Source organism: Miscanthus floridulus, chromosome 2 (assembly GCF_019320115.1).
Source record: "Miscanthus floridulus cultivar M001 chromosome 2, ASM1932011v1, whole genome shotgun sequence".
Taxonomy (NCBI): domain Eukaryota; kingdom Viridiplantae; phylum Streptophyta; class Magnoliopsida; order Poales; family Poaceae; genus Miscanthus; species Miscanthus floridulus.
In genome coordinates, this window is record NC_089581.1 from 63,334,173 (window position 1) to 63,406,261 (window position 72,089).

General features: G+C 43.9%; 1 protein-coding gene and 1 non-coding gene across 3 annotated transcripts; one reads left to right on the forward strand and one right to left on the reverse strand.

Moving 5' to 3' along the window:
• Positions 1-1,169: 1,169 nt before the first annotated feature.
• On the reverse strand, positions 1,170-1,278 carry LOC136540957 (small nucleolar RNA R71). The gene has a single exon (XR_010780074.1). It is a non-coding gene; the product is annotated as a small nucleolar RNA R71 (small nucleolar RNA).
• A 24,798-nt stretch (positions 1,279-26,076) lies between these two features.
• On the forward strand, positions 26,077-40,548 carry LOC136538979 (uncharacterized). 2 transcript variants are annotated; one of them, XM_066530904.1, is made up of 13 exons: positions 26,077-26,448; positions 27,332-27,503; positions 27,573-27,790; positions 29,009-29,072; positions 30,706-30,778; positions 31,253-31,330; positions 31,528-31,685; positions 32,869-33,037; positions 37,954-38,413; positions 38,541-38,927; positions 39,324-39,527; positions 39,749-39,882; positions 40,011-40,548. In XM_066530904.1, the coding sequence occupies exons 1-13, from the start codon at positions 26,086-26,088 to the stop codon at positions 40,186-40,188; spliced, it is 2,658 nt and encodes an 885-aa protein (XP_066387001.1). In that variant the 5' UTR covers positions 26,077-26,085; the 3' UTR covers positions 40,189-40,548. The 2 variants fall into 2 exon arrangements, with proteins under 2 accessions (XP_066387001.1, XP_066387002.1); XM_066530905.1 differs by having other exon boundaries at positions 26,198-26,448; positions 27,332-27,468.
• The last annotated feature ends 31,541 nt before the right edge of the window (positions 40,549-72,089 follow it).

Sequence of the window (72,089 nt, forward strand, 5' to 3'; positions counted from 1 at the left end):
CTGGTCATGCTAATGTTATAAAAAGGAGTACTCTGAGTGATTTATCATTATCAGTGATCAATACTTATCATATTTCTTATCCTATGACTTACCACTGTTATGAGTAGAATATTGGTTATGGTTTACTTCTCCTTCAATAGTATAAGTTATCAATACATGTTCATGCTAGACCTTCCCTGTGGTAAAAATATAAATAATGATACCTAGAATACTCTCGGGTAAAACGTTGCAATGGTATATTATCTATGTGCTTGCAAATCCTTTTCATTCATATATTTATTTATTCTTCCTAGTCATATAATTAATAAAGAACTGCTTAGTATTATTCGAGTAGTAATGTTATGTACTAGGGATGACAACCTAGTAAAGTTAGGAGATATAGGTTTATAATTGGTGGCTATCTAAAAACAAGTGACACGTTAATAAATACAAACAAGCATTTTTGGCGATGTTGCTAGGGACTAGATTTAAAACTTTGATCTTAGTAGCAATGCTAAGAAATGTCAACAAGCATTTTTGGCACCATTGTCGGAGAAGGTAGCTAGGCAAAGGAAGTATTGATAAACTTATGCTTATTGATGTTATCGAAGATAACCATTGACCCCTGCTCAAGCAGGATTACCCTTGTTTTGTCTACTTTTGTATCTTATGCATGTAATGTATGACCAGTTTTGACCTTTCAACAAACTACGTTGAAGATCCAGAAGCATTAATCAAAAGGACTACAGTTAAACTCAAGAAAGTTTCAGCTTTAAAGTTGAAAGACAACCATATAAGGCGAAGCTTAACACTAGAATTTGAAGCCATGGCTAATAGAACTCCCCGTGATTTCTTTGCTCCAACTACGGCCAACATCTGTACTGAACCAACAGTCAATGTTGGAGACAATGGATTCGAGCTCAAGCCATCTCTCATCAACATGGTGCAAGCAAGCTAGTTTTATGGAAAGACACATGAAGATGCGAGTGCACATCTCCAACACTTCTAGGAGATTTGTAGCACTTTCACCATCAAAGAAGTAACCCAAGATGCCATACTACTTCGCCTTTTCACATTCTCACTCTTAGGGAAGGCAAAGCACTGGTTCTACGCTAATAAAGATAGAACTACTACATGGAATAACTGCTCCACTGCCTTCCTAGCAAAGTTCTTTCACATAGGCAAGACCAATACTCTATGCGGGAGAATCTCAAGCTTTCAGCAACAATATAATGAATCTATCCCTAAGGCATGGGAACGCTTTCAAGATTACATTATGGAATGTCCTCATCATGGGATGGAGAATTGGCTACTCATGCAGACTTTCTACCATGGGTTGACCAATAGTACCTGTGAGACTATGGATGCTGCTGCTGGAGGTGCATTCATGTCACTCACCATACCAGCTACAACAACTCTTGTGGAGAAGATGGCCACCAATCAAGGTTGGAATAAAGAACATGTTTAGACCCGCAATAGAGGTGAAGGTATGCATCAACTCAAGAAGGTAGACACGCTATCTAGCAAGATGGACCTACTGATGAAGAAGCTTGAAGATTGAGCCAATGAGAAGCAAGAAGTCATGCATATTCATGATTCTCGCATGCCATGTAAAGTATGTGGAAACACTAGGCATTCAGGGAGCAACTGTCCTAAAATCTAGGAGAATGTGAACTTTGTCAACAACAACTACTACTACTTTCATCCTCAATAGAATCAAGGATGGAACCAGCAACAGAGACCGAACTACCAAGGTAATTATCAAGGTAATAATTTTAATAATTTCAATCAACCACCCTTAAGAGAATTAATTGTTGGCCAAACCAAACTTATGGAGAGATTATCTAGAAAGGTAGCTACTAATGATAAAATTCTAGAGAATATAAATAATAGAATGGATAGCTTTGCTTCTACCATTAAAAATCAGCATAGCTTTAATAAAATGATAGAATCACAAATAGCTCAGCTGGCTGTTGTTGTTCCTCTGTTCAACAAAGGTAATATTCTGGGGCAACCAGAAGATCTAGAAACTACAAATCTTGTCGATATTCACAATGCAGCATATTACTGTATACAACTATCGATGGGAAGGTGGGTAGACTATACCTTGCTGGAAAAGAAGAGCGATCCAGGGAGACCTGTCATCCTCATCGCCATTGGACCTCACATTTTTCAAGAAGATGTCTATGACTTCATTGCAAGTGTCAACATCATGCCTAAGGTAATTTATGATCAAATTAATGGAGATACATTGTTGTACACAAATATGTGTTTGTAGCTTGCAGATCAGCCACTCTGTTACCCCAAGGGAGTTCTTGAAGATGCTATTATTTGAGTGGAACAATCATATGTTCCCATAGACTTTGTGGTTTTAGAAACAGGTGGAGATGTAAGGGCACCCATTATTTTGGGCTGACCTTTCCTAAGCACCGCTAAAGCCATCATCTACGTGGATAGTGCCAAGATCTACTTCACAATCAAGGATAGAAAAGAGATGTTTTCTTTCAAGAATCATATCTTGCAATCTCCTGGACATCCACAGACGCCATACCTGCTCGAAGAGATAACAGTGACCAAGAAGAAGAAGAATAGGAGAAGGAGAAAGAACAAGGCCAAACAGCTTCAAGAAGAATCGGTCAATATGATCAACACACTCCAAAAAGGAGTACGGCCACCTCCTTGCTTCACCATTCCTTGCTAAGAAGGATGGTGATGAGGACATGGCACTTTCGGATACGAACAATGATTATAAGGTGCGCTCATTCCTACATTTATATAGTGGCTTTGGTTATAATTCACTTGGTCCTATATGTACATGTCACTATTTGATTGTAGGTTCAAATGTGTTTCATAATGGAAGTTCATCAAAGTTGAACTTTTGGTTCGTCGGCAGCCCGACAGTGCCTCATTGGGAAGGCCATAACTCATCCATCCATAGTGCGATCGAGGTCAATGAGCACTTGATAGAAAGCTTGTTTGATAATCTTTCAAATAGATCAAGTTCCATCTCAATATCACGCCGGCAAGGCCTCCAAATCACCAATATATTCTGTCGCTATTTCTGACAGGAGCTATACTGTTGTCATGGGCTTGTTAGACATCCTTGGGACCTAGGCCCAAGTTGGAGCATGCCCCAAGAAGATGGAGAACACCTAAGAGATGGCCTTGGATGTCCTCCTCCTTGGCCACCACCTTAGGAGGCAAGCAAGGACGTCCAAGCCAAGCCAGAGGCTCAGTCCAATCCGAGTTCGAGTCTACCTCGGCCGTCAGGATCAGTCTGTAATAAAATGGACGCCCAGGACCCATCTGAACTCCATTTTCAATGATCCACATATGGATGGAAAACTAATTTGATAAGGAAGCCAATCCAAGTGGTTTCACGTCAAAACCTCTTCGGAATCAACAGGAATAGTCAGAACAAGTCAGCGTCCAGAATCTGCTAGGGTGCTGCAACACCTACTTTTGGTCCGTTGGACCGTGTATCGTGTTTGGGCCCATTAGGGGGTGCGTCTAGGGTAGGTGACGACCCTAAGACCTTTATAATCATACGCTACCGCCGTCATTAGGTTTTGGGTTTTGTTTTAGATCAATCTGTCATTGAATAGTCGCCGTTATCGGCTTGCAAGACCCCAACTTTGAGTGCTTAATCATTCATCTGCAATTGTCACTTTAATTGAGTTGCTTTTTATCTTGTTCTTGCTTGTGTTCTTCAATTCGCAGCAGAGATTAGCCTTCTTGGCAAGGTCAACCGGATTGTGACACGGTTGATAACCAGAGGAGACATGGTGCTAAGGTTGCAGGGTTTGGGTCTTTGTGATCTGAAGCTGGATCGGTGTGTCGCTCTTCGAACAAATCGTTGTTTATCTTGAACCTGACAGAAGATCAGGATCCCCATCTCTATAAAGTGGTAATCAGAGCTAAGGTATACCATCAGGTTCACTTTTATTCCCTAGTTTGAGAGTTTCGCATTTGTCCTATAGTCCAATGCCATACTTTTATTTCCTATCCTAGAACCTTCCGCGCCATAGCCTTTACATATTTTAGTTTTAGATTCCGTTGTTGAGTTTGTGTCCTAGGTCAAAGTCTTGTTGCTGGTTTAAATTGTGTTCTTTTCTAGTTTGTGTTGATCCCTCCACCCGCCGCTATTCCGTATCACCATCGGTTTGCATCTTGTGTCCACTAAAACCCTTATTCGAGCAGCTTCCTTAAAACAGTCATAACTTTTGCATCCGAACTTGAAACGGTGAAAATTTTATATCTACGGAGAATGCCAGAAAATTTTAGATCTATTTCATCCCAGTGTTGCTGGGTTCATAAAAATTAGATTTGCAAAATTCGATTAGGAAAATTGAGTTTCTGGGCCCACAAGTTTTGGTATGCTTTTTAGAGCACAGTCCTAATTTTTTATAGGCCACATCTTTTATTCAATTGAGCTCAAATTTTTTGTGGTTTATTCTTGTGTGCTCCTTGCTGAGAAAAAAATATCAAAAGAGCAAAAGCAAGAAAAAAAGATTGGACAAAAAAAATAAAAGAAAAAAAATAGTAAAAGAGAATAGAAGATATCGAAAAGGAGCACATAAGGAACACTCAATAGCTCTATTGTTTGTGGTACCTTTTGCCTTGTTCATATCCGTTGCTACCTTTAATACTTGTTTCCTTTCATCCTTGTTTCCTCTCTTGTTTATCACAACTGGTGATAGGAACACATATAGGCCAGCAACTAGGACAAGTGCTCTGGACATTTATTCAATATTGTTGTCTGTCATTGACTTGTGTGCCACATATATATATTTGTTTTTTTTTCGTGCCTCCCAAGCTCCACATATATACTTCAGATCAGTACAGAAAAAAGGTCCTTGCAATCTCGGTATCACTACCTCATAGGTATTATGAACCAGCCGTCGGTTGTACCGCCCACTGCTTGCATTGGTAAGAACTTTGTAAGAGCTTGGTAAGACGCTTCCACTTGCTGTCAAAAGTGACACCACTACAACTATGTAGTCATTTAATAGGGATAATATTTTTATATTGTCTTTTGTTGTCTTCTAACAATGATAGGTTGTTCGTATCCACCGACTTATGATTGTATAGGTGCTGATGAGTACATGGAGTGGGAAATTACCATCGACAACATATTTGCTACTCGCTTTATGTGTCCAGGAAGGAAGATAAAAAATACAGCTAGTGTTTTGCAACATTCTGCTTTATCTTGGTGGGAGTCTTTAGATCCTTCTGATAAACCTCAAACTTGGAATGATATGAAACTTCTTATGCGAGAAACCTTTGTTAATCCACCTCCTGTTTTGATTTCATATGATGAGGTGCACCATTTGGAGGAAGAATCTATTGTTATTCCTCTTGCTATGACTAACCTTCTGCAGGATAATATCCATAAGCGAGAGGATAACATGGAAGAAAATGAGGAGCTCACAACCTCATATGCAAATTCAGAACCATCACTTCATAATGCACTTATTACTCCTGCTGAGAACACAGGTAATGCCCATGGTGCTACACTCACAGAAGGTGAAAATTGTCTTAATGTACTAAATTTTTCCATAAACCATGCTATCATAGAGCAATTGTTAGTGGAACCCTCTCTTGATTTATCTTTGTCCCATGATAATTTGCTTGATGTTCCTTGTGACAAAGATGAATTGGTTGAAGATGCTTTAGTTTTACATGTTTTGGAATCAATTACTTATGCTGAACATAAAAATTTGCTTCCCATTGCTACCGAAAAAGATAAAAAGAAATTATTGTATTCTTCAAATACTTTGGGTTATATTGAGTTTGATACTTTATATGCTCTTAGTAGTTTAGAAGAGAAACTTAAATGTGTTGAATTGTCATGGTTGTCTACTTGTACATATCACTTTATTGGCAAATATAATTGTAAACGAGAGTATATGGTGCATCGTGTCTATATTTGTTCAACTCTGAAATCTCCTTTCATTGTGCAAAAATATGATCAACTAGAGGGCACCAATAGCGATAATGTTGTCATGTCAAAATCCCCAAGTTTTGTAATGAGGCAATAGGTTAAATTTCAAGAAGGGGAGCAATGTTGGCTACTACCGACAACTTGTCCTCCAGCTAAGCTAAAACCGAGGATGGTTTGTTGTTAAGAAGGGGAGGATGATGAGGACATGACACTTTCAGATATGAACAATGATTATAAGGTGCGCTCATTCCTACATTTGCATAGTGGCTTTGGTTATAATTCACTTGGTTCCACATGTACATGTCACTATTTGATTGTAGGTTCAAATGTGTTTCATAATGGAAGTTCATCAAAGTTGAACTTTCGGTTTGTCGGCAGCCCGACAGTGCCTCATTGGGAAGGCCATAACTCATCCATCCGGAGTGCGATCGAGGTCAATGAGCACTTGATGGAAAGCTTGTTTGACAATCTTTCAAATAGATCTGGTTCCATCTCAATATCACATCGGCAAGGCCTCTAAATCACCAATATATTCTATCGCTATTTCTAGCGGGAGCTATACTGTCGTCATGGGCTTGTTAGACATCCTTGGGACCTAGGCCCAAGTTGGAGCATGCCCCAAGAAGATAGAGAACACCTAAGAGATGGCCTTGGATGTCCTCCTCCTTGGCCACCACCTTAGGAGGCCAGCAAGGATGTCCAAGCCAAGCCAGAGGCCCAGTCCAATCCGAGTTCGAGTCTGCCTCGATCGTCATAAACAGTCTGCAATAAAACAGATGCCTAGGATGCATCCGAACTCTGTTTTCGATGATCCACATATGGATGGAAAGCTAATTTTATAAGGAAGCCAATCCAAGTGGTTTCACATCAAAACCTCTTCGAAATCAATAGGAATAGTCGAAACAATTCAGCATCCAGAATCTGCCAGGGTGCTGCGACACCTACTTTTGGTCCGTTGGACCGTGTATCGTGTTTGGGCCCATTAGGGGGCGCGTCCAGGGTAGGCGATGACCCTAATACCTTTATAATCATACGCCGCCGCCATCATTAGGTTTTAGGTTTTGTTTTAGATCAATCTGTCATTGAACAGTCACCGTTATCGGCTTGCAAGACCCCAACTTCGAGTGCTTAATCATTCATCTGCAATTGTCACTTTAATTGAGTTGCTTTTTATCTTGTTCTTGCTTGTGTTCTTCGATTTGTAGCAGGGATTAGCCTTCTTGGCGAGGTCAACCGGATTGTGACATGGTTGATAACCAGAAGAGACGTGGTGCTAAGGTTGTAGGGTTTGAGTCTTTGTGATCTGAAGCCGGATCGGTGTGTCGCTCTCCGAACAAATCGTTGTTTATCTTGAACCTGATGGAAGATTGGGACCCTCGTTCCCATTAGATGGTCTAGGCATACCAACAATCGAGTGTACCATTGGATAAAGAATCTTCCATAAAACCTTCTATGACATTAGGTCAGGTGTCAATATAATGTCCAAGGTAACGTATGAATACTTATTTGGTGATGAACCTTTGTTCCCTACATATATGCAATTGTAGATGGCGAACCAATAAATCTGATTTCTGGAGGGAATAGTAAAAGATGTCATGGTAAGAATACACGATCAGTTTGCCCTTACCAACTTTATGGTTCTAGACATGTGAAAGGTCCTAATGGCTAGAGGGGGGTGAATACCCTATTAAAAATTTCTACAACAACACTTAGCAAACCGGTTAGACAAATATGAGGCGAAGCGAGTGTTGTGCTAGCCTACTAAAACTACAAGCCACCTACCATAATTCTAGTTTCTATAGTCTCTATCCACACAATGTCTATTTCACTACACTAAGTTAGTGTGCTCTCAAAGGCTAACTAAAGAGCAACACTAACCAAACTAACAAGCTCTCACGACTAGCTACACTAAAGAGCTTGACAACTAGTTTGCGGTAATGTAAAAAAAGAGAGCAAGATGGTTATACCACCGAGTCAAGGAATGAACCAATCAATCACAAGAATGAATACCAATGAAGACTAATCACCTCGGAATCAAAGGATAACACAATAATTTTTACTGAGGTTCACTTGCATGCTGGCAAGCTAGCCCTCGTTGTGACGATTCACTCACTTGGAGGTTATGTGCTAATTGGCATCACATGCCAAACCCTCAATAGGGTGCCACACAACAAACACAAGATGAGGATCACACAAGCCATGAGTAATTTACTAGAGTACCTTTTGGCTCTTCGCCGGGGAAAGGTCAAGAACCCCTCATAATCACCACGATCGGAGCCAGAGACAATCACCAACTTCCACTCGACGATCCTAGCTGCTCCAAGCTGTCTAGATGGTGGCAACCACCAAGAGTAATAAGCGAATCCCATAGTGAAACATGAACACCAAGTGCCTTTAGATGCAATTACTCAAGCAATGTATTTGGATTCTCTCCCAATCTCACAAAGATGATGAATCAATGATGGAGATGAGTGGGGTGGCTTTTGCTAAGCTCACAAGGTTGCTATGTCAATGCAAATCGCCAAGAGAGTGAGCTAGAGCTAGCCACAGGGCTTAAATAGAGAGCCCCATGAATAGAACCATTGGCTCCTCTATCCAGTGAAACACGGACTAACCGGACGCGCTGGTTAGGTTGACCGGACGCAAGACCCCAGCGTATCTTAATGGCTAGTCAGCTTCGCGCCATGTGTTAAGTTGCGACCGAACGCACTGTAGTGTAGGACCGGATGCACTATCACCTGGCATTCGGCCACTTCTAGTAAGGTTCTAGAGGCGGAAATTCATGACTGGACGCGTCCGGTGGCTCATGATCGGACCTAGGCATGCGTCCGGTCAACTCAGCCTCTCTCTGTTGCTTGAATCAGCATACGTCACCAGGTGACTGGACGCACCCCTACGTGTCTGGTCCCTCTTTCTCTTCAGCGTTCAATCAAGGGACCGATGGCGGCCTTCACTACGCACCACTAATCGGACACGGGGTCAGAGTTTGGTCACTGCCCAAGGCAGAGTCCGATCAATATGAAACTTCTCCTTTTGACCCCAAACTTCACCACCCTAGATCAAATGTGCCAACCACCAAGTATATCACCTTGTGCACATGTGTTAGCATATTTTCACAAATGTTTTCAAGGGTGTTAGCACTCCACTAGATCCTAAATGCATATGCAATGAGTTAGAGCATCTAGTGGCACTTTGATAATTGCATTTCGATATGAGTTTCACCCCTCTTAATAGTACGGCTATCGATCCTAAATATGATCACACTCACTAAGTGTCTCGATCACTTAAACCGAAAAGCTCCTATCAATTTCACCTTTGCCTTGAGCCTTTTATTTTTCTCTTTCTTCTTTTCCAAGTCCAAGCACTTGATCATCACCATGACATCACCATCATCATGTCATGATCTTTATTTGCTTCACCACTTGGAGTAGTGCTACCTATCTCATAATCACTTTGATAAACTAGGTTAGCACTTAGGGTTTCATTAATTCACCAAAACCAAACTAGAGCTTTCAACATGGGAGAATAAGAAGATGATACACCCATCATCCTTGGAAGACCGTTCCTCAACACTACTAACACTATAATCTACGTCGGATCTAGACAAGCCCACTTCTAATTCCCTAGAAAAAAGATATGCTGTTATTTCAATAGTTATATCACTTATGAGTAGATGAAGAAGTCCCACTCTAGGAGGAGACGTCGATCATCCCAAAACCAAAAGAATCAATCCCCAAAGAAAAGTTGGGAGGAAGATGAGGAACTAGAAGAAGTTGTAAAAGATGAGCCTGTTCCACCAAAGTCAAGTCTACAGACCAAGCAGGTATGGAAAGAAAAGGTAATATCACCACCAGAGTCACAAGAGGTGCAACCATTAGGGTCTCCATCCCCGGAGACCGACTGATGCACCCAAGGAATAAACAAGATAGGAAAAGAGTCCTATCCGGAGGACTTAAAAATCCAAACCCTGGCCGTGAGGTAACATCGCCATATTTATTGTCTAGCATTGCATGAATTACTTTTCACTTTAGCATATTTACTTTTCTGCATTAGCATTACATTTAGAACAGGAAGATAAAAAGTTTCATGACTATATTACAGTATTGCAACATAAATCCTAAGCCCCACATGAGTAATTTTACGGAGTGTAAACACCCACGGAAATATTCACTGTGGTGGCATAATATATATATATATATATATATATATATATATATATATATATATAAATGAAAAATTCAAATAGATATTAGAAAGACATCTTGTTAAAAATCTGTCAAAACAGAAATATTTCTAAACCTCTAAGGACAAGAAATCTCTAGACGGCTGACCGCTAACCCTTTATCCTAATCCGTTCCATGAGTTTTGGTATTCTTGTTGATATTTTGTAGGATGATGCACCAAGATGAAGAGCAAATTCACCCGATTGTCTTCATCTCATTCCATCCCAAGACGAGAAGGACATCTACTGGCAAATCTACTACGAAAAGGATCACTCAACTTTGACATTCGACCGCGCCAACATCTAGCTTGGGGAAGGAGCATCCCTCATGTATCTAGCTAAGTATTTCTTTCCCTTTTTATTTTTACTATGTTTAAGTTTGCTTCATATTTGTTAAAGAAATAAAAAGATACATAACAAACTAAAAGCAAAATAATTTTTTTTATTATTATCTTTGTCTCTTATATATAATAGTAAGGTGTGATCTTAAAAATGAAAACAAAATAAAAAGTGTGTGTCCAGTTTGATTTTTAAGAGCTAAATAAATGGACTCTGAGATAATCTCTTGCAATGGAAATGATGAATAGTTGCTCTGTTATAATTCCTTTCAAATACCTAGTTTTTAGCCTTGAATTCTCTTGAGTTTTGGATACGACTGTTTTGATATAAGAATTTATTCTAAAATTGAAACTCATTGGTAGCATATGCTTGATCTAAGTCTAGGTAATTGACGAATATGATATGAGAAGGTCTGAGCTGTTGTTTATCTTGTTCCAAGTGACACTAAAGTTCTGGAGATTTATATTTTGAAAAATATGAAAATCCTACATAATGAGCTCCTATATGACAAAGCTTGAATTCCTACCAGAGCCATATATGATATTCAGGTTAGGAAAACTTCCACTTATATGCTGCTTGCATTGCATTGAGTTTAGTCAAGCTTTATTGACCCTTATGAGAGGTTTGGCATGCTCTTAAAATCAAGATCACGTACACACCACCCACATATGCACTACTTCTACACTGGGGGGTAAGCGCAAAAATATGCCATTCCATCTAGATCCACCCAAAAATATTTTACTCCTACACTAGGAGAAAACACCAAAAATATTCTTGATAGGATATCCACCGAATAAATGGTCCAAGTTCTTGTTGCTATCTCTTAAAAATTTTGTTGCAGAAAAGAATCATGTGGCTATGCAAAAATTATTCATAAAAAAAGAAGAAAGATGAGAAAAAATGGACAAGTGCCTGAGATATTTAAAACAATGGGTACTTAGATGTCCGCCAAAAAAAAAGAAGTGAGATGAATAAGATCCATGTTTTCTTGCAAAGTTGTTTTTAAGTTTCAAAAGAGAAATTTGTTTTCAAGGAGCATAGTAGAATTAGATTAGCCACCATATACATCCACACACATGCACATCTTGATTTGATTGTAATGACAACTCTTTTTTGGATCTGGGTTTGACTTTACAATATATGTATTGCAAGTATGCTCTTTTATGCTTTCTCCACTCCTATGAGCTCCACATAAGCCTTAGTTATGGGAAAAGAAAGGCATAACATCACGTTTGCCTTCGTAAGGATCCACAGATACCACATACATTGAGAGACTTGAGAGTGTCATACAAAGGAAGTTCTGAGTTTTATTTTGAAAACCTATAAAAACTCTAGAATAATGGTTGAGCAAAGAACTTGAGACGTAGTGCTTGACTTGATCATTCTGTTTTTCAATTGCTCAAGACCCAAGTGAAGGTTAAAAAGCCCCATGGTTGAAGGTAATATGGGTACGTTTGAAAGTTAGATTAGTTTATTCTAATCTGGAGGAGAATTCCTATCTGAACGCATGTGTACTTTTGAGGAGTTACGTTAATATTTTCAAAATCCTTAAACTCCTAATCCATTTACTGAGTTTAGCTTTGCTAAGGAACTAACAAATGTTAAGCTTGGGGGAGTTTGTTGATGGTAGTTAACAAATATTATAAACCATCAATATAACATGTATAAGGGCATAAATATAATCACCAATGAAGGTTTAGGGGTTTAAACAAACAAATTCCATAAGTTTTGGTAAATCTATATTTTTTGCAGGGTTTATCTAAAAAACCATCAAGGTGGACCTATATGTCAGATTTAATTGTGCTTATCCGTAGTTAAATGGACACCAGAAGGTTCTAGAAGACTTGAGAGGACTCCACGCTAAAGCGGAGGGCGGGACACGCCAGGTAGGGCCGGCTAGCCCCACCTGTAAGCCACCCAACTCCCTAGGCCCACATGTCAGTCCCTCCTTTGAATATCGGTTCTCCACCGCCTCCTAAGTTGCATCTACATTGTCCTTTAAGTTGGTTTGATCCAAGGGCTCACGTTGGATGCTCCGGGCTATATATACCAGCCCCTATCACCCCTAGGCATAACCCTAGTCATCAAGTCATTTGAGAAGACAAAAACCCTAATCATCCTTAGAGCTACACCATATTCTAGGGCATAGTTAGTTAGGCTAGGTGTGGCAGAACCGCCCGAGATAACACACCTTCGGAGGCGCTCGTCTTCTACCAGACACTAGGCACCCCGAAAGTGAGCTACATCGGATAGTTCCGTCGAGCACACCCCAAGTGAGAACTCGAACAATCCACATTTTTCATCCAAGATCTAATAATGAGTACGAGTTTACAATACTTAGACCATTTCATACAACAAGAGTTCTCGAAAATACATTATTATAATACCAAGTTCAGAGTGCGAAATTTAACAACGGAATCAAAATAAATATCTAACGATAAGATACAAAGATCCGTCTGTGCCCACCAGAAGAATCCTCCACACAACAACCATTCCTCAAGCTACACCTGCAATAGGGGTAAATAAACCCTGAGTACACAATGTACTCGTAAGACTTACCTGACTAGTGGGAATAATTTCCTGACTCCAAAGGATATGATAAGCTTTATGGTTTGTTGGGTTTCCTTTTTGCGTAAAGCATTACTAATAGTGAATCCTTATGTATGTTTTTGTTAGCAGTCATGATTAGTTCATTAGCTAACCATTCTATGTAAGCACCTGTTCTACTTTTAAGCAAGAGTTGAGCAATCAGGTCCATTCATTCCCTTTCATCTTCTAGTTCTTACTATGGTGCTAGATCGTAGCCAAGTCGTACCATATCACATGGCAATTCATGAAACAATGTATCACAGCTAGGTACCCTAAAACACATACCCCGCTTGTACCCTAGGCACAAGCAAGACCAACCCACCACTCTCCTATCAAGGGGTCTAGGTCCCCGTCCAAACTTGGACTCCAAGCCCCCACACCTGAGTCTCAGACTCAGTATGGTGCTTAGACCTCCACCATCCCCGCCTCCAATCAGTTGGTCTAGAAAGAGCCGAAACCCATGATAAGAGAGCAATGAGCCTTCCCACACCCGTAAGCAAGTATGTACTTAGGATAATAAGTTTGTGACCTGACTAGAATCCAATGCAACGGACGGTCCTTAACCGACATAGACAGAGAAAATAGTGTAACCAAGCTATTCCCTGTTGGCCATGGGACACAACCTATTACACCCACCAATACCCATACCATATCCCTGTCTGGTCTCTATTTCCTTTCACCATTTTATCATGAGAGTAATAATAATAATCACCTACTATGAGTAACAGCATGTTACTCATGCTACCGATAGCCTAAGCATAGCAGCTACTTGACCTATGCTAGTAAGACCCATAGGTAGGTTTATCTATGCATGTAGTTTCAATATAAATCTTGTAACATAAATGCACATCACATATATATATATATATATATATATATCCAGTGATTATTTAAAATAAAGGTTATGCACTAGGACTTGCCTTAGGCAGGCGGGGCGTCAGCTAAGCTAGTTAGTGATGGCTCTGGGATCTCCTCCTATACAAGGACCTCCTCCTCATACTCCTCGATCACTTTCTCATACTCCTACCCTCCGACAGTCATGAACTCCACCAACTCGTTCTCTACATGCATGCAATGATGATGCCACTTAGTATTTATGCAACAATAACTCTTAACATAAGAATACACATGCTAAGCTACTAAGCTAGCTCTAATAACTAAGGCACTAAGCTAACTATCACCTTTACCAAGCAATGTGTTGGGTTCAACTAACACACACCTAGCTTTATAATTGAAGGATATATCTTTATTTCTACTAATGATTTAATGTATATTTGAAACAAAGAGTATTTAACTATCCTTATGTCTAGTCTATTCTAAAGCTACAAAAATTATAGTGAGCACATAATAATATAATGAATCTACTGTAAAAACTTCATAGCCAAAGTTATTACCAATTGGCCACAAAAAATCCTATAATTATTAATCTAAATAACATTAAACCCTTTCAAATGATTTAATAGACCTTAGAATCAACACAAACATGTATAAACTAACCATACTATCAGATAGACAACATTTTTAGGAACTCAACAAATTTTGTTTCATAATTTTTGGATACCTACATGATTTTATATGATTTACCAAAGATCAGCTCAAAAATTCTATTAGAAAACTATTTCTAATTCCTCATGAAAAAGAAAAATGTATTCTCTCGCGTGGCCCACGTGATGCAGCGCGCGCGCACGAGCGTGCGGCAAACCGTGGTGTAGCGCACGCAGTGTCGGCCCACGCGGAGACGGCCCATGATGGGGAAATCCCGCGCCCGTGCTGGCACATTAACAAAAATGCCCCTGGATTATGAACAAAACAACCCACAATCCACATTACTATTCCTAGAGACAACACTTATGTAAAAAGACCCTCATACTCTGTCCTCTTTACACCGGCATGGCCCCTAACCTCCCCCGCGCGCTCTAGCACGGCGAGCGATGGCACTGGCGACATCATCGACCACCCTAGACCCTTGTAGACCTAGCTAGGGGACCGATGCCCACCTATGGGTTAACGCATGATGATGGGCGGTGGTTGCATGAACGGGGGTGAAGCAGAGCGGGCTCTCCTCGGTGGCGGGCGACCTACAACGGCGGCAACCGTGTTCTAGTGAGCCACAGCGCCAACAGAACGGTAGAGATATGGAATAAGCACTAGGGGCACACCCCAAACCCACCCGAAGTGGTGGTTCAACCGACGACTACCTGAGCAGTGTTGGCCACGTGCGCACGACGAGCATGGCGACAAGCCACGGCGGACACGGCCATGTTAGCGGTAGCAGGGAGGTGGTAGCGCTCCCACTGGCATGCGCATGGTGGAGAGGGAGCCAAGGTAAGCTAGTGGTGTAGAGGAATTTATGTGGGGTGAAGTGGTGAAGGCTGGCCACGACGCGAGCGGTGATGATTAATTCATAATGGCACGATGGCGGGCAAAGCTCCAAAATTGGAGCTCGGCTGAGCTACAATCAAAGCGGGGTGGAGGTGGCTAGAGAGGGGACGTGAGGGCAGAGACGTGAGCACAAGGAATTGATGAGAGGTGCTCGCTCTCTGACTCACCGTGACCACGACACGATGGTGGCAGAAAAATAGGGGGAGAAAGAGAGAAACATGGCGCGGTAGTGGGCTCGGCTCGTCCTCACCTTAGCGGGACATGGTCGGTGAGTTCATGGAGACTAACATGCATACACCAGCAGACAGGCATGCAAGCGCCCGACCGGCATGGCCTGCACTGCCGTAGTGTCACAAATGACATGGCGACGGTGGCACGGCCATGTGTGCGCGGCATCAAAGCGGGCCAGCCACGTAGCGTGGTGCAGCGGTTATAGCATACAGGCACGGACGCGACGACGATGTGATGGCAGCGGTAGCATCACGACGCGAGGCAGCAATGGCCGACCCGACGGCAGTAGCATTGGCTCCACACGACGGGGCCAGCGGCAGCCGAGCCATGGCCAGGCTAGAGGCGGCCATGGCTAGCTGCGCGCACACACGCGACCATGTGCGCAGCGTGGGGAGGCCACGTGGTGACCGCGCACTCGGCGCCAACCAACCCGAGACATGTGACGCGCACGAATTTTAAAGCGCTCAACACGACCAAATGGTTGCTCCAGGAGCTAAACCAGCTTCACCATGCTTAAGATGGCATATGAGACTACCAAATTGAGCTATAACACTACACCACCCCTTTAACTCAATCTCTCACAATAAATTGCTAAACATAGCAATGTCTAACTGTTGGCAAACTTGAAAATTTCTAAGTTTTTGAGCTGGATTTGTTTTCAATTTATGATTTCTAAGCTAGTGGAAATTTTAGCTAGTAATATCATTTTTTGACCACAAGTATTTCATTGTCATCTGTAAAGTTTGCACTTCAAACTTTATTTAAGTATCACATACATGTTTTATAAAATTTTTGCTTAATAAAAATTGGTTTTAAGCCCTACTTGATTGTACAAATCATGGAGCAACTTTTGTTTAGCGTTTTTGTTGATCATTTTGAGTTACAGAAATTGATCTACACACTTTATCACTTGCATTAACACATAAACATGATGCTCATGACATGTTTTAGGAGATAATTTACAGTGTAACACCGAGGGTGTTACACTAGGTCTAGAGGGAGGCAGCAGGCTTCGCTTGGATTTTCGATCGTGTTGTGAGCGTGGCTTAGTATAATCTTTGAACCCCCTCTCTTTTGTACCTCTATTACTTTTATATGTTAGTTACAATTGTTATGACAATATTAGTTTTTATCTTATTCATGTTCTTCATTATAATGTTCATCATCTACTTTGATTAGATGCTTAGTATAGTTGGATTATCATCATGTTCATGCATAAGTTCATATAGCGCTCACTCTAAGGTACCATGGGTGAGTGGTCGACATTGTGTAAGCGTGGTGCTTATATATTGTTTACCTACAGATACAACCTATATTCTGGGTCATGTGGTAGATCGTGGATGTGACACTCTCGTTGAGTCATTTGTAGTCCACTACCCGAATATAGGTGCACGTAGGGTTCGGTTACGAAGGAAGGGCAAGCTTTGTTCTTAATCTTCCTTAGTAGTATTCCTTATGTATAGATATGAGGATGATCTTAGCAATAACTACTAGGTATAATTGCACTAATCAATGTATGCTTTGACTTATAATTAAGAATGACTTAGGAATTATTCCTTTAATATTCTACCTGACCATGCTAATGCCATAGAAAGAAGTACTCTGAGTGACTTATCATTATTAATACTTATCATATATCTTATCCTATGACTTACCCCTATTATGAGTAGAATATTGGTTATGGTTTACTTCTCCTTTAATAGTATAAGTTATCAATACATGTCTATGCTAGACCTGGAATATTCTCGGATAAAATGCTACAATGGTATATTATCTGTGCGTTTGCAGATCATTTTCATTCATATATTTATTTATTTATCCTAGTCACATAATTAATAAAGAACTATTTAGTATTATTCTAGTAATAATGCTATGTAGTACCAACAAGTATCTCTGATATCATCACTAGGGATGACAACCTAGTAAAGTTAGGAGATACATGTTTATAATTGATGGCTATCTAAAAACAAGTAACATGTTGATAAATATTAACAAGCATTTCTGACGTTATTGCTAGGGACTAGATTAAAAACTCTGTTCTTAGTAGCAGCGCTAAAAAATATCAACAAGCACAGTCAGGATTGTTTTTTTTTTTTGAACTAAACGGAGGGGAGAGTTTCCCCACCTTTCCATTCAAAAGCACACGCCCAAGTTAAGTAGGACGTGGAAAAGAGTTTGAGGTACAATCACGGAGGTGAGCGTACCAGCCCAGCAGGCCGTTCCCTAGCTCAGGAGGAAGGCGCTTGCGCCAAGTTACAAGGTCATCACAGACCCTCGAAAGAACCACGCGATTACAGAAATTTTCATTACGGAATACATACCCATTCCGACCGTCCCAGATACGCCATAAGATAGTCAGGAAGATGAAAGGCCAGAGAGTCGCTTCTAGATTTGCTGGAGTGTCTGCTTTCCATGCTTCATCATCCGTCATCTGTCCCACATCGCCCATGCCTATTGCAGTCCACAGCGCATCACTTTGTTCGCAGCCGAAGAAAACGTGTCGCCTGTTCTCTGGGTCCCTAGCGCAGCGCTCGCATTGTTCGCCGTCGACGATGTGTTTTGCATGGAGGTTCACCCTTGTGCTGAGCCGGTCTTTGAAGTACAGCCAAGCGAACACCTTGACCTTGTTTGGTAGCCTTGTCCGCCAAACACGCCCACCGTGCGTGTCAGTGTGGTCACCTGAAGAGTCGAGGGCTGCGTAGGCATCCCTAGCAGAGTAGGTGTGCCCTGTCAGCTTGAGCAGCCGTAAGTCAGGGCCGTCGCCGATGTTCATCTCCTGCAACAAAGAGAGCAGGCTGCCTAGCTGATGGCTAGCAGCATTAGTGAGTCGAGGACGCAGACGCAAATCAAAACCACTCTGGAAGATGCGCTGCACCGAGATGTTAGGCATAGTGGTGTGTGTGAACAAAGCATGATGGGTGGAGAAGAGGGGGCCGGCAGGAAGCCAATGGTCGAACCAAAAGGAGGTTGCGGCGCCATTGTTGACTTTGACGATGGTGATGGAGCGAAAGGTGTTAAGCTCGTCATTGACAATGCGCCAGAGGAAGCTAGACGCGCCGCTGATCGGGGTATCGAAGGAGGAGGCACTGCGTAGAAGCCAATCTTTCCAGCTGGTTTGTTCTCCACTGAATAATTTGTTGACGAATTTCATCAGCAAGCACCGGTTCTGAAGCTCCAGGTCTTTTATTCCTAGTCCGCCGGCGTTTTTGGGAGCTTGGACCGTGTCCCAAGCGACAAGGCATTTGGAACCGTGGCAGCTATCTTCTCCAGTCCAGAAGAAGGCACGACGTCTCTTGTCGATGGCCTTGAGGACTGTCTTAGGCACGCTGATTGCAGACATGTAGTGAAGCGGGAGTGCGCTGAGAACAGAAGTGCAGAGGGTGAGGCGCCCCGCGCGGTTAAGAAGAGAGGCTCGCCAACCTGATAAGTATTTGTCGCAAGAGGTGATAAGGGGCAGGCAGTCAGAAACAGAGACTTTGTGAGGGGTAAGAGGAAGTCCAAGGTAGGTCTGAGGGAAGGTGGAGGTGGTGGTGCCAAAAGTGGTGGCAAGGGCGGCGGCTTCGTCGTCAGGGACGGCAATTGGTAAGAAGGTAGTTTTGTGGTAGTTGATGGCCAAGCCAGTAGCTTTCTCGAACAGCTGTAGGATGCGTTTGGTCGCAGAGATGGCGTTGGGGGTGCAGCGCATGAAAACAAGGGTGTCATCGGCGTACTGGAGGACGAGGCACGGCTCATCGGGGAGGATGGGATGTCGAATATCCGCGGCAAGGTGATGGTTTTGGAGCAGACGGCGAAGAACATCGGCAACAATGATGAAAAGATACGGTGATAGGGGGTCCCCCTGCCGGAGTCCACGGCGGCAGTTAATCCAGTTGCCAGGAACACTGTTAAGGAGGACAGTAGTTTTCCCAGTGCTGAGCAGGACGTTGATCCAGGCACACCATCTATCAGAGAAGCCACGGCATTTCATGATCTTGGTCAAGCTGTCCCAGGCGACACAATCGAAGGCTTTGTGGAAATCTAGCTTCATGAGAACGGTAGGGCACCCTCTCCGGTAGCAGCAATTCAGTAGATCTGCTGCATAGACGAAGCTGTCTGCGATGCACCTTCCACTGACGAAGCCGGATTGATCAGTTCCGATGAGAGAGGGGATAAAGGGCTGCAGGCGGTTCATGAGAACTCTGGAGATGCTCTTAACCGTAGTGTTTTGCAACGCAATTGGTCTGAAATCATGTGGGCGCCGGGCTCCCTCCTTCTTAGGTAGCAGCACGAGGTAGGATCTGTTGATCCTTTCCAGATCCACCGAGTGCATATGGAAGGCAGAGAAGAGGGCGGTGATGTCTGCAGAGATAACTGTCCAGGAATGTTTGAAGAAGAGAGATCCAAAGCCGTCAGGACCTGGACTTGCGGTGGAGTGCATATTTCGGAAAGCAGACCGGATTTCTTCAGGTTCGAACTCGCCATCCAAACCAGCAAGGTGCTGGGCATCATCCGGGTACAAGCCATTCAGATCAAAATCCCAAGTGGTTTCAGTCGACGTTCCCAGGAGGTTCAGGTAAAACGAATGCAGGACAGCAGCTTTCTGTTCATGCCCGTGGACCTCGCATCCATTGTGTTCCAAAACTTGTATGTTGTTTCTTCTCCGGCGTTGATTCGCACACGCGTGAAAGAAGCGTGTATTTTCATCGCCCTCTACAGCAGCTCTGATTTTGGCTCTCTGCTTCCAGAGCAGTAGCTTTGCGTTGGTGGTGCGGCCAAGCACAGTAACGACGACAGTACGTAGACTAGCCTCATGCGGCGACAGAAGTCTGCGCTCTTCTACTCGGTCGATGAGGTTGATGACAATCTTACAATCATGCTCTTGCTGATTAAGGTTAGACTGTTGCTTTCTCCAAAGTTTGAGGGCCCGCCTGGTTTCCTTCAGCTTGGCGGCCAGCAAGCAGGCGGGGTCACTGTTGGGCGTCCGACAACGCCAAGCAGCCTCGACGACTCCCCTGAAACCTGAGCAGTGGATCCAGTAGTTCTCGAAACGGAAGATTTTGGATTGGGGGATGTGAGTAGACACGTTGACCAACAGAGGAACGTGATCAGACGTATGCCGAGTGAGCGAAGAAAGGGTAGTGTTAGGAAGGACAGCGTCCCAGGCAAGATTGATGAAGGCACGGTCAAGTCGTTCAAGGGTAGGGGAGTCCCGGTTGTTTGTCCAAGTGTATCGCCTGTCCAGGAGTGGCAATTCGATCAGACACATGGCGTTGAGGCAATCATTGAAGGCTTCAGCTTCGGAGTGATGAAAATTTTGGTTGTTCTTTTCATGGGGGTAGCGAATCATATTGAAATCGCCAAAAAGCATCCAGGGGGAATCGGGGTGAGGTGTGAGAGATCGTAGTTCATCAAGGAATGATGGCCTCAGCTCAGGAGTGGAAGGAGCGTAGACATTTGTTACAGCCATAGGGGTGTTGGAAGCGGTGGAGATGAGGTGGGAAGTGAGGGTGTGAGTAGAGGATGACGCGCTGTTGGAAAGCAAGACAGAACTACACCAGGCAGTAAGGATGCCGCCGGCGGTGCCAACAGCAGGATTGTAGAGGAAGCTGTCAAGGCGACGAGGGAGGAACGACCGCAGTTTTAGGGGAGGGATGGAGTGCAGTTTAGTCTCTTGGAGCAAGACAATGTCAGGATTAGCGGATAGGAGTTCAGACAACACATTGCCACATTTAACGGGATCATTCAGGCCTCTTACATTCTAGCTACAGACTTTGATGCTTCTATTCATAGATAAAAGATTCTACACCGTGCGCGGGACGGGGCACCCAGACAGCCGTCATCTTCTGTACATTATTTTTGCAGCAACCAACACTGCAGAGGTAGGGGGTAGACATGGTTGTAGGAAGCATCCTTGTACACATACTAGTGGGGTTCAGCATAGCGCTACTACTACCTAGTACAAAATTGGAGCACAGGTGCTCGCTGGCGTAGAAGTAGGCTCGCCCATCTCGCCTGGCTCTGGTGTAACACATTAGCTGCTGGTGGACGGCATAGCCGCCCCGCCTGAGATCTCTGCCATCTCTTCCTCGTTGGCTCCGCAAGCAGCAGCGATATCTAGAAGGGATTCAGTGTCATCGGAGGGATAGTGGTTATCAAAGGTAAGATAAGAGTGAGAGAGGGCATTACGAAGACGACGAGACGCACCAGAGAAATCAAACTTGGACTGCTGAACGCGCGCCGCCTTGTCTTCGGGCAGCTCAAAGCCCGCTTCTTCCTTCTCCATGAGACGCAGGCTCCTCCTCAGCTTGCTGGCGCTGTCCTTGGCCCTCTTGCGGCGGACACGCCGTTTCTGGGCACGGCTCTCGTGCTGCAGATCAGTGCGCCCACCGGTGGTGAACCCGCGTGGCGCGTCGAGGGCCAGTGCCGCGAGCCACTCAGCAGTGTTGTCTCCATCCTCGGCCACCTCGAACTCTGGAACCACCTCCTCCTCTGGCATGACCGCCTCCTTGCCACCATCCTTGTCTCCGCCAGACACACCTCCTTCCTGGGTCTCCTGCTCAGGGACCCCGCCGATGCCGTACCAGGGAAGGGCAAGCACCAGAGGAGCCGCACGGGCGGGGTACGGTGTGGCGCGCCTGGTGCGGACCGGGCGCAGCGGAGGAGTGTCTGCGACGTCGTTCTCCCACTCGAGTACAGTGGCCACCAGGTTCTGCGGCGTAGGCGGCAGCTGGGTGGGCGGGTTGCCGACGGGGTGGTAGTAGGGCGCGGCGTGCAGAGCGGGGACGGGACCAAAGTTGTAGTCACCCCATTCCGGCTCTGGCCCGGGGTCGATCCACGTGCGGATGGCGTAGACGTTGGCGATGCTCGCGGGACCGTTGTGGTTGCGCACGAGCAGCTGGTCGGGGATCTCCTGGTGATGGTCCAGACGGACCACAGCCCGCATGGAGGTGTAGTCTCCGCCGCCAAAACAGGCTGGGTCCAGGCAGCAGACATTGCCGATGGCCCCCAGCGCCCCCCTCGCTCTTTCCTCGTCCCAGTGCTCGAGGGGGAAGTCCACCGCAGCGATCTCGGCGTAGACGCGGTAGAAGGCGTAGAACCTGTTGTCCGCCTCCTCGTGACGCTCGATGGTGAGCGTGTTGCCATCATGGGTGATGGGGCTCCTAGCCACGACCTCCTCCCTCTCCTCCGGGGTGTTGAACACCATGACGCCGGCACCTCTGGCCGACGCCGCCAGCTAGAAGGCGGGTGCGTCGCAGGCCTGTTCCATGGCCTGGCGGATGAAGAGATGCGGACTATGGACAGCATGCTCGAGATAGACGTAGGCAAAGACCCTAGCGTCGTCGTAATCGCCATTATCGACGTGGGCCTCGGCCATGGAGCGCCTCGGGTGGGCGGATGATCCCACCCTGGGGCTAGGTGGTGGAGCGTTGGGTGGTGTGGGCGGGGGGATGGTGAAGTGGTCATGGATGATGGAAGCGGCTGCGGTGAGCATGGCCGAGGTTTCCGGGGAGCGGGCTCTGGGCGAGCCATCGTTGGAGGATGTTTTGGAAGACATGTTGTAGCGTCGCTTGCAGTGTGTGCTCTTGTGTCCGGAGCAGTAGCACGACGTGCATTTTATAGGGTCACGGCACTGGGACACCAAATGATCAGATGATAAACATCGGAAGCAGATTTTCACTGTATTTTTTCCTTTGATCCTAAGGAACCTCTTCATCCGTGCAGGGGCTGCATGGTTGCCACCAGCTGCTCTCGTTCCAGCCATGGAGCTGTCAATTTGTGGACGTGTCCATTTTTGCCGAGCCGTCCCACTGAGGTGTCGATCACCGTAGTTACCCAGCACGGTAGAAGGGGGTGAGTAAGCATTGTTGTCACGATCGCTCGTCAGATTTGTAGTCTGCAGCATAGGCTTAGGTAGCTGGCGAGCAGCGTCGAGGTAGGAGAGAGGTTTGGTGGAAGCATTGAGGGCGTGGTAGGATGAAGTGAAGTTGCCAAGACATTTCTTGCTTACATCGCCAGGGGCGTCACAGGGTTGACACACATCGTGTGAACCTGTTTTGCCTTCCTGCTGAGCGCCAGTTTTGTCAGACAAGTGGTAGGCCGCAGCGGGCCGTTGTTGGGCCCGGGCAGAGTAGCTGATTCGAAATTTGAAATGGGAGCCCATCGGAGTACCACTTGCAGAAGAGATGACGTCACGAACAGCAGAGTGACGATCGGGGTGGATGTGGTAGATGACTCCGTCCATGGCGCAAACACCGATTTGTAAAAGATGGAACTTGACGATGTCATTGGAGACCATGGTGCGGAAGATGAAGGGGAGATCGTCATGGACAGGGAAGGATTCCGGAGGGGCGCAGAAGTAGAAGTCAAGAACTTTGGCTACTTGGCCGGTGGAAGCAGGGGAGGCCGTGTTCGTCTGGGCGATCCAGAGAACCACGGGGGGGATACTAGTGGCCAGCGGCCTAACAACCGGGCAGCGATAATCTACCAGGAGACGGTTTTGAAATTGCGTACCGGGATGGTCGGCGAAGTCGATGGAGATGATGCACATTCGCGGCCGCCCCTTGCGGCCTCCATGCTCGTCTTCTGCTCCACGGACAGCGTCGTAGACGACACCGCCATCAGCCGCGGCGATCATGGCGGAGGAGCTACGCCGGTGTCCTCCGTAGCTCGCCGTGGCTTCGAGCTCTTTATCCCGAGTAGCAGAGCTGCGCAGGCTTAGTCCAATCTTCTCATGGTCTTTCGTCGAACAGTTGGCGGGCAGAGATTGGGGAGGACCATGTTCGCTTGCACCGACGGCCAGATCCGTGTCTCCACTGGCAGTGTTGCCCCGTGCGTTTGTTGTCCGACGTGAGCGGCAGGTGTGTCCGGAAACACCTCCCCCCGCGGGACGTGCAGCAGATCCATGGGGGGGCGGAGTGGAGTGGAGGAGCGGGGCGGAGGGGAAGAAGGGAGTGTGGCTGTGGGGGGCGAGGAGCGAGGGTGACAGGGTACCGAAGCATAGTGGTTGAGGGATGGCGTGGAGGGTGGCAGCCGCCCCTGACGGCGGGTGGCCGCTGGCGAGCGCCGGTCGGGAGTTCCGGCGGCGCTGGTGGTGGTGGCGTGGGGGGAGCGGGGGGAGGGGGGGCATGGCCGCTGAGGATTGGCTTCACTTGGTCGATCTTGGTGGGGACCAAGCACAGTCAGGATTGTAGTGGGCACTGTCCCCTACCCTAGATAAATTTTGAAAATAGTTGTGTTATGTTGCGTGGCTACATGCACCCTGTCACGCATATGCATGCTCTCGCAGTCTATTATAACTAGTCAACGTTAATGGCCAAGTGACTTTTGATGACGATTCAAGTGCCACGTAACCACATCATACTTAAACGTCATGATATGTGTGCTACCATCTAGATTTCTTGCCATGTTACGCATAATTCATTGCACTCAACCTTATTTAAATATGTTAAACCAAGGGTGCATGTCGCACACATGCTAACACAACTATTTGAAGATTTATCCACGGCTCAAGACGGGCGCCCACTATGATCTTGGCGATGCTCCACTGACACCTTTAGGGCATGTTCGTTTCCCCATGAATCACCCTCAGGAACGATTCCCGGCTGGAATCGTTAGTTTATTTATATAAGATTTCATCAGCAGGAATGAAGCCTGGTGTTAAACTATCCCAAACGAACGAGCCCTTATGTAGTCCGGACGATCAACGTCGACTAACCATAATAGATAACGAGAGATTTTACTAGCAAATAAGCATCGAAATAAGTCCATCAAAATTCAAATAATTTTAAGCTAGACAGCGAAACATAGAGCATGATTTTAAAAACAAATCCTCAAACAAAATTTCTAAGATTAAACCAAGTTTTAGGATTTTTAATTGCATTTTTTTACATGTAAAAATATATTTGGATATCTTTTATTTTTCTAATGAAATTCAGCTTTTTTATAAAAGTATTTATAGTCCAATTTACCTTCTTACTTTTAACTTAGTACGATTTGCTCGCTCCGATGTGGCGCCACATCAGCAAAATCACCATTAAAACTGCTTAGGTGTAAAAGTGAATGGTTTTCAAAAGATGAAGAGGTTAAAAAAATGGTTTTATAAATTAGAAGGAAAATTGGACGACCATGATAGTTGAAGGAGATAAATTGAACCTTTTTATAATCTCAAAAAATGGACCTTTTTCAATCTTTTATGGGCTGAAATTGAAGTCGGTTCAATCTGCGTACCAATTTCTATTTTCTGTTTAAATTTATAGGGGGCATTTCACATTAATTAACCCACTAGATTTATCTCCAGTTTCAACTATTGTGTGTAACCGTATCGATAACTCCGTTTCAGCACCTTGCCTCCAAAACTTCAAATCCACCAAGCCTTATCCAAAACCCCTCGCTTCACTTATTCCGCTAAACCCCGGCCACGATGCCCACCCCCTCCACCTCCGCTCTGGCCCCGTCGCCGTCCTCCACCTTCCCACTCACCACCACCGCACGCTTCCCCCGCTCCTGCGCCTGCGCCGTGCGAGCCTCCGCGCTCGCCGAGCGGCGCCGCACGCGGCGGCGCCGGGCGCCCGAGGGTGGGGACCGCTCGGCGGCCGCCGGGGCGGTGGAGAAGGGCCTGCGCCTGGCCTTCCTCGAGCAGCTCGCGGAGCGCGCGCGGGCCGCCGATGCCGCTGGCGTGGCCGACACCATCTACGACATGGTTGCCGCGGGGCTTTCGCCCGGGCCGCGCTCCTTCCACGGCCTCGTCGCCGCGCACGTCCTCGCTGGCAACGCTGAAGGCGCCGTAAGTTGTTCCTCCTCTCAAGTTTGCTCCCACTGGACTACCGCACGCGTAGGGAAGCCCCCATGAGGTGTTTGATTAAACACGCATACCCATTTCGTGTGCCTGACTGCCTGTGCTAGGTAGTAAAGTCGGCATTGGTGAGTGCCTGGGGATTGTTGGCTGGTGTTATTTTACAGGAATTGTCATCCTACGAGCTTTTGATTTAGTTAGTCAAAATGTCCAGAGTAGATACCTCATACCTGGGTGTAATATTAAGGCCTTGGGCATTTCAGAGTTGCAATGTTGCTAGCCCTGTCTTCTGCAGCCTAGAGAGCTGTAGACCGTAACTGTTGTGCATCAGAGCAGTAAGTTGTTTGGTCCTGGGTCTGATGTATCATAAATTATGATGCAGTATGATCATGCATGCAAGTATTTGTTATGTTATGTAGTCTCACCTTACTAGATATAATAAGGCTAGTTAATTTGGATACAATCCAAGCTTTTAGTCTGAGCATGGGTGTTTTTTCAATTCTGGAGATCAGTGAGGCAGAGATATGGAAGATCTAGCCCTGCATTTTTCTTTTGTCATTTTTTTCTTACTGCATCCTCTGATTCTTGTTCACTTAGTAAATTTTTGTCTTTAACCTATCTATGGCGGCTTCATATTAAAAAGAAACAAATATACATAAGTTGATTCCTTAGCCCTAAGTTTATTTTAAGCTGGAGCTACACTTACGTGCTGTAGTTCTGTAGCTGGTGTATATTATCCACTTAGGCAGGATCTTTCCTGAACTTTTCTTGCATAATTGATAGTTGTAGTTTTAAAAAGTAAGTATGGACGTATTTATTGTAAAAATCAAACTTAATGCATTGGTCTAACAACAATTTAAATTTCTGAATGCAGATGCAATCACTTAGAAGAGAACTCAGTTCTGGTGTGCGCCCTCTACATGAAACTTTTGTGGCTCTGGTCCGTGTTTTTGCCAAGAAGGGTCTTTCTACCAGGGGCATGGAGATCCTTGCTGCCATGGAGAGATATAAGTATGATATTCGCAAGGCTTGGCTAATTCTTGTAGGTATGAAACCTGATTTGTGTTGCATATTTGCTATATTGGAAATATGATAGTAGTCTTTGTTTGAAACAGAGGAACTAGTCAAGAATCATTATCTGGAGGATGCCAATACAGTATTTCTGAAAGGGGCAAAAGGCGGCCTACGAGGAACTGATGAAATTTATGATCTTCTGATTGAAGAAGATTGCAAAGCCGGAGATCACTCCAATGCTTTGACAGTTGCATACCAAATGGAGGCTTCTGGAAGAATGGCAACCACATTCCATTTCAATTGCCTTCTCAGCGTGCAGGTTAGCCTGCAATTTTTTTTTCTTTAATACGCAGGAGAGCTGTGTATCATTGCATTAAGAAGAAGAAAACTGCAACACATGCCACACCCACACATAAATCACTCGTAGTTGCATTCGTACCCGTTACATAATATGACCAAACCTGAACACTTGCAAGCCAACTACTTACCTGGCAACTACCTTCCAGATGTGCTAATCCCTTGGCCTGCAAATTTTATTTGTGCATCCGTGGATAATTGCGCTTTAAGGCTTTAATACTTCTTTATTACTGCCTTTGTTTGTTTCACTGACCACTTGATCTAGTAGAGGACTCCACAGGAGGCAATTTTATTTATGCCAATACCTAGAACAAAGAAATGGACCCTATTTCAATTATATAATGAGAAGATTATGATTTGGTCATGGAAAGCACATCTTGGAGCTGATACATCATATGAATGTCTGCTAATTGCTGATGCTTTGATCATCCTCTAAATTCTACTATAGGTGGCTGTCAGTTTATGTACTTCCTCTGATCCCAAATATATGTTCATTTAGGACTGTCCAAAGTCAAACTCTAGAGCTTTGACCATCAATTTCTAAAAGAAATATATAGATTGACAACTTGATGTTACTTTATTAAACATTATTTTCATAAACCTTCTATCATAAAATGATTCTACAGATATTCCTAGTCAAAGTAACGTATTGGAAACTTTCCTAATGTCCTAACGGATTTATATTTGGGATCAGAGGAAGTAGCTAGCTATTTAGGCTTCAAGGGCTTTGTATTGAACTGCTAGACAGTGTGTGGTATTTCCATTATAATCACTTCTACATCATGTATATTCTGTTCTGGACTTATTAACTATTTGCATATATTACTTTATTGGAGCAGAATTTTTTGCATTAATGTGTCTCGCTTCATCACATGATGGTTGTAGCATGATATGCAGATTTTAAATTTTCTTATAGACACTATACCATATCGAGATGGAAAATTTAACTAAGTGAAACCCTGTAATGATGCTGGACCTAAATCCTGCTGATATCAGCTTATTAAGCAACCTTTGAACACTGGATTAGCAAAGTTTGAAACTAGGAACACTTTAGATAAGATATGTTAAGCTGCAGAACCTTACGAACATGGTTTGTTGAATTAGCATTAAGGTTCGGTTTTTGGATATATATAATAACAATATCGTCATGCTTGTTTTAAATAAAAGCTCATTTTGTCAGGCTACTTGTGGAATTCCTGAAGTTGCTTTTGCAACATTTGAAAACATGGAATATGGAGGTGAAGGTATGGCAATCATTTAAACCAATTTTATGCTATGGTCTTCTGTCATTTTCCTATTAAGATGTGCTAGTTTGTTAATTAGATAATGAGTCCACATACATATATTGAGACTTGGAAGTGTGGCAGCCACCGTCCTTTTTTTGTGTTGATGCGAATTTACTACCGAGTGTTGCATGTGTGAAACCAAGTTGTGTTCATGTGGGTGTGGTACTAGTAGTTTCATTGGAGGAAAAAGTCTACATAACCTCCCAAACTATTCAGGGTGGATTACTTCATCCCCTAAACTATAAAACCAGATTTTGTACCCCCTGAACTTTCTAAAACCGGTCAAATAACCCCCCCAAGCGGTTTTGGACGGTGGTTTGCTACAGTGACAATGGTTTTGTCTTTTTCTTTTTTATTTATTTCTGCTGAATCTTTGAAAAATCATAGTAAATCACAGAAAAATTATAAAATGGAAAATCTAATTTTGTTGGACTCCACATGAGTAGATCTACACATTGAACACATAATATTGTATGCTTTAGTACAAAGTTTTTGCTGTAACTTATCTATGCTTTTCAGTAATTAATTGAAATAATTCATAGCTGCAGCTTCTATGGTCCAATTGTGGTGAAATTTTTATGGTGGGCTAATTATTGTATGCTTGAACTATAGTAAAAATTTCATACTCATTGATCATGTATAACTTAGTTATAGATAAAACATAGATTTAACAAGAATAAACCTAAATAAATCTATAACTAAGTTATACATGATCCAATGAGTATGAAATTTTTACTACAGTTCAATCATACAATAATTAGCCTACCATAAAAATTTCACCACAATTGGACCATAGAAGCTGCATCTATAAATTATTTAAATTAATTATAGAAAAGCATAGATCTAAAGCTACAACAAAAACTTTGTACCAAAGCATACCATATTATATGTTCAATGTGTAGATCTACTCATGTGGAGTCCAACAAAATTAGATTTTCCATTTTATGATTTTTTTGTGATTTACTATGATTTTTCAAAGATTCAGCAGAAATAAATAAAAAAGAAAAAGATAGAACCACCGTCACTGTAGCAAAACCACTGTCCAAAACCGCCTAGGGGGTTATTTGACCGGTTTTGAAAAGTTCAGGGGGTAGAAAATCCGGTTTTATAGTTTGGGGGTGAAGTAGTCCACCCTGAATAGTTGGGGGGGGGGGGTTATATAGACTTTTTCCTTTCATTGGATAGATGTTCTGTTTTACTTTGAGCATGGTTTGTGTAAAACTAGCTGGTGTCTCAGAAGCTCTTTCGTAGTGAGGCTAGTAATGCTGCCACCTTCATATTTTGCTAACATAGTGAAATGAATACAGCACATGTTCTTTTAGGGTTTTTGACCTTATTGCAAAATAGCTCCGACAGGGGGAAAATAGTCATTCTTTCTTGGGGTGTTTGCTTGTTTGAGTGTGACCATTTTGTATTCTGTTTTTCCTAATGACATTGCCCTTTGCTATCACTTTTGATGTATCTCAGTAGCGCTGAAACAGTACTTCATGCTTCTCTTACTAGAAAGAAAAGAATCTGGCTGACTTATGTGCTGTTGTTCGTTGTTGGTACTTTGCTAAATGGATACTGATTTTTTCCCATCTCTTTCCAGATTACATGAAACCTGATACTGAGTCTTATAATTGGGTTATACAAGCATTTACTAGAGCAACGTCCTATGACAGGTATACTTAATATTTACTTCCATATATAACTACATATAGCTCTGCCATATTTGTTTGCTTTATTCTGTTCTTCCTTTTTACCTAGCTCTCTAGTCAACACAATCATGTATTCATGTCTATTTGTTAGAATCAAATCTGCTCTCTTGGGCCCAAATAATGTGTAAAAGAAATATATAGATAATTATAGCCCAAAACGATTCATAAGACAGTAAGCCGTGCCCTACCAAAATATACTTATTATATAATCTTTTCGGGAGTGACTTTCTCATATGACTGTTCTTTCAGAATCAAATCTGACAACAGAGCAAAGAAGCGATTCTTTTTTTTTTTTTAAATCTTCCCTTTACCAGCTTGTGTTTCAACAGACAACTTCATATCAGCATGTTACATTTGCATTTGAATTCAAATGTAGTTAGTGATTACAACTTACAAGCATTACTATTTCTTATATTCTATGATGTGTTTGGCATTCAGGGCAGCGGATGTGGCAGAATTACTCGGGATGATGGTGGAAGATCACAAACGTATTCAGCCTAATGCAAGAACTTATGCGTAAGAACATTACCTATTAGCATATGCCAGTGTTTACCATTCGAGTCCCATATGGAAGCAAGTATACCATGTGCTGCAACTCCACATGTCTTATGGATGCCAACTGTCACATACTATTCTGTGCCAGCTCTGATTTTTCTTGTAACTCCTGTTTTTCTTTCGAAAGCGATGAACTGATGATTAAGTATTGTTTTCAGGTTGTTAGTGGAATGCTTTACAAAGTACTGTATGGTTAATGAATCAATCAGGCATTTTCGTGCCTTACAAAGAATCACTGGAGGAACAAAAGTCCTTTACAATGAAGGAAATTGTGGTGATCCACTTTCTCTCTATCTACGATCGTTGTGCCTCGATGGTGAGTTTTCACTCTTCTATACATCAGATAAGAGTGGCAAAGTTACTGACTGTGTTGACTGTTGAGTATTTGATTATGAGTTATGACCCTCCTGGTGGACAATGTTTAGGGCCTGTTTGGTATAGCTACTAGAGTGATTCCAATGGGAGCCCTGCCAAATGGCAGTTGTAGAGAGTGATTTTTTTGGGGTGGTCCCCTGAAATGAACTAAGATGATGGAGCTGAAAAAAACAGCTTCTTATTCACTTCCTCCATGGAGTTTATCCTAGAGAATCACTTTTTGGCCACAATATCACTTTGATCCACAGTATCAGGGGGAAGTCTACTAAAGAGGCCTTTAGCCTGATACAAGGACCTAGCATTGTTTTATCAATAAAGGAGAGTAATTTTTTTTTGTTTTTCTTATATTCTTCAACCTAAGGGATTGTTATCTTGACATTTCAAAGGTTCCACTTGATGGAGAAATATGATATAAATCAGCTTTCTATTGGACCTGCAATTTACTAGAATAATCCCCTTTTTAAATAGTAAAAGCGGTCCCTACGAAATAGCTGTAGTAATTAGAAATTGTCCAAACTACTCCCCCCATGTTTGGCCTATGTCCAGATAACCCCCTAAACTAACATTTGGTTCAATGTAGTACCTCCAACTATTTCAGTTGGTCCAATTTACACCTTAAAGAGATTTTTGTTTTTTTTTGTTTCTATATGTACAAATTGTGTTTTAGTTTCAGATTTTGTGAGGTGACAGAGGGCATCATATTTTGTGTTAGAAAAATATATTATAAACTTTTCATCATTATGTTTTGTACGAATATTGTATCTCTAGTGTTAGTTTATTATTAAATTTCCTAAGCTATCCAAATAGTGGTGAAAAATTAAGATATATTTTTATAACATAACTTATGATGTCCTCTATCACCTCACAAAATTTGATATTAAAACTCAACTTATACGTGGAGAAACAAAAATAACAAATCCTGTTAAGGGATAAACTAGACCAACTGAAATAGTTGGAAGGAGTAAATTGAACAAAATGTTAGTTTTATGGGATTATCTGGACATAGGCCAAACTTAGGGGAGTAATTTGGACTTTTTTCCTTTTAATTACGCCATTTGGATTTGTTTCCCTTTGTGAAGTTCTTTAGTACTTTCCTGAGCAGGTAACTTAATTTTTATAACCAGGAAGGCCTGTTGAGTTGCTTGAGGCGTTAGAAGCAATGGTTAATGATAACCAAAGTATCGCACCTCGAGCAATGATCTTAAACAGAAAATATCGCACATTGGTGAGCTCCTGGATAGAGCCATTACAAGAAGAAGCTGATGTTGGTTTTGAAATTGATTATGTGGCCAGGTATGAGTCCATGAAGTTTAAGGTCGTTACCTCAATCATATCAGCTTTAGTTGCTCACATGACATGTTTTTTTTCCTTCTAATGATGAAATGACACATATATACTTTTAACGTTTGGTGAGGCATAGTGCAAAACTTGCCTCCTCACCCTGTAACATGTGATACTTATGCATGATGTTCCTTTTGTGCTAGTATAAAGGGAGAACAAACATGGAGAGAGAAGTGCACAGTTACATAACATATGCATGTGCAGAGTCTTGTTCATGTTAGTTACTCTGTTGGTACCACCTTCTTGCTTTCCCTGTAGTTCACCATGCCGTCTTCCATGTCTCTGGTACTTCTAACAAGAGTTATCTCAGGCGTAAATGTTGATTCAGGGTGCCAATTGAGTAAGAACACAATCTGATTGAATTACATTTCTAAGCTTAGAGGCCCCCGCCATGCACCACAAACCACATTCCATGTTAACAGCCCTAATTACTTATTTTTTTTGAAAATGCTGGAGAGCTGCGTTTCATTGTATTATAGAGATGAAAAAAAGGTGGGGTCCCTAACAGGATCCTCACTCATACGGGGACCAGATATGAGTGAGGCGATTACACAGAGTCATGGTTTAAACACATAGTGAACAAACACGACTTGACCTTAGCTAAAAGGACCTAGTTTGCAAGCGCTAATCCTAGCCCTTGAAGCTTCTTCGCCCCAGCCATGCACCAGAGGCTGTGCTCGTTCTTCAGCTCACTCCAAATCATGCTAAACGAAGGAGAAGCCCCCTCAAAAACACATGCATTCCTATACAACGACAACAACACAACAACATAGCCTTTCAGTCCCAAGCAAGTTGGGGTAGGCTAGAGTTGAAACCCACCAAGAGCCCAAGTCACGGTTCAGGCACTTCAATAGCTGCTTTTCAAGTACTCCTATTCAAACATAGATCTCTAGGTATATCCCAAGCTTTCAAATATTTTTTTATTGCCTCCCTCCATGTCAATTTCGGTCTTCCTCTACCTCTCCTCATATTATTAGCTTGGCTTAGGACTCCATAATGCACTGGTGCCTCTGGAGGTCTCCTTTGGACATGGCCAAACCACCTCAACCAATGTTGGACAAGCTTTTCTTCAATTGGTGCTACCTCTAGGCGATCACATATATCATCGTTCCGAACTTGGTCCATTCTTGTGTGACCGCAAATCCATCGCAACATACGCATTTCTGCAACACTCAGTTGAAAAACACATGCATTCCTATGTTTCCAAATAATCCAGGCCCCTAGAATAATTAAAGAGTTCACTCCTTTCCTGTGCTCCTTGCTAACTCTGCTCATCGTCTTGCGCCACCAGTCAGCAAAACTCAGTTCGTTTTGTCGGGGGCTGAATCTGCTAGGTTCAATGGAGTGAATAATTTGAACCATAATTGTCTTGCCACCACACATGATGTTAAAAGATGTTGTATTGTCTCATCTTCTTGATCGCATAGAGGGCATTTATCTGGATGAGAGAGGCCCCTCTTAGCGAGCCTATCCACCGTCCAACATCTATTACGGATTGCCAACCAAAAAAACATTTTGCATTTGCCCAGGGCCCAAGTCTTCCATAGCCGATGCCAAGGCTCAAAGGTCACAGCACCACAGAAAAAAGCTTTATAGGCAGATTTGGAAGAGTAGCATCCACTTGCATCTAGCCTCCATGTGTGATGATCCTCTTGGTCAGTCAAAATAATTCCCATGAGGCAGTCCCATAGCTGTAGGAATTCTCTAATACCAGTCCAAGATAGGCCTCCTTGAATGTCCCTTGGCCATTCCACGTTGGTGAGAGCTTCAGCCACAGTCTGGCTTTTGCGGATTCTTGGAGAGACACAAGCAAAGACAGTTGGCGCAAGATTTTCAATCGAGCTAGAAGACACTGTTTATGGAGAAGTTCTGACAGTAACGCTAAAATGAAGCCACTGGTTGCATGGAAAAAATGTAGCAAGCCCAAAAGAAAGGGGGGGGGGGGGGGGGGGGGGGGGGGGCTAGGCATTATCAACCTCAGAAGCCAAAACACTGCTCTCCTTCTCAAAACACTTGGACAAGTTTTATAACAAAAAAGGAAATCCCCTGGGGGAAACTAGTTTGGTTTGCTCATTATTCCGATGGTGAAATCCCCCATGCAACAACTGACAAGGGGTCATTTTGGTGGAGGGATATTCTAAAACTGTGTGATCTCTTCAGAGGTATTGCTAATTGCAGGATTGGAGATGGCTCCACTGTCCTTTTTTGGTCTGATCTCTGGAATGACAATGTTATGCAAGTTAAGTTCCCTAGGTTTTACTGTTTCGCCAGACACAAGAGGATTTCAGTTTCGCAGTTCTTGCTAAATAACAGCCTGGAGTCTCAGTTTCATCTCCCCCTCCCCCAGCAAGCCTATCAGGAATTTCAAAGCCTCCAAGAATACATTCAAACAATCCAAGTACAGCAGGACTCAAAAGATTCTTGGCGATATATCTCGGGAAGCAACATCTATACATCGTCTAGTTTCTACAATTTTCCTTACAAAAACATTCAGCCCCCAGCCCCTTTTGTTTGGATTTGGGATTCCAAGTGTTGCAATAAGCTGAGAGTTTTCTCATGGCTTCTATTCATGGATAGGTTGAACACAAGAAACATTCTAAAGAGGAAAAAACATAAGTTGGAAGGGAACAACTACAACTGTGTTCTTTGCACTAATAATGTGGAAGAAATTGCTTTTCATTTGTTCTTTAGTTGCCCTTTCAGTAAAGAGTAAAGGGGGCAGATCCAGTGCCGGAGGCTCCCACATGAGTGGGGTCTGGGGAAAGGAAAAACAGAGGCAAGCCTTCCCCCCCCCCCCCCCCCTTCCAGCGTGGGAGTTTGTCAGCGATTTTCTCAATCCATGGCATAAGATCCCTCTTAAGAAGCTTCTTATATGATAAAGGTAGGCCCAAGTAATTACACGTAAACTCTGAGATTGTACCCGGAAGAATATCTGGAATTGCTGCCAAAGACCCTCCTGCACAGCTGATGGGAATAATATTGCTTTTCTGAATATTAGTTTACAATCCTGAAGCATCCCCAAACACCTTGAGAATATCTCTAGTGATCTGCAGCTCCTCTTCAAGTGGCTTGATAAATAAGGCAACATCATCAGCATATAGAGAAAGTCTTTGTCCAGCCATCCGTGGGGATAACGGTTGCAACAGCCCCTCATTCCCTGCCTTCAAAAATAAACTATTAAGCACATCCATCACTAAAATAAAGAGCATGGGGGATAAAGGGTGCCCTTGTCGAAGACCTTGCTGATGTTGTAAGAGTTCTCCCGGTTCTCCTTTCACTAAGATTCGAGTTGAGGATGATGATAACAGACTGGCCACCAAATTGCGCCACGAATGTCCAAAGCCCAAATGTTGCAGCACTTCTAAGAGAAACGGCGACGACACCGAGTCAAAAGCTTTTGAGATATCCAACTTAAGAAAGAGGCTAGGCACCTTTTGTCGATGTAACACCTTAACTGTTTGCTGCACTAGGATGAAGTTATCATGAATGCATCTTCCTCGTATAAATGCGCTCTGATTAGTAGAGATCAGCGAGTCCAAGAAAGGGGCCAGCCGATGAGCCCTAATTACATCCTGCACATTTGGCCTCAACTTCTCAAATACACATGCATTCCGGTGTTTCCAGATCTCCCAAGCCACCAGGATTATCAGGGATTTGAGACCCTTCCGCAAGTCTTTTGGTACAACCGAGCTTTTGATTTCTTCTTCCACCCAGAGAAACGAGACTCTGCGCCTCCTGGTGCCAAGTTTAATAGGCCTAGGTGCTGAAGAATCATGACCCATACTTGGCGAGTGAAAACACATCCAACCAGCAAATGGTGAATCGACTTCTCGGCCTGATCACAGAAAGGACAAGCCTCCAGGTGGGGCAGGCCACGCTTTGCTAGGCGATCAGCCATCCAGCACCGGTTGTGAAACACCAGCCATATGAAAAACTTGCAGCGTGGAGGTGCCCAGCTTTTCCAAATCTTTCGCCAGGAACCAAACTTAATGGTTCCAAACAAAGAATGCAGCATAGGCCGATTTACTGCTATATAAGCCAGACTGTGTAAACTTCCATCTTAATTGATCTGGCACATCCTGCTGCAATGTCAAACCATCCACTAAATCCCAGATCTGCAGATATTCAACAAGAACCTGCACAGTAAGGGCCCCTTTGATATCCTCCACCCATTTTCCATTCAGGAGTGCTTGAGCCACCGTCGTCCTCTTAGCAGTTTGCTTATGGACTGATTTCACTAAATTAGGGGCTATCTCAGCTATGGTGTGACCATCCAACCACCGATCTTTCCAAAACAGAATTTTCTCGCCATTTCCCACAATGGCATCTACTGCAACATTAAACAGAGCTTGGGCATTTTGAGGGACTTGAATTGGGAGTCCTGCCCGAGGCCTAGATGGGTCTGTTTTATTGGCCCACAGCCATCTGATCCTTAAAGCCCAGCCAAGGAGTTCGAGGTTATGGATCCCAACGCCCCCATATTCTAAGGGACGTTGCACCTTTTGCCAAGCTACCAGGCAGTTGCCCCCATTTGCCTGTTCATGTCCTTTCCAAAGGAAACCCCGCTTTTTTATCAATTGCTTTGAAGAACCATTTAGAAAGGTCCATGGCGATCAGGAGGTAAATTGGTGCAGCTGTCAGGACCACCCTAACCAAAACCAGCCTCCCAGCCTTGTTCAACAGAGAAGCCTTCCACCCTGGGAGATAGTCTGCAACCTTATCAAGCAAAGGCAGTAATACCTGACAATCTCGTATGGCTGTAAATAGTCAGAGATTTGAATATATGAACACCATGTTTTGCTGTATAATTCTTTTTGCATTGCATACTTGAAATGGCTCTTCAGCTCATGCTGGCTTTGCATTTGCAGATATATTGAAGAAGGAGGTCTTACAGGAGAGCGCAAACGTTGGGTGCCTCGCAGAGGAAAAACTCCTTTGGATCCAGATGAATTTGGATTTGCCTATTCAAATCCAATAGAAACATCCTTTAAACAGCGATGCTTTGAGGAATTGAAGTTATATCATCGAAAACTCCTAATTACATTGAGAAATGAAGGCCCTGGTATTTTGGGTGATGTCTCTGAAGAAGATGTACGCAGGGTTATTGAAAGGCTAAAAAAGCTAGTTGTAGGGCCAAAGAAAAATGTTGTTAAGCCGAAGGCGGCAAGCAAAATGGTAGTATCTGAACTGAAAACTGAGCTTGAAGCTCAAGGATTACCTACTGATGGAACTAGACAAGTGCTTTACCAGAGAGTTCAAAAGGCCAGGAGAATCAATCGTTCGCGTGGTATACCACTTTGGGTTCCTCCTGTAGAAGATGAGGAAGAGGTATGCAATGCGACAATGTTTATTTTGATATTTTTCTAATGGCACACTAAGCGATAGTGTTACTACCACTTGCAACATTTTCCTTTTCAATTTTGATGTATAGATTGTAAGCATGGCTTCTTGATAGGTTGATGAAGGTTTAGATGAGCTGATCTCACGAATCAAGCCAGAAGATGGGAACACAGAGTTCTGGAAACGCCGTTTTCTGGGAGAAACTCGAAACTATCTTTGTGAAGAAGATAGTAAAGAAGACGATCAAGATTTAGATGATGAATTGGAAGATGATGATGATGACGACGACGGCGATGAGGATGATGATGAATCTGTAAAAGAAGCAGAAGATGAGATAGATGATGAAGAGGTTGTTGAGCAAACAGAAAATCAAGTTGGTGATGAGACTAAAGATAAACCAGCAAAAGGACCCAACCATCATCTTCAAATGATAGGGGTACAGTTGTTGAAGGATATGGAGAAGATACCTGTTTCTTCAAAAAAATTAAAGCGGATGCCAGAGGTATGGAATTAATGCTTCAGCATGTGCAATTTTTCTTTATCTTGAGCATTCATCATGGGAAATTATTGTTGTTTGTTCTCTTTTGTTGGCTATTTATTTGAGACATGCATTATGTCTCAATGGTGCATTCCATGTTAACAATTATTACTTAAATTGGTGATCTGGAATATGGACAGGATGCAAGTATATATCCTAAGTAATTTTAAATTCAAAATGGCTAATGAAGATATATACTTTTGGAACATGCAGGCTGTGTGATAACTCCTAAATGTGGAATGCATTTGCCTTTTTTGTTTAAAATGCTTGGCTATGTTATGTTTGTTGCATTTATTGGTAGAGCTGAATTTTTCAGTACCCGTTATAGATTTTGAGGCATTTTTCTGTCTGACTCTGTAGATTGATGATGATGAAGACTGGTTTCCTGAAGATCCAATTGAAGCCTTTAAGGTTATGCGAGAGGAGAGAATGTTTGATGTATCAGACATGTATACTACAGCAGATGCCTGGGGATGGACATGGGAAAGAGAAATAAAGAATAAGATGCCACGTAAGTGGTCACAAGAATGGGAGGTTGAGTTGGCTATCAAGATAATGCATAAGGTATTCTTAGCTCTATAGCCACTGCAGGTTCTGTTGGATGGCCTTAAGATTCTTCCATACTTCAATCACCTTCAAGTTAAATAAATACATTTTTCAATCACCTTCAAGTTGAATAAATACATTGTTTTTGTCGTTATTTTTCTATCATTGCGATGGCATTTTGGGTTCCACCTAAACTATTTGTTGTTGGAACTTTCGTTCACTGCTTCATCAAATTTCAGGTAATAGAACTGGGTGGTACTCCGACAATTGGTGATTGTGCCATTATATTGCGAGCTGCTATGAGAGCACCACTCCCATCTGCTTTTATACCAATATTGCAAACAACACACAGTCTAGGTTATAAGTTTGGAAGGTAAGATTTTGATTATTTTTCTTATTATTATTATTATGTTCTCTATAATTTTGGGTTTTGCTAAGACAGTGCTGTTGTGGAGTAGCATGGCTAATGCATTTTTTCCTTTTCCTTTGTGCTTTATTCAGCCCACTGTATGACGAAGTAGTCCTATTGTGCCTTGATCTGGAAGAAATTGATGCAGCCATTGCAGTAGTTGCGGAAATGGAGACTTGTGGGATTAAGGTGCCAGATGAAACCTTGGACAAGGTGCTTGCATCCAAACAGTCTGGAAACTCTGCCCTCCCACCACCTTCAGAGGAGTAACAAATTTGGACCTTTTGCTGCCCATGCCTGATGTGACACCAGAAAATCACAAGCAGTGCAATGTTTGGAGCTTCTCCTGGCAAAGAACATCTTGTATGGCAATTTGTCGCCTGTGTGTCCAACGATAGAGGAGATGTGAAGTTGTATGATATCTGGCATGGTATATTTGATTAGTCCGTTCCGTTGAATGTTTATATGAAATGGTGAAGCATGAGAAAAGTTTGAGTTTTTTTAACTGGTGGAATAGAATGGGCGCGTTTTAAAAATGTAACTTCTGCTTTAGGATCTGGATTCTAATGTCAAGATCGGTTAAGTATTGCTGTAATTGTAATAAATCTCATCAATCCAAAGCCAAAAAAACCTACTTCATGCCAGTTTGAATAAACGATTTTCTGAAGCTTGTGAACAAATCAAACCGTCTAATGCAAATTCTCTTACAATCAGGGCTCCTATCCTGATTGTTAACCGTTAACCGTCTTGTCATTGTGAGCGGAAACCACCGCTTGACTTATTTGATGGGAAAAAGTTTACTTGACTCTAAATTATTACATTGGTTTGATTTTTCTTCTTGAACTAAAAAACCAGACATTTTATCTCCCTCGGCTCTTTAAACTGTTTAATTTTTTTAAGGTGGGTTTGTCTTTTTTCTTTAGTTTTAAAAAATTGAGTAAATCCTTATAAGGTCTCTAAGCTTATAAAAATTAAAAAAAAATCTTAGAGAGATTGGAACAAGAAAACCCAAATAAATGTTTAAAGCTCATGAAAATATCTACAAAAGCTTACAAAAATTAGATTTAGCACTAGGAAATAGGAAAAATATCTAGGAAATTCATAAAAATATTCTAATCAATATCTTAACATGTTTTGAAAACTTTCCACAACAAAAACGAATTATGCAACAAGCATGAATTCATTCGACATCAAATAGAATGTTTTAGAAATGTTCCACACCTTTTTTGATATTTTGAAAGCTTATAGTAATATTTTTACGAGCTCTAAATATTTTGTTTGGATTTTTTATGTACCATATATATCATGGATTTTTTTGAAACTTTTATAAGCTTAGAGACATTTTCATGGATTATAATAAACTTATGAGGTATTCACTAAATTTTTAACTAAAAAATAATGTTGTCTTGAAAACCACTTCTAACCTAGACAGAGAGGTAAGGGCTTGTTTGGATCATGACTCGATTGCTATTATCTAAATTATACATAGGATTATTATAATCAGGATCATGGATTATAATAATTAGAGTGTTTGGTTCAATGGATTACGGTGATTGATTATGGCTATTTAAAGTGAGAAATTTCTATCTTGTCCTTTATAATTTGGCAAGTTGGATAGTTAGTTGGGGCAAGTTGGACTTTCAACATCTACAATCCCTTGTAACCTGGTCTCACTGAATTATGGGATTATGATAATCAAAAGTTCTGATTATAATAATCCATCGTATAATCAACTATGTTTGAATCAAAATGTGATTATATAATCTGATTATTATAAACAGAGGGGTATCTAAATAGTACCAAACTTAAATCGTTTTGAGAGGGTAAAATATCTTGTTTTAAAGGTCAATAAGAAAAAAAAAAACAGATTACGCCCGAAAACAAAAGGGAAATACTAGTGTCCGGACGTCCGAATATAAACAATTGATCCAGATGCTTCCGCTCTACTTGTCACACCCCAGCGCTTCTTCCCTTTCGGATCCAGAGGCTTCAGTGCGCTCCTTCCCTTTCGGATCGAGAGGCTTTCGCTCTACCCGTCCCACCTCAATGCTCATCCCCTTCTGGCTCCCTCCTTTCTCCTATGATGCAATAGTGTAATGGTGGTTGCGCTTCCTATAGCACTTGCGGACACCGCACCTTGCCGTACGTGAGGGTGAGAGATGGAAAGGGAGACAAATGGATTAGATGTTAATCATTGCTTGCAACATTCAAGAACAAAGGTTTGCAATGTACTGAAACTCATGTAACATTCAAAATAAACACATGTTGTAATATCTTAAATCGACAGTTGTAGCATCCAAAAAAACATGTTGCAACATCTCAAATCGATTGTTGCAACATCTTAAATCGACAGTTGTAACTTTCAAAAAAACATATTGCAACATCTTAAATCGACTATTGCAACATCCAGAAAACACATGTTGCAACATCTCAAATCGACTGTTGCAACATCTCAAATCGACTGTTGCCACACCGTAAAATCCATATCACATACTACAACATAACCCATCGTAGAATGGAAATCCGGTTGCGCTTGTCTGTGAAGGAGCCTTGCTACCATGGAGGAGCTTTGTTTACGTCAGAATTTGGAAGAAGGATTGTAGGAACTCGAAAGCTCCTAAGATCATGTCATCAAGGAATTGATTGCATAAAGGTCGGTATCAGCTGATTCGAATGCAGCACTAGAATCAGCTCTCTTCAGATAGCGCCAGCAGATAACTATAATAGCTACAATCGGCGCCAGGAAAAAACATGTTGGACTCTACAAAAAGGGAAAGATTAGGGTCCAAGTTATCTTAAATTAGGAATGTTTTCTCTTAAGCCAAAAATTATAATGAGTCATGCTTAAGTAGGATTCATACGTAGATTCCGGGTATAAATATTGGACCCCGGCTATTGTAAAGGAGACACAATCAATCAAATATAAGTTACTTACTTTTTTGGCTCTGGCCACCCCTTAGGAGTAGGAGTAGAGTAGATCTCAGTGAGTTCTTCAGCGAGCAGGGCTACATCAGTCCAACCGACCTCTGGCTTGTCTATAAGTACCGTCATGGCTTATACTTCTGTTCGTATGGCTGCATCGATCCGGTCGACCTCCACTGCGACTATGGTATAAGCTAGTTATCGATTCTTGTCTAGTTCAAGTATGGCTGCATCGATCTGGTCGACCTCCACTGCTCGAACTAGATTAAGGTCAAGTTATCGGCTCTATCTAAGGGTGACGTCCTTCGGGTAGATTCATTAAGTTACCGATCTTGCTAATGTTTTCATCGTTATTAGTTTACAGCAACATCAATTCGCCCGGTCGAGATCGAATTAGATAGGCCTCATATCCTTTAGATCCGTCGTTCGTTTCATTACAACACGATGTTATCTACCTTGAACGACGGTTTATACTTCATTGGCTATTTTTACTTCGATCTTGATCGTGCATAGTATACGGTTGAGGCATGAATAATCCTGAAGAGGTTTACTGGCTAGTTGAATCTGGTTTATAGTTCACCATTATGGCTGTAACGATCCAGTCGATCCCCACTGATGGCACTGTAGATTGAGAGATGCTAGTTAGTAGATCTGTTCCTGGTTAGGCATGACCTTAGCTGTTTGCTATGCTTGCATCGGCTAAATAGCCGATTGCCTGTGTGTTAATGCCTACGGTGTGCGTCCATGATTCTGTTAAGCGTGAATAGATCTGTGTGCTTTGAGGGCTTGATTCGTCGTCTTTTTCACGACTACATCGATCCAGTCGAACCCCACTGTTAGGGATAGCGGGTTAAGTCTAAGGAGTCCACGGGTTTGTTCATGTAAAATAGTCGATTGTTCGTATGCTATAGTTCTTTTCACCTGAATTGGCTATTTTAGCCGATTCATCCGAGCCTTCACGTATAACATGTCTTTCGGAAAGCCTGTCGAGGTACGGATGTGTTTGCGGATTCTTCGGTTTTAGTTTGTTACTATCATCATAGCTGCCATCGATCCGGTCGAACCTCACTATTGGTGGTAATGGATTAGATTCAAAGCGTTTATAGATCCATTCGTATCAGATAGTTGATTCGTTCGTGTGCTATATCTTTTCCTGATTAGATTCATCGGCTTAATGGTTTACACTAGCAATATCTATCTAGCTGATGATCTTATTTACATATACATGTATTGCACCTATCAATATGAAATTAATCGCTACCTGATCGGCTATTTAGTCGCCTTTCGTGGCTGGCTGCTCCTGAAGCAGCACGCTTGGAACTGTCTGGGCATAGACTGGCATGTTCCACCTTAAATTACTAATAAAGTTTCTCTTCTTGTCAATTGTAGGGTCAAATTAACTAGCACGTCCCAGGAGGAGTACGTAGGATTGATCATCCCTATGTTGAAGCCAGGCGAATCTCTAGCTCCATCGAGCAGACCCTTCCGGCTTGCTCGTGTGCCCAGCATGAGATGAATTTCCATGCCGACACATGTTCTGGCACACCTGGTGGGACCACCACAATCGTCATGGCGGCTTACAACAACAACGACATCCTTATGGTACCTTATGAAGACCTACCTGATGGAGATAAAGATATCATCAGCAAAGCTATAGAAGAATTTGAGAACAAGTGTTTTCCTACACCAAGATACATGACAATACAATTGTTTAGAAATGTCCACTACCAAGAGTTCTATTGTATGGGTAGATAGATGTAGATAAAACTGAAGATAGGCATTTCTTCATGGAAGCTGTAAATAAATCTGTTCATGATGCCATATCAAACCATAATGAAGTTTTCTTGAACACATTCCACAACACTATGAAAGAGGTGTTTCATGGGTTTCCAGTTGATCAGGTTGGACCGGCTTATTACAACATTCCACCTCCGTCGACTCAAGGGACTAATCAAACTGGTACCAGCTGTCAAGAAGTAGCACCAGCCAATAATGATGATGTCCAGGTAGTTCAGAGTTCATCTGAGCAAGCTCAAGGTGCTACTACGAATCAAATACAGTATAATCCTGGATCGTCAGTGCAGCATGTGCAACAACTAGCAGGGCAAGGTCAAAACCAGATGATTAATTTTGGCACATTAGGCCACATACCGTCGTCGACTCAAAAAATAGCACCATCAATTCAAAGGATCCACAGAGATATAGATCCTAATGTAACACCCTTGGTGTTACACTATACAACTTTTTGCTATAACACTACATGAGCATCATACTTATGTGTACATGTATGAATTATAGAGTGTAAAGCAATATACATAACTTGAAACGTTCGTCGGAAACACGAAACGAATGTTATATTTCATGTCACGTTGTATCACTTAAGGTTCCACATGAATTTTTAGTGAATGAGAATGCTGTAGAACGCATACGTGAAACTTTGTAGTACAAACTTCGTAGGTGACGGTGAAATACTCACGGGAGAGAACGGGAGTCACTAGCTAGCTTAATTGGTAACCTGGAAATCGAAGTTGACGCAAAACCGATCAAAACTTAGTCACTTTTCTTAAGTCTGAAAATGGGTCGACGAAGCTGAGTTCGACATTTTTATAGGAGGATCGGGTTAGGTAGTGGCATGGTTTTAGGGTTTCTTTTAGTAGCCTGATATACAAGCTAGAGAGTAAAATAGGTGGTGTAGCTACTGGATTATCGAGTTGGCTTTTTGAGCAGGTGTGCAAGGCACATTCTCGGTTGGCTTCGGTGTCTAGGCACGGTCACCATGACTCGGCCAGTGTCGCTGCTCACTCAAGCGCGCCCACACGCACCACCGTGCAGGCCGCACCACTGTTGTCGCGCTTGGCACGCTACTCGCTCACACACACGCACACTAGACCCGGCAAGCCTGGCTGCTCTACCTCCTCTATCATGTTCGCCTAAGCCCCACTGCTTGCCGTCGCATCGAGCTACACCCCGGTCGTGCTGCGCGCCGACCATCGCTGCCGCACGGCTACTGCTCCCATTGACCTTTGGTTACATGCGCGTGGGCTTGCCCCGCCTACCTCTGCCTTCACGTCTACGCGCGATGCGACGCCACGCTATTGCTTTCCCTAACTACGCCACGCTAGTGGAGCAGCAGGTCACCGGGGACGTCATCGCTGCGCTTGTCGTGAACTAGAGCAACCCCGCGTACGTGGCCAGTAGTCTTGCCGTGCCCCGTGACTTCATCCAAGCCATCCTACATGTCGCTGGTGAGGCCCTCTTGCTCCTAGGGTAGCTGGTCGAGTTGGTTGGGGCTAAGGTTCGCCGGAGCGCGTGGCCATCACCGATGGACGTAGTGTTGCCGCTGTGTCCGTGGCCGGTTTGTTTGGGATTAGAACGGGTGTATCTAGAACCTCTAGGGTGTTATCAGTACTCTAGTAATGGAGGCTAGGTAGTAATTGTAGCGCTGGGCTTGACATTTTGCTAGCGTCGGTGTCACCATGGCCAAACCCTGCCGTGGTGTACGGCCATGTCTCTGTGCGACACTAGTCGTGGTGTTTGGTACCTCTATCAACTATGCTTATGATGAGTTCATGCCTATGGATGAACAGGATTACAAAGAGGTCATTGAGGAGTACGAGAAGGAGATCCTCGTACAGGAGGGAGCCCTAGAGCCTTTTGGTGCTGACTTTGCTGACCCACCGCCTGCCCAAGGCAAGCCCCAGTGCATAACCCTTATTTTGAAATGGTCACTGATTATATATGATGTGCATTTATATTACAGGAATTTTATGGAAACTACATGCATAAATATATCTACCTATGAGTCCTACTAATATAGGTCGAGTAGCTGCTATGCTAAGGATTTTGGTAGCGTGAGTAACCTACCGTTACTCATAATAGGTGATAATTATGATCACTCATGATAAAATGGTGGAAAGGAAAAGTGGTGACCAGGTAGGGATATGGCTTGGGTATTGGTGGGTGTAAGAGGTTGTGTCCTGCGGCTAACAGGGCATAGCTTGGTTACACTTTTTCCCTAACTATGTCGGTTAAGGACCGACCATTGCATAAGTCTCGAGGCAAGTCATAGATTTATTATCCTGAGCACATACTTGGGTATGGGCGCAGGGAAGACTTGTTGCTCTCTTGTCTTGGGTTCCGGCACTTTCTAGACCGACTGATTGGAGGCGGGGATGGTGAAGGTCCTTGCACCGCACTAAGTTCGGGACTTAGAAGCAGGGGCTTGGAGTTCAAGTTTGGATAGGGACCTAGACCCCATGACAGGAGGGTGATGGGTTGGTCCTGCTTATGCCTAGGGTACAAGCGGGGCATGTGTTTTTGGGGTACCCAGCTGGGGGCATTGATTTGTGAATCACCGGGAAATCCGGTACGGCTTGTTTTGGGTCTAGGACTGTAGTAAGAACTGAAAGATGGAAGGTGATGAAATGGAACTGATTGCTCAACTCTTGCTTGAAAGTAGAACATGTGCTTACATAGAATGGATAGATAAATACATTAATATGGCTATTAATAATGATATTAATAAGGACTCACTATTAGTATTGCTTTCTACAAAAAGGAAACCAACAAACCATAAAGCTTATCATATCCCTTGGAGTCAGGAAATTATTCTCACTAGTCGGATAAGTCTTGTGAGTTCATTGTGTACTCAGGGTTTACTTACCCCTATTGCAGGTAATGCATGAGAAGTACTGTTGTGTGAAGGATTCTTCTGGTGGGCACAAACGGAATCCTGGCGTACTATCAATAGATGTTTCTTTCAAATTCCACTGTTTAATATTCCACACTCTGACTTTGGAAATGTAATAATGTACTTTTACGTAACTCTAGATGTATGAAATGGATTAAGTATTGTAACTCATTCTCATTATTGGATCCTTGGGAAAAATGTGGATCTTTTGGGTTCTCCCTTGGGGTGTGCCTGACGGATACCGCCCGCTATAGCTTGCTTTCGGGGCGCTTAGTGTCTGGTGGAAGACGAGCACCTCCATAAGTATGTTATTTCAGGCGGTTCTACCATAGCTGGTACTAGAGACAATATTGGGTTACAAGTTCATCACTCTTTTTCAAACTTAAAAATTTGACCAACAAACGTTTTGCAAAAAGTTGGATGCGATTAAATTATCTAATAAGTATAAGCCCTAGCAATATGGTCTATCTAGGATAGTGGCACTGGTTTATCTAATCAGTTTTCTATAGGTACATTGACTTACATTGCGTAAGAAATCGATTAGCATATGGAAAGTGAGTGTGCAATGTGCCAAAATCTTTGCGAATGCTGCTATATTCCGGCCTGAGTGAATAGATAGGCTGCTACATGCTTCATGATAGTAGCATCTTGCTTAAACTAAAGTCCCCCTACACATATAATTGGATTAGTAAATTGATAGGACAACTAAAAGAATACTTTAATAAATGTCTCATCATTTCTCTAATCCCTTATTCTGATCTAGAAGGTTGTCCTAAGTGGTTGGTTTCTATCTCTTATAGATGAATATGAGGTCCGAACATGGGAGCACCAATGCTGGTGCAGGCCATGGTCTTGGCGAGGGCCAAGGTGAGAGTGGATGGGCCAATGAGCAGAACGGGGAGAGCCATGAGGCTCCACGTCTGGCTCCTCCTCTGCCACCGCCACCACCAATGACGCACGTGGAGATGATCACAAAACTGATGGCTGCTCGCCGTGAGTTAGCCCGTGCCTTGGAGCTAATGGCATAGGCTGTCGCTGGCTTCACCCATGGAGGACACGGGGGCAATGGTGGGAACGGGGGTGGTGCTCGTGGTCCTGAGGGACCCTCCTCTTACCAAGATTTCCTCTAGACCCACCCGCCCACTTTCACACCGACAGCTAAGCCCCTAGATGTGGAGCACTGGCTTCGCATTCTGGAGCAGAAGTTTTTGTTGCTCAATGTGACTGATGAGCAGAAGGTGCACTTTGCGGTGCATCAGCTATTGGGTTCCACGAGTGCATGGTGGGATACCTTCCATGCCATGCAACAACTAGATAGTTTTATATTCCTGCTGGTGTCCTCGATAGGAAGCTGACTGAGTTCCTAGACCTACAATAAGGGAGTATGATAGTGATGGACTATGTTAATAAGTTTAATCACTTGTCCTAGTATGATGGAATTCATGTGGACACCGACAATAAGAAGAGGGACCGCTTCTATCGTGGCCTCTCTTACAGCCTTTAGGAGAAATTGTATACTGGGAACTATCAGACCTTCAGAGAAATGATGAATGCTACCATCGCCATGGAGGGCTTGCAGCGGGATTCCTAGGTAGAGTGGAAGAGGAAGCAGGTGGCTACAGGGTCTTCTAGCCACCCTCATACTTAGAAGGTATAGGTTGTTCGACGGGTGCCCTATCAATCATTAGGTGGGCATTTGTTTCAACAGCCCCAGCATACTTCTCAGACTTCTTCTATGCAATACCGTGCACCCACTCAGCAGGTGCAACCCCAGCAGCCTTAGGGATAGTAGGTCCCACCTCACCAAGGATTGGGGAACAAGCCTAGCGCTTGTTTCAAATGTGGCAAAGATGGCCACTATGCCCGAGAGTGCCCCTAGAACCAGCTAGCCCAGTCTGCTCAACCATCATCTAACTCTAGGCTAGTCAAGCAGATAGTGATCAAGAGGAAAGTGCCAGCCAGCCGATCAGGATAGGTGAATTTCACAGATGCTGAGCAGATATTGTAGCAGGAACCGGTGATGGCTGGTATGTTCACCATTGATTCCCATCTAGCTTATGTGTTATTTGATTCTGGTGCATCACATTCATTTATGAGCATGGGATTTGTAGACCGGCACAACATACCTCTTATGGCCATACTGTATGCCTATAGAATTCATAATCCGGGTGCGCAGATGTACATCAATACCCGAACGGACACAATAAGCTTGGTATTAGTCACCCACACTTACCGCCTATAGTTCACAATACTGCCTAGGCAAGGCATTGATGCTATTCTTGGAATGAACTAGTTGCGGGTGTATGGGGTAGTCTTGGATCTGAAGCAAAGAATTGTCGAGTTATGGCTTCCTTCTTCTAAGGATAGGATGTCTCTTCTTATACCCTTAGATCTAGTCTTACCTGTTGCTGCTCATGCTGAAGCCTCTCCTAATATTGCCTCTATTCTGGTAGTATGTGAGTTCTTGGATGTTTTTCCCAAAGAACTACCTGGGTTGCCACCAGACAGAGAGGTGGAGTTCTCCATTGAGCTAGAGCCTAGTCCTGCTCCTATCTCCTGACACCCATACCGTATGGCTCCAAAGGAGTTGGCTGAAATGAAGAAGTAGTTAGAAGAATTGATGGAAAAAGGCTTCTTTCGTCCTAGCTCTTCACCATGGGGTTGTCCGGCTATTTTTGTGAAGAAGGATGGCACTCTGCGGATGTGTGTGTGGATTATGCCCCCTTAATGCGGTAACAATTAAGAACAAGTATCCTTTGCCTTGCATAGATACTTTGTTTGATTAGCTAGCTGGTGCCAAGGTGTTCTCAAAGATTGACCTCCGTTCAGGCTATCATCAGATCAAGATCAGACCACATGATATACCAAAACAACTTTTTCTACTAGGTATAGGCTGTATGAGTACCTAGTGATGTCTTTTGGTCTCACCAACGCTCCTGCCTTCTTCATGTACCTGATGAATTCAGTCTTTATGCCAGAGCTAGACAAGTTTGTGGTGGTATTCATTAATGATATCCTGATATATTCCAAGAATGACAAAGAGCATGCCCAACACCTTCAGATAGTACTGGCTCGATTGAGGGAACACAAGCTGTATGCTAAATTTAGCAAGTGTGTGTTTTGGTTAGATCGAGTGCAGTTCTTGGGGCAAGTGTTGACACCTGACGACATTTCTGTAGATCCTACCAAGGTGCAAGATGTGTTGAATTAGAAGTCTCCCAAGTCTATGCACCAGATTCGTCAGTTTCTTAGTCTAGCTAGATACTATCAGCATTTCATTCTAGATTTTTCCAAGATAGCTCAGCCAATGACCAAGTTGCTCAAAAAAGAAGCCAAGTTTGATTGGAGCCCAGCCTGTGAAGAAGCCTTCCAAGCTCTAAAGATATTTCTGACCACTGCTCCTATGTTGGCCCAACTAGATATTGGCAGACACTTTGATGTATACTATGATGCCTCAAAGATGGGGTTGGGATGTGTGCTATTGCAGGATGGGCATGTGATAGCTTATGCTTCGTGCTAACTGAAAAAGCATGAAGTAAATTACCCCACCCATGATTTAGAGCTGGCAGCTGTGGTCCATGCTCTAAAAATTTGGAGGCATTACTTGTTGGGCAACAAAGTACACATCTTTACAGATCATAAGAGCCTCAAGTATATTTTCACTCAGTTTGAGTTGAATATGAGGCAAAGGCGATGGTTGGAATTGATTAAGGATTATAACTTGGAAGTACATTACCACCCAGGGAAGGCCAATGTAGTGGCTAATGCTTTGAGTAGAAAGTCACATTAGGTTGAGGAAACACCTTTGTCTCTCAACCATGTAGAAGTGCTAGCTCACATTGCCTTGACCTTAGATTTGCTTGAGTAGATTGTTCTGGAGCAAAGGCAAGACCTTGAAGAAATTCCTCACATTAGGAAATTGATTGCCGAAGGGTGTGGTCCTCATTTTAGTATTGATGAGCATGGTGTAGTGAGGTACAAGGATAGACTGGTGGTTCCATCCAATGAGGAGCTGAGAAGGAAGATTTTGAGTGAAGCCCATCATTCAAAGCTGTCTCTTCATCCTGGCAGCAACAAGATGTACCATGATTTGCGCCACTTGTACAGGTAGTCCAACATGAAGCAGGACATCACCCAGTGCATCGTGGAGTGTGACACTTGTGGGAGAGTTAAAGCAGATCATATGCGTACCCCAGGATATTTGCAGCCCTTGCCCATTCCTGTTTGGAAATGGGAAGATATCTCAATGGACTTTGTGGTGGGTTTGCCCCGCACATCCTAGGGCTATGATTCTATTTGGGTCATTGTGGACCGTCTCACTAAGACTGCTCATTTTATCCTGGTGGACACTAAATATATTACCAAGAAGTATGTTGAGATATATTTTGATCAGATTAGACCCTACACGGAGTTCCCCTTACTATCATCTCTGATAGAGGGTCAGTTTTTTGTCTCTTGTTTTTGGGAGCAACTGCAGCACTGTCTTGGTACTCGCCTCCTCAGAAGCTTAGTATATCATCCACAAACTGATGGCCAAACTGAAAGGGTGAATCAGGTGCTCGAGGATATGTTGAGAGCTTATGCCATTTCTTTGCCTAAGAAGTGGGATGGATGCATGAAGTTAGCTGAATTTTCTTACAATAATAGTGTCGGGTTCATAAATCTAGGGTCCCTCATGGACTAGCTTCCCAACAAAGGCTCAGCCCAGCAAACAACATTGCGAACAATGCACAACTCCTGGGCTGGCCCAAAAACCTAAACGACAGACCAAAAGGATGATCCAAGTCTCTGATCAAAAGGCCTAGCTAAGGAGGAACGACACCTGCTTCCGACTCTGGCCCACCTCTCCTATCGGAAGGCCTCGCTTCCAACTTTGGCCCACTGCTGGATGGCCTCTCTGACCAGAAGGCCTAGCCAAACACCATGTCCGACTTTGACCCACGTCTCCAACTGGGGATGCGCCAAACCCCTGCTCACTACTCTTCTCCAACTGGCGCAATCAGAGCCGACTGGGACCAATTGACCACGGACACCCACTCGGTAAGGACTAGGAAATGGACGAAGAAAGTAAGGCAGGGCACTCAAGTCAACCGAAATACCAAGGATCATACCCTATGCACCTATAGGATAGTACCCTATAACCTCCCTGGCATGATAGAACCCAAGCAGTGTTGTAGACGCCGACATTTCCTCTATAGTGTTGTGGGCGCCATCAACCCCCATACCGAACAAACATGGTAAGGCTCCCCCACATGCCTCTGGGCATCAACAGTGTTGTGGGTGCCAGCATTTACCATACCAGGTGAACATGGTAAAACACCTTGCATGCCTCTAGGTATCAACAGTGTGGCAGGCACCGACATCTGCCATACCAGAAGAAGATGACACAACCGCCCATGTGCATCTGACATTAAACAGTATTGTGGGTGCCTACCATCATCTTGTACCCACCGATGTGTGCAGCAAGACTTAGCATCATACGTACTCTCTCCCTCTCACTTGTAAGGCCATCCCCTTCATCTATAAAAGGGGATGTGCTCTCTTCCAATAGGAAGATCGATTAGTTCACTTACATTGATTCACCCTCTGTAACTTTAGACACTCTAAAGTTGTACCGAGCACACACTCAAACACTTAGCATGTAGCGAGGCTCCCATCACTCTTGGCCCTTTAGACTAGAGTCTAACTAGACCTCTTGTACCCTGCATCTTTCTCCCTTCCATTTGTAACCCACAGCAAACTTCGAGCACCTGGGCTCAGGAATAAAGTCACCACTAATTCAGACTGGACGTAGGGCACGTTGCTTGAACAAGTATAAACCCTATGTTATTGAGTGCTAGGCCACCTCCGATCACAACGTATAGCAAAATACAAATATTTATGTGTTGCTCACTTTCTGCACTGACAGTTGGCGCCGTCCGTGGGGAAGACACTGTACGTTCACACTTTTTGGTCATCAGATGGCCCACTTTTCTGCCACCTTCGCCATGGCGGGCTCAAGCGATACGACTCGCTTCAGCTCACTAGAGTTTCCCACACTCCCACCTATTGGGATGAGGGTTCCACCCGTCTTTCAGCCATCCTAGGCCTTTCTCTTTGAAAGCCTGGACTTTGTCACTGACCGGCTCGGCGTACTACACCTCTGCGAGAAGGTACTTGTTTAGGCGCCTATCGGAGGGGCACCCTCCCTTGGCTCCAGGATGCACAACGACTTCAATGATGAGGCGCCTATGCTTCATTTTGAGCAAACTCTCTGCTCAAACCCCACTGTGAGTAATGTGCATACTGTTATTTACTCTCTATTTACTATCTCCCACTGATTATCCAGAGGGACCGTATTGTCTGCACCGTAAACACTGTACAACTAGTTCCCCTATGCCCTCGTGTCCCCCATGGATGGGTGCACTCGGGGGCTCCAAAGGACACTGGCGCTGCCCCCTCTCACATCTGAATTTGTGGGAATGGCGAGCTATGCTCCCACCACTTTCCATGAACTCCTAGATGACGAGGTTGAGAGCGACGGCCCTAGCATCGGCGACATGGTGCCTAGCCACTGTCTGTCCTAGGAGTGCGCTATGGCAGATGCTTTAGGATAGCCACCGGTGGTTGCAAAGTCTGTGTAGACTCACACCCCTATAGACCCACGTGCGCGGCCCCTCGCACTCACACAAGGGCATGTCGAGGAGCTACAACAATGACAACAGAACTAGCTGCTGCCTACGCCGACGTGCTTAGTGCATCACGTCATGCCCCATGCGCGTGACCTGGTGAGCGGTGCTTGGGGTTGCGCTCACTAGATCCACCACAACATCAGGAACGAGGGGAACGATCCCCCATAGTTTGGTCGGACTAGCCAGAACATCGCCGCTGTGGTAATGCTTTTGCACGATGTTCTTGAGCCCATCGACCCCTAGGAGCGGGCGGTCTATCGGAACCTTTGGGCGCTGGTAGAAGCTACCACCGTTCAATAGGCGGAAAGCTCCGCATCGCGACTCCTACTTATGCCCTCTCACCCCAATGGGGGAGTGGGGACGCACTAGATGGATCACGCCATCCGCTGACCGCTACAGCCACCAAGCATGGCTCAGGAGGCCACAACTACGCCATGGTCCAACTAGTGCCTGCCCCACATCGACCACCAGCATGTGAATGGCTCAGTCCATACCAAGACACTCGCAGCATCATCAGCAACCGGTATCAGTCCTGGCATGATGATGACGTCCACCGAGCAGTGATGAGGGCAGGCGACATGGGTCTTGGCCGAACCATCGAGGGGAGCGGTGAAACACACCCTAGGCATGGTTGTTGGCCAGATGACCAAAGTCCTAGCCCTGAGGGCCCAGGACCATGAGCCTTTGGCCGGCGTATCCAGAGAGCGCACTTCCCACAATGCTTTTGATCGCCCACCAGCATCACCAAGTACACTGGGGAGACGAACCCTAGTATTTGGCTCGAAGATTTCTGGCTCACCAACCGAGCCAAAGGGGTGGATGATGACCTTTTCATCATTCAATATCTCCCCATCTACGTGGGGGAACATGTTCAGGCATGGCTCGAATTCCTCCTGCATGACAGCATCCATGACTGGGTGGACCTCAAGAGGGTCTTCATCAGAAATTTCTAGGGGACGTATGTTTGCCCTGGTAACTCTTGGGACCTCAAGAGCTGCTAGTAGGAGCGCAGTGAGTCCTTGCTAGATTACATCTGTAGGTTCTCCCAACAATGCAACTCCCTCCCTGAAGTCATCGACGCGGACATCATCAGCGCATTCCTCTCTAGGATGACCCATGAGTCCATGATCCACAAGCTTGGTTGCTTGAAGCCCCGTACCACCCATGACCTGCTCAACGTCACCACTAACCATGCCTCCAATGAGGAGGCACTCGAAGTGGTCTTCAACGGAGGCCAGGACAAAGGCAAGGCCAAGCGCATGGGCCAAGACAAGGGCCCCTCCACATAGAGGGGCAAGAAGAACAAAAAGGATTAGCACCGACCGGACAACACCATGTTGGTCATCGTAGCTGATCACGTGGGCATGTAGCCCTAGAAGAGCCTGCTTGACCACTTCAACAAGCTCATGGATAGCCTGTGCACCAACCATGCCTACCCCATCAAACACCTCTACAAGGACTGCGAGTTCCTCAAACATTTCCTTCGACAGGCTGACAAGACAAAAGAGGGAGACGGCAAACAGGCGACAGCCATGAAAGGAGGCATAGCGACAAGGACCGGGATAGCTTCCCCAACCCTGAGGAATGCATCATGATCTTTGGTGGATCTAAGGCCATCTGCTCCAAGTGCCAGCACAAGGTGCGCTATAGAGAGGCATGCGCTGCCGAGACGGTCGTCCCCTCCTTCCTTAGCTCATCAGAATCTCTGATCACCTTCGATCAGAGGGACCATCCCTCCCACATCATGAGACCAGGATGCTACCCGCTCATTGTTGACCCCATCATTCGCAAGAAGTGCCTCACCAAGATGCTGATGGACAAAGGCAGCGGCCTCAACATCCTCTATGTCGACACCCATGACACCATACGCATCCATAAGACAGAACTCCACCCATTAGGCTCTACCTTCCATGGGGTGATCCTAGGAGCGCAAGCATACCTGCTCGGGTAGGTCGACCTGCCTATCATGTTTGGCAACCGAGCCAACTTCCACTTGGTGGTCATCACCTTTGAAGTGGTGGACTTCCCAGGGTCCTACCACGCCATCTTGGGGCGGCCATGCTATGCCAAATTCATGGCGATCCCCAACTACACCTACCTCAAGCTAAAGATGCTGGGACCAAATGATGTCATCACCATGGGTAGCGCCTTCTCACACATCTTCACTTGTGACCATGAGCATTTTGAGCTCGCCAACGCGGTCATCAACTTGTCTAAGCTCCCACAGCTCGGGGAGTCGTCGACCCTAGCAATCCTGGACTATAACAAACCAACCTCCTCGACAGCCTTCCATCCACTCAAGGAAACCAACGTGGGGGGGATCGACCCCACTGACCCAACCAAGATGGTGCGGATCGGGACCTAGCTCCCAACCAAATAGGAATGCAAGATCATCGACTTCCTATGCGCCAATCGTGATGTCTTCACATGGAATCCATCTGACATGCCAGGCATACCATGGGACATCGTTGAGCATGCACTATGCCTCATCCTAGGCTCAAAGCCCGCTAAGCAATGCCTACGTCGCTTTGACGATGAGAGGCATAGGGCCATAGGTGAAGAGATCACCAAACTCCTGGCAGTCAGATTCATCAGAGAGGTATTCCACTCTAACTAGCTTGCCAATCCCATTCTTGTTAAAAAGAAGACTAGGAAATGGAGAATGTGCATTGATTATACTGGCCTCAACAAAGCGTGTCCAAAGGATCACTTTCCTTTGCCATGCATAGACTAGATAGTCAACTCCACCTTGGGTTGTGAGATCATCTCCTTTATGGATGCCTACTTGGGCTATCACCAGATCATGATGAAAGAGTCCGATCAGCTCACAACCTTGTTCATCACCCCATATGGTTCGTACTGCTATGTAACCATGCCTTTCAGCCTAAAGAACGCTGGTGCACCTACTAAAGGTGCATGCAGCAATGCTTCGCTGACCAAATCGACCCGCTCGATTAGCCTGATCAAGCCAAGCGGACGAAACCAACAATCGCCGTCTATGTTGATGACATAGTGGTCAAAATAGCTCAAGCTTGTGACCAAATCGCAAACTTGGCCACAATGTTTGCGAACCTCCAAAGGTTCAACATTAGATTGAATCTTGAGAAATGTGTTTTTGGGGTTCCGAAGGGGAAGCTACTAGGATACATTGTGTCCGAGCATGGCATCGAGACCAACCCTGAAAAGATCACGACCATCTCCAACATGGGCCCTATACGCAATGTCAAGGGCGTGCAAAGGCTCACCGGCTGTTTGGCTGCCCTAAGCCAATTTATCTCCCGGCTCGACGAACGGGGGATGCCACTCTACAAGCTCCTCAAAAAAGACAGACGTCTTCATCTAGACTGAGGAAGCTTAGTAGGCTTTGGAGAGCCTCAAAGTGTCCCTGGCATCAGCCCCAATCCTCGTCGCTCCCAAATGGGGAGAACCCCTCCTCCTCTACGTCGTAGCAAGCAACCATGTTGTGAGCACTGCCCTGATCATCGAAAGGGAGGAGCCAGGACACCACCTTAAGGTCCAGTGGCCCTTGTACTTCATTGCGGAGGTACTCACCAACCCCAAGGTCTAGTACCACCAGGTGCAGAAACTCCTATACGCTGTGTTAATGACAACCCAGAAGCTCCTGCACTACTTCACCGACCATGAAGTCACGGTCGTCACTTCATACCCACTCGGGGACATCATCCACAACTATGACACCATGGGACGGATCTCCAAGTGGACACTCGAACTCATGGGCCACATCATCAGGTATATCCCCCATACCGCTATTAAATCTTAGGCTCTCATAGATTTTGTCGTCGAATGGACGTAGGTGCAGCTATCGACCCTAGACGTCACCCACGAGTACTAGACAATGTACTTCGACAAGTCCGTAAAGGCGTCTAGCTTGGGGGCTGGAGTGGTTCTGATCTCCCCGGACGGGAGTAGGCTCTGCTACGCCATCCACCTCCATTTCTCGGCCTCAAACAACACTATAGAATACAAGGCCCTCATCAATGGGCTACGCATCACCATCGAGCTCGACGCTACACAACTCTATGTCCGCGGTGACTCAGAGTTGGTCATTGACCAAGTCATGAAGGAGTCCTCCTACAAAAGCCCCCTCATGGCAGCATACTACCAGGAGGTGTGCAAGCTCAAGGACAAATTCTAGGGGATCAAGCTACATCACGTCCCTCGAAAGGACAACAATGCCATCGATTTTCTCACAAAATTGGCCGCCAGGCAGGATCCATCTCCGAGAGGGATCTTCATCAATGATCTCCACGAGTTGTCCACCCACATCCTAGAAGGTCTGATCCAGACACACCCCGACACCAAGCTAGCGCTCAGGGGCTCTGACCCAAGTGCCTCTATGACGATGTCACCCACTAACGTCGTTGTATTGGCACTCGATCAAACTAACTAGCGAGCGCCGCTACTCGCCTACCTCCTCGAGGAGGTTCTCCTGCCTGAAAGGACTGAAGCCCGATGGATTGCTCGATGCGCCAAGACCTTCATTGCGTTCGGTGATGAACTCTACAAACAAATTCCATCAGGGGTGCTCATGAAGTGCATCCCCACCAACCAGGGGAAGCAGCTCCTCCTCGAGGTCCATGCTGACATCTATGGACATCACGCGACCCTGAGGTCGCTGGTCAGAAAAGTCTTTTGCCAAGGTTTCTACTAGCCCACCAAACTATGAGATGCAAAGGAGGTCATCCGTAGGTGTGAAGGATGCCAATTCTATGCTCGACAAACTCATTTGCCAGCACATGAGCTTCAAACCATCCCCATCACCTGGCCATTCATAGTCTGGGGCCTCAACATGGTAGGACCCCTCAAAATAGGCCTGGGTGACTTCACCCACCTACTCATAGCAGTCAACAAGTTCACCAAGTGGATAGAGGCCAAGCCCGTCACCAACATCCGCTCGGAAGAGACGGTCAAATTCTTCCTCGACATCATCTACCGGTTCGGCATTCCTAACTACATCATTACTAACCACGGGACTAACTTCACTGGGAAGAAGTTCCTGGACTTTAGTGATGGATATAGCATAAGGATTGACTAGGCCTCGGTCAGACACCCACGTACTAACGGTCAGGTCGAGCGTGCCAATGGCATGGTCCTCTAAGGACTTAAGCCACACATCTTTGACTGACTCAACAAGTACGCCGGACGATGGGTTGCAGAGGTCCCAGTGATCCTTTGGAGCCTGAGAATGACCCTGAACCGATCCATAGGGTTCACACCCTTCTTCCTAGCCTACAGAGCTAAAGCAGTGCTACCCTCTGACCTCGACCATGGTGCCTGTCATGGAACCAACCAATTTATAAGAGCACAAGTACAAAAACAATCGCCAAAACGATCAAATTCTCGAACTTGAGCCCATATAAACCCGGTAGTCAACTGAAATCTCAAAGGATTTCAAACCAACTTGCATACAACCAAGATCACAGTAATTCAACATAACATATCATATGTTACAACATTTTGCAAATGTTTGCAAATAGATTACATCATTACAGAGTCATCGTTATTATAAAACAAGTCTTGTAAAGTATGCGAAAGAAAATAGTTTAACTTACACACCACACCCGAGTTCAAATACAAATACTGGTTCACTGATCACAACCCGCAAAAGCATTTAGATAAGGGAAATAGAGATCATGCCCATGATCTAGTCTTCGTCACCCACCGGGTGGAGATAATACTTACAGAATCCCTAATATAGGCCATCTGCAACAAGAGGGAAATAAACCCTAAGTACGAGAATGTACTCAGCTAGACTTACCCATCGGAAACCAAAACAAATGACACTAAGGATTATGCATAGCTTAATTTAGTGGATCTAGCTGACACTTTCTTTTTGCGGAAAAGCATAAGTAATAAGATCAACTCTTAACCTGAACTTGCAGTGACTTTTAGCCATTAACCTATCATCTAGATTTGCACCTGTACTAAGCAATCATTTTATTAGGGTGCAAACATTAATAACCGTATTAGGTATACTTTGTGGCAACCTTATCATCATCATCCATTTAACCATATTGTTAAATTAATTGAATCTACGTTGCCGCTGCTCAGTCAAGTTCTCACTATCCAGGAGAGACGGCAATTCAAATCGATTCCTATCCAGCTGGAGGGGTATTCCTAACATAAACCCTGCTTCCCCCTGTCAGGGTCGCAAATAAGTCACCTTTGGTACGATTCAGGAGTCGCGAGTCCAAACAGATCGACATTCTCAAAGAACCACTCTGCCAAGGTTGTTCAGGACTCTAACCTGCCTTGGACTTATGCCAATGGCTCTCCGCACATCCTTACTACCTCCAGAATGCATGCCACTGCTCGTGTCCCCGGCCTGAGTCAAGCTACTAGGCTTCGTGGTCAGAATGACTTATCCGGCCAGCTAAGTGTTAGGCTACGTTCAACATGACATAAGAACGTACGGCATATCGGTACTTAAATGACTCAGATGGAGTCACTATGTCCAAACCTACACAAGACTCCGCCCGGTCTTAATTCATTATTAATATGGTTCTTTTCCACGATAGCAAATATAGCCAACCGTGATCCACCTCATCCTAAAGCTCGCAGGTGACAGGAAATCACCGACTTCTATCGCACTAAGCATGGCTAAGCATTTAACCCATTCCTAAACTTAAATAGGATTCCAGTGTGATATCTAGACAAGGAGGGATATATAATACAGCAATTGGTTCCAACCAATTCCTATACTTAATGCTCTGGGGCTTAATATGCTATGGGGCTTGCCTTTCAGGAAAGAGGAAGGCTGGTGGTCAGGGCACTCGGGCAACTCCTCCACGGTGGCTGCTTCGTCGGCTTCCTGCACCTTAGGCTCCTCCTCCTGGTTGGCTCCCTCGAACTCTAGCAACGTCACTCCCTCTAGCACACCTATTGCATGAATGCACAAGATAAATATCATGGATGCACATGAACGAAGTCAAGGATGCTCGAGGAATGCACATGTTCACTGTAGTCTGCATATTCCACTTAAGCTCTATTCAAATCACTTTACTTACCAAGTTTATACAACCTAATGTATAATTGTTCATCTTCAGTTAATGACCTAGCACCTGCACCTAAGCATGTTCTTAAGTTAGGCTAGCCCTTAAACAATCAACGAGGGCGTGGCAACAAAGCATACACTCAAGCATTTGTATTTCAGCAAAATGGAGACTATATAGTGGCACAGCAAACTGGCCATAACTAGAGATTATAAATCCAAATGACATTCAACAAGACAATTTGGAAAGCTTATGAAATTGTCTACAATTCATTTTTAGACCTCTAAGCATGATTCCAACCTTTACCAGGTCGAATTCCTTAATCAACAGAACTCTGTCTTCACAAGACAGAGAGTAGGCAAAACAAGAACCTAACTTTAAACAGCTGTAGTTCCTAAACTACTGGGCCAAATGCCATCAAATTTTGATAGGAGCTAGATACATAAATGATCTACAACTTTTATATTCATCACATTCACAGCAAACCAAACTATCATGGGGAACTTTATAAAGTCCCCAGATTTGTCTAGAAGGACATAATGCCAACAAAATAATTATTAACTTATGATGTAAACACATAATTGGATAAAACTAATTCTACTTACTTATTACACATATCACAAGAACACCAGAAAGTAGGGTGTTCCTTACCAAAACATTTCTTTTCATATATTTCATAATTTATTTAATTAATTAGAGAAAATGGTAAACATATATGAAAACTACACCATTAAATTTACAAAAATTACAGTAGATACTACATGCTCTAAGTAGACCTCCATAAAAATTTCACACCATTTGAGCAAGTATCACAGCCTACACAAAAATGATAAGACATAATGGCTTAAAATAACATAATTAGGAAACCTTAGTGAAAAGTGTCAAGCAACAGATTTCATATTTTCCTAGCATCCATAAGGTACTAGGATACTACCCACAAAGTTTCATGGTCATAGGATTCCTAGATAATTTACAAAAATTTACACAATTATCAATCAATGATAAAAGGAAATTCTATAACTCAAAAACCATACATGCAATGACTCTCAAATTTTTACCAGAGCTTCTACTAAGCAATAATAGCTTACCCACAAAATTTCATAATTTTTAGATCAAAGAAACTCAAGATATAATTTAAACAAATTTGCATGCATTTAAAAACACATTTCAAGTTCCTATTTAATTCATCCAAAATTTCTACATCATGTGCTCATGTCATATTTTTCTTAAATACTAGACTTCACTATGAGTCTACCAAAATTTGAATCACACTATTTGGATCTACACATTTGGAGTTACAAAATTCACAAAATAGCATCCAAACAGGAATTAAATGAACTGGCTTTTGAATCTGCAGTCACTGACGCGTGGGACCCGTGTGTCAGCCGACCCCACTCGTCAGCGACACAGAATAGGGGAGGCGGTGTGCGACGGCACGGTGATGGTCTAGCTCGCTGATGGCGAGGACTCCGGCGACACCGAGGACACCTACGTGCTCTACGTGATGAGGTGAGTCGATTGGTGCTACTGGCAAGACCTATGGTTCAACGGAGGTGGCTCGTCGCCAGTGAAGGCGCCACGGCAAAGCTCCAGCACGAGGCATCAACGACGGAGCCTTGGCTGCCTCATCTGAGCTAGGTGACGATGGAGCCAGCGCTGCTCTGTTGCTGCTCGCGGTGGAGGCGAAGGAAGTGAAAAATTGGACTGTGAGCCGGTCGGGCAGGCGCGTGGGAGGTTCAAGTCATGGCCTGCGACGCCAGGACGGCCACGGCGCGTGGCTGTGCGGTCAGGCGGCCGGCAATAGGTGGCACCACATGGCGGTGGTTTTCTGAAATTGGACAATCACTGTAGCTGCGTTTCAGATTTCCAATCAAGTCTGACAGCATTATTTGATGGTGCTTGATCTCTTAAACCATGATGAATCAGTGAAAACCATATACATGAAAGTTGTAAAGCTATGATAGGGCTACAACTATGCTTCAGAAATCACCAACTAAAACTCAAAGTATCACAAGTTATATCAAGCCAAAGTCAGCTCGATCAAACTGACATTGCAACTAGGACTTTGAAATTTTTCCAAGTTTTGAATCAGCCTTCAATACTAACTTGTGGGACCTTTTTGAGCATGTTGTGCACATTTTCATGACTTGGATTCTAAACAAAGTTTATTCCTTGTAAAATTTTCTACAACTTTGCTTTAGGTTGCTCAGACATGCAAACACTCTAAGCTACACTTTTTAAATAGTCAAACAAAAGGGTTTAGGAGTCAAAACAAGTCAAACCACTATTTGAAATCATAATTAGGCAACATGATCAATATGAACAATGTTCCAAATGACATTCTAGGTGTAACTAAGTTACTTAAGAGAATTATTAGCCACACCACACATTGGTCACACAAGAATCAAGCATTGTATGTACTGAAACAATGAAAACCAATGAAATGTTACATTTGTTTCATAGTCATGTTTCATGGTCTTGTTGCATAATACTAACTAACCATGTTTCACTAAAGTGAGTTGCACATGTTGCACTTAAGTGTTGCACACTATTCATTTTATAAAAGAAACAACACACATGAAATATGCAACATGTTGCAATGTTTAGAAATCATGTTTCATGTGATATAAGCTTATGAATGGATGAACGATGCTCATGTTCATGAAATGCAAGTGCAAATGTGGAAGACAAACACCTGGGGTGTTACAGCCCTCCCCCCTTATAAAAATCTTGTCCCAAGATTTGAAAAGCGTACCATTGTTGATAGAATTCCTTATAACCATCCCTCAAATAATCTTCTCTTTCCCACGTTGCATTGCGTTCACTACCCTGATTACTCCACATGACTTTGTAAAACTTGACCACCTGACTCTGAGTCACTCGCTCATGAGTTTTAATCACTCGGACCGGTTTTTCTTCAAAGGTCAAATCTGATTTTAACTCGATATCCCCCAATGGAACTCTCTCTTCTGGGATGCGAAGACATTTCTTTAATTGGGATACATGAAAGACATTGAAGATAGCACTCATCTCAGGAGGTAATTGAATCTTGTACGCCACCTTACCACTTTGTCCAATGATTTCAAATGGACCAACATATCTCGGTGCAAGCTTTCGCTTCACACCAAAGCGTTGGACACTCTTCATGGGTGAGACTTTCAGATAAACGAAGTCTCCAACTTCAAACTCAATAGGTTTTCTACGTTGATCAGCATAACTTTTCTGCCTAGCTTGAGCTGCGGCCATGTGGGTTTGGATAGTATGGACTTGTTCTTCAGCTTCTTGAACAAAATCAATTCCATAGTATCTCCTTTCATCGGCTTCTACCCAATTCAACGGGGTTCTACACTTTCGGTCATACAAAGCTTCAAACGGTGCCATCTTGATACTCTCTTGATAACTATTATTGTACGAGAATTCAGCTAGGGGCAACCATTTTTCCCATGAGCCCTTAGCTGAGATGACACATGCTCTCAACATATCTTCTAAGATTTGATTCACTCGTTCAGTTTGCCCATTGGTTTGCGGATGATAGGTAGAACTTCTTACTAACTTAGTTCCTAATAATCCGTGTAAGTGCTCCCAAAAGTGAGCAGTGAACTGTGGTCCTCTATCTGAGACAATAGTACGAGGGATCCCATGAAGTCAGACTATCTGATTAAAATACAACTCTGCATAGTCGATTGGACGGAAATCTATGCAGACAGGAATGAAGTGTGCAGACTTAGTCAGTCGGTCTACAATCACCCAAATGGAGTTAAAATTCCTCTGAGTAGTAGGGAGTCCAACAATAAAATCCATACTTATCTCCTCCCACTTCCAACCTAGAATAGAGAGTGGCTGAAGTAATCCAGCTTTCATGTGCATAGCCTTGACCCGACAACAGGTGTCACACCTAGCCACATATGCGGTTATCTCTTTCTTCATTTTGGTCCACCAAAAGCGAGGCTTCAAATCATGATACATTTTGCTACTACCAGGATGAATAGATAATTTAGAGGAATGGGCTTTGGATATGATTTGATTTCTAAGCTCTCTATCCTTTGGAACTACCAACCTATCCTTGAACCATAACACGCCATCCTCATCTACTCGAAAATGCTTGGTTTCTTGCTCTTTCATCTTGCGCTTGATGTGGAACACATCTGCATCTATCTTCTATAGCTTGATAATTCAACTCTATAGAGTACAACTAACAATGATGTTGTAAAGAACTATAGGATGAAGGAGTTTTGACAAATGGACATCACTCTCAATCAATGAGTGGCAATGAGATTTCTTGCTTAAGGCATCCGCTACGACGTTTGCCTTGCTAGGGTGATAGTGCACTTGGAGGTTATAATCCTTGATCAACTCGAGCCACCTTCTTTGATGCATATTCAACTCTGGTTGAGTGAAGATGTACTTGAGACTTTTATGATTAGTGTAGATGTTGCACACATTGCCGAGTAAATAATGTCTCCAGGCCTTCAAAGCATGAACAACTGCAGCGAGTTCCAAGTCATGCGTTGGATAATTCACTTCATGCTTCTGAAGTTGGTGAGAGGTATAAGCAATGACTCTACCCTCTTGCATAAGAACACCTCCTAACCCAATACCTAATGCATCGCAGAACACATCAAAAGGTTTCTCGATATCCAGTTGTGCCAAAACCAGAGCCGAAGTTAGAAGAGTTCGCAGGGTATGGAAAGCCACATCACACTTGGGAGTCCAGACAAACTTTATGTCTTTTTGCAGCAACTGAGTCATAGGCTTGGCTATTTTAGAGAAATCCAGGATGAAGCGACAATAATATCTAGCCAACCCTAGAAAACTCCGAACCTCGTGCACCAAGATTGGAGCCTTCTAGTTCAACACTTCTTGCACCTTGGTGGGATCAACCATAATTCCACCATCGGACAACACGTGTCCAAGAAAAGGTACCTCACAAAGGCAGAATTCACATTTGCTGAACTTTGCATACAGCTGGTGTTCCTGCAATCTAGTGAGAACCACCCATAAATGTTCATCATGATCTTCTTCATTCTCAGAATAGACCAAGATATCATCTATAAATACTACCACAAATTTGTCCAACTCGGGCATAAACACCGAATCCATCAGATACATAAAATGTGCGGGGGCATTGGTCAATCCAAAAGACATAACCAGGTACTCATACAGACCATATCTTGTAGAGAATGCAGTTTTTGGGACATCCTTAGGCCGAATCTTGATTTGATGATAACTAGATCTCAAATCAATCTTGGAAAAGACTTTTGCTTTAGACAACTGATCGAATAAGATATCTATACGTGGCAGAGGGTACTTATTCTTGATTGTAACTGCATTCAAGGGTCTATAATCTACACACATGTGTAGTGATTGATCCTTCTCCTTTACAAAGATCACTGGGCACCCTCATGGAGATGAACTAGGACAGATAAGGCCTTTCTTCAGAAGTTCATTCAACTAGGTCTTAAGTTTGGCGAGTTCATTGGGAGGCATCCTATATGGCCTTCTAGAGATGGGCGCTGTACCAGGAAGCAACTCTATCTTGAACTCTACTTCTCGATCCAGGGCAATCCAAGCAAATCATCAAGAAAAACATCCAGAAAGTCACACACAACAGGGATATCTGCCAGAGACTTTGCTTGCACCACATTGGTCGTGCAAGAAAGATTGATGTCTTGGGGTAACTGTACTAGAAAACCCTCCTGATTATCAGGATCTCTGAGCATGACTACCCTAGTCGATGTATCAATAAGCACTCCATGACTTCTCATCCAGTTCATTCCCAATATCACATCAATACCTAGCCCCGGTAAAACTACTAGATCAACCTGATAACTTCGCCCCTCTATCTCAAATTGTACGTCCCCAACTACCAGCTTGGTTGGGATAATACCACTGGTAGCCCTAATGCAATAACCCTCACCCTCAACAGTGTATGTTTTCTGCATAAACTTGGATGCAAATACTGGACTAATAAAGGAATGCGAAGCACCTAAATCAAATAGTACAACTGCGGGGTGTTGATCAATCAGAAACTTACCAGCAGTTACCACCTCTCCTAAAGGAATCTCAGTAATATTAGTGTGGTTCACCTGCCCCTAATGGCCACCTTGGTAGTTATTCTTCTTAGGGTAAGGGCACTCCCTTGCCCAGTGGCCTGTCTTGTTGCAGTTCTAGCACGGCATGTTGCTTGGAGGGGCCTTGGAACTGCCCTGACTAGTAGTGCCCTTGGGAAGAGCAACAGTAAAGGCCTTGTGAAATCCAGTTCTGTCTGGATTCTTCTTCTACGGTGGGTGGAATTTAGCAACTGATGCTGGAGGGCGGACTGGAGCCCTCGGTGCGACGAGAGCCTTGGATTGTAAGGCGCCTGCCTCATAGGCCCTCTTATGACTTTTTGAAGCAGCATACATGGCATTATTGTTCTCTTGCAATAAAGCATCACTCACAAACTCATTAAAATGAGCACACTTGCAATTTCCCATGGTCTTCATCAATTTGGGGCTAAGTCCCCACTTGAAACTAGCAATCTTTTTGGCATCAGTGTCCACAAACTCGGTAGCATACCTTGCAAGGTTGTTGAAAGCCTGCAGATATTCATTCAAGCTCTTGTTCCCCTGGGTCAGCTTCATGAACTCTGTATGTTTGATCGCCATGAGACCAAGGGGAATGTAATTTCCCCTGAAAGCAGACTTGAACTGATCCCAAGTGATTTGGGCATTAGCGGGCATAGTGGACCGATGATGACTCCACCAAATGCCAGCTGGCCCAAGTAGTTGGTGAGATGCATACTTAGTCTTCAGCACCTCAGTCAAGCAGAGCAAACGGAACTTCTACTCGAGAGTATTCAACCACTCATCAGCTTATAGGGGCTCCTCAGCCTCCTTAAAGATTGGGGGTTTCATGTCAAGGAAATCCTTGAAGTCACTGTATTGATTTAGTTCCAGTCCTTGGCGTGGACCATGGCCATCATGATTCACAATCATACGGAGAGCCTCAGCCATAGTGTGCTATCCTTCCACAAGAATTGCCATCAATTCCATTGGTGTGGGTGGTGGTGGTGGTGGAAGATCATCATCATCACCCGCACCGGTGGAACGAGTACAAGGCATCTGCAACAATGCGCAACCAGTAATTATTGATGATGTTAGCACATTGGAGAGGAACAATGTAATTGTGCCAAACTGAATTTACTGACGAGAATGAAAACTTCATACAATAAACAGAGGCAATAATTCATTCTCCAATCACCACATCATCAATTAGATTACTAGCGCCATACGCAGAGCATTCCAACATGACAAGTTTTAAACTTAACCATCAAGGTACGCATCCCGAAGGAAGCGAATTAAAGTACATTACAAGCCGAGTTTGAATTAAAAAGGTACATCCAACATCAGTCTTTGTACTTAAGTTCATTACATCAATGACTGCAAAAGCTTAACTAGTGAGACTTGCTAACTAACTACTCATCGAAGTGATCGCTATCCACATCGGAGACACCTTGGACTTCTTCTAGGTCTTCCTCTTCTTCTTCATCTATAGGCTCAGCTGCATTGTCATCCATCTGCACGTCCTCTTCTTCGTCATTGGCCTCAATCTGGATACCTTGGTATGGGGTGAGGAATAGGAAATAGATGGTTGTGCAGCTGATGGTGCTCAACCTGAAGCTCTTCAAGCCGTTCTTGGAGTTCTTGCTCCCTATGGAAAGCATTTTGGTTAGCCATAATCCAACCCTAACGTCTTTCTTCTGCTAACTCCAAAGCTGCATCTCTATGATGGGTCACACGATCCAACTCTTGTGTAGCCTCATCTCTCTCAATAGTGAGGTTCATCAGCTGGTTATGAAGCTTGTCTCTCTCACGTGTGGTTTGACCCCACTGTTGTAGACGATAATTTGCAATACCGCGAATCTCCTCAACTTCGTGCTGAGCTCTCCCACATGCATCCGCCCTACGGCGATACTTGTGGGCACACAACCTGAACTTGTGCTAGGCTGCCATTGCCTTGCTAGCTTCATCTAGCGCACTAGAAAGGGTGTTTTGCCTGACTTGACAAAGCTTCAAGACTGCCATCATAGCACTCATTCCAGCATTATCGCTCTACACACATTCGCCATGGCCTCGAACCAAGGCCTGGCCAATGTCCTGAGTCCACTCAGCCTTAGTAGGAGACACTCGGGGAATGGATGAAGCTGGTCCACCCACTAACTATCCTCAAAGCTCTGTGCTATATCCATCAGCACATCAAGGGCAGCAACCTAAGTGGCTTCCCATGGGCTTTGCCCATCAGTCTCAATGCTCCACCCATGCCACAATGGTCTTGTGGGGTTTTGCAGCACTATAAAGGTCACGATGTACCATGGTACATCTCCCAATGGTACCGCCTGCCTCCACGTGTAGCTAGGTGCCTCTGGGTACCCAACTGAACTGAGCACCCTCCAGAGCAAGGTGGGAGTACCAAACTAGTCCAAAAGGTGCTGCTACCAGTAGGAAACACGGGCACGGCCATCTGTATCAAAAAGGGATGCAATTCACGTGAGAGGATTATTTTGCTGAGAGATTGTACTTTATACTTGGGATAAGCAATTATAAGGGAGGGAGTAATGCAATATGAATGACATGAGTGAATATGATGCATGCTCGTTCCGTACGTCCTCACAAACCTAAGAAAATTTAAGCTTTAGCGGAATATATGGTGGCATACGTACGTTCTCTCAATTAGCGGTAACTAGTCGATCTACATGGTGCGTTGTTAGCGTACCTGCAGAAAACTTCATTGCAGCCCAACCCAACAAGATATAATGCTAATAACACAAGTAGTAACTAAGATACTCTCCATATATACATCCCAGATATATATACTTCGGTATCCAAACTACCCGACAGATGTACCCATAATTAAGTACCTTCATATATACATGTATGCAACATGTAAATACTTTAGTAACCACAACTAGCTCTCCCCTAGACCGATGATTGGACGGTCATGCTCCCGCAACTCATACTTACCTTAGCGTAGAGGCAATTGATCCATACATTACCATTCAAGCGAATGGCACCCATGCAATATCACGCCGCATGGACGACGAAATAGAAACAATCAATTTCCCCCCAAGTTAGTAATTATATATAAGCCACCTAGAAGTCCTTAAGTGGGCTACAAGGGATGTGATCACCAGTACACCATAAAAATTTTGATTTTTGAACACTTATATATAACTATAAGTTGGAAAACCATTTTCACAACAAAAACTTTTGTTTTAAATAGCTATAAGACATGTTTAATGTTGAATCTAGCTCTGATGCCAGCTGTCACGGAACCGACCAATTTATAAGAGCACAAGTACAAAAACAATCGCCAAAACGATCAAATTCTCAAACTTGAGCCCATATAAACCTGATAGTCAACTGAAATCTCAAAGGATTTCAAACCAACTTGCATACAACCAAGATCATAGTAATTCAACATAACATATCGTTTGTTACAACATTTTGTAGACATTTACAAATAGATTACATCATCATAGAGTTGTCGTTATTACAAAACAAGTCTTGTAAAGTACGCGGAAGAAAATAGTTTAACTTACACACCTGAGTTCAAATACAAATACTGGTTCGCTGATCACAACCCGCAAAAGCATTTAGATAAGGGAAACAGAGATCATGCCCATGATCTAGTCTTCATCACCCGCTGGGTGGAGACAATACTTACAGAATCCCTGATATAGAAGGTCATCTGCAACAAGAGGGAAATAAACCCTGAGTACGAGAATGTACTCAGCTGGACTTACCCGTCGAAAACCAAAACAAATGACACTAAGGATTATGCATAGCTTAATTTAGTGGATCTGGCTGACACTTTCTTTTTGCGGAAAAGCATAAGTAATAAGATCAACTCTTAACCTGAACTAGCAGTGACTTTTAGCCATTAACCCATCATCTAGATTTGCACCTGTACTAAGCAATCATTTTATTAGGGTGCAAACATTAATAACCATATCAGGTATATTTTGTGGAAACCTTATCATCATCGTCCATTTAACTATATCATTAAATTAATTGAATCTACGTTACCACTGCTCAGTCAAGTTCTCACTATCCATGAGAGACGGCGATTCGAATCAATTCCTATCCAGCTAGAGGGGTATTCCTAACATAAACCCTGCTTCCCCCGTTAGGGTCGCAAACAAGTCACCTTTGGTACGATTCAGGAGTTGCGAATCCAAACAGATTGACATTCTCAGAGAACCACTCTGCCAAGGTTGTTTGGGACTCTAACCCGCCTTGGACTTATGCCAATGGCTCTCCGCACATCCTTACTACCTCCAGAATGCACGCCACTGCTCGTGTCCCCGGCCTGAGTCGAGCTACTAGGCTTCGCGGTCGGAATGACTTATCCTGCCAGCTAAGTGTTAGGCTACGTTCAACATGACATAAGGACGTACAGCGTATCGGTCCTTAAATGACTCAGACGGAGTCACTATGTCCAAACCTACACAAGACTCCGCCTGGTCTTAATTCATTATTAACATGGTTCTTTTCCACGATAGCAAATATAGCCAACCATGATCCACCTCATCCTAAAGCTCGTAGGTGACAGGAAATCACCTGACTTCTACCGCACTAAGCATGGCTAAGCATTTAACCCGTTCCTGAACTTAAATAGGATTCCAGTGCGATATCTGGACAAGGAGGGATATATAATATAGCAATTGGTTCCAACCAATTCCTATACTTAATGCATCATCAACGAATAAAAGATACTCAATGTATTTGTAAAAACATGGGAGGCTTAATATGCTCTGGGGCTTGCCTTTCAGGAAAGAGGAAGGCTGGTGGTCAGGGCACTCGGGCAACTCCTCCGCGGTGGCTGCTTCGTCAG

What these genes read in the sequence shown, in the direction of transcription:
- LOC136538979 (XM_066530904.1), top strand. Translation starts at nt 26,086, where the DNA reads ATGCCCACCCCCTCCACCTCCGCTCTGGCCCCGTCGCCGTCCTCCACC. An exon ending in AGAGCAACGTCCTATGACAG is followed by an intron (nt 30,779 to 31,252) that starts GTATACTTAATA and finishes TTTGGCATTCAG; the next exon opens with GGCAGCGGATGTGGCAGAAT. An exon ending in CTAGGTTATAAGTTTGGAAG is followed by an intron (nt 39,883 to 40,010) that starts GTAAGATTTTGA and finishes TGCTTTATTCAG; the next exon opens with CCCACTGTATGACGAAGTAG.